At 37.8% G+C, this 60,948-nt stretch overlaps 4 protein-coding genes across 6 annotated transcripts; 3 read left to right on the plus strand and 1 right to left on the minus strand.

The window, feature by feature from the left end:
* Positions 1 to 6,359: 6,359 nt before the first annotated feature.
* eme1 (essential meiotic structure-specific endonuclease 1) lies at positions 6,360 to 14,888 on the minus strand. Of its 3 annotated transcripts, none has more exons than XM_073866894.1 (9): positions 14,875 to 14,888; positions 13,686 to 14,415; positions 13,128 to 13,255; positions 10,625 to 10,714; positions 10,125 to 10,237; positions 7,414 to 7,561; positions 7,194 to 7,309; positions 6,905 to 7,094; positions 6,360 to 6,753 (listed from the first exon to the last, which is right to left on the minus strand). In XM_073866894.1, exons 2-9 carry the CDS (start codon positions 14,371 to 14,373, stop codon positions 6,577 to 6,579), a joined length of 1,650 nt encoding a protein of 549 aa, XP_073722995.1. In that variant the 5' UTR covers positions 14,374 to 14,415; positions 14,875 to 14,888; the 3' UTR covers positions 6,360 to 6,576. The 3 variants fall into 3 exon arrangements, with proteins under 3 accessions (XP_073722995.1, XP_073722994.1, XP_055032674.2); XM_073866893.1 differs by having other exon boundaries at positions 14,801 to 14,880; XM_055176699.2 differs by lacking the exon at positions 14,875 to 14,888 and adding an exon at positions 14,499 to 14,705.
* Positions 14,889 to 16,372: 1,484 nt separating this feature from the next.
* mrpl27 (mitochondrial ribosomal protein L27) lies at positions 16,373 to 17,829 on the plus strand. Its single transcript, XM_055176700.2, has 4 exons — positions 16,373 to 16,491; positions 16,837 to 16,965; positions 17,064 to 17,137; positions 17,480 to 17,829. Exons 1-4 carry the CDS (start codon positions 16,452 to 16,454, stop codon positions 17,684 to 17,686), a joined length of 450 nt encoding a protein of 149 aa, XP_055032675.2. The 5' UTR covers positions 16,373 to 16,451; the 3' UTR covers positions 17,687 to 17,829.
* Positions 17,830 to 20,502: 2,673 nt separating this feature from the next.
* LOC141363655 (polycystin-1-like) lies at positions 20,503 to 25,363 on the plus strand. The gene is made up of 4 exons (XM_073866505.1): positions 20,503 to 21,675; positions 21,820 to 21,997; positions 24,740 to 24,921; positions 25,185 to 25,363. Exons 1-4 carry the CDS (start codon positions 21,564 to 21,566, stop codon positions 25,361 to 25,363), a joined length of 651 nt encoding a protein of 216 aa, XP_073722606.1. The 5' UTR covers positions 20,503 to 21,563.
* Positions 25,364 to 25,948: 585 nt separating this feature from the next.
* Positions 25,949 to 56,059, plus strand: pkd1b (polycystic kidney disease 1b). Its single transcript, XM_055176173.2, has 38 exons — positions 25,949 to 26,092; positions 26,401 to 26,666; positions 26,943 to 27,671; positions 27,823 to 27,954; positions 28,059 to 28,234; positions 28,340 to 28,476; positions 30,324 to 33,955; positions 34,035 to 34,196; positions 34,285 to 34,422; positions 36,094 to 36,376; positions 36,463 to 36,697; positions 36,795 to 36,939; positions 38,112 to 38,246; positions 38,599 to 38,743; positions 38,827 to 39,432; positions 41,047 to 41,197; positions 41,318 to 41,567; positions 42,034 to 42,229; positions 42,318 to 42,485; positions 42,573 to 42,716; positions 42,825 to 43,035; positions 43,242 to 43,365; positions 45,983 to 46,135; positions 46,328 to 46,392; positions 46,478 to 46,629; positions 46,705 to 46,819; positions 46,898 to 47,064; positions 47,145 to 47,347; positions 47,418 to 47,615; positions 48,159 to 48,313; positions 50,118 to 50,230; positions 50,440 to 50,578; positions 50,882 to 51,001; positions 51,191 to 51,362; positions 53,320 to 53,607; positions 55,196 to 55,330; positions 55,423 to 55,737; positions 56,012 to 56,059. The coding sequence occupies exons 1-38, from the start codon at positions 25,951 to 25,953 to the stop codon at positions 56,033 to 56,035; spliced, it is 10,821 nt and encodes a 3,606-aa protein (XP_055032148.2). The 5' UTR covers positions 25,949 to 25,950; the 3' UTR covers positions 56,036 to 56,059.
* The last annotated feature ends 4,889 nt before the right edge of the window (positions 56,060 to 60,948 follow it).

Genomic DNA, 60,948 nt, shown 5'->3' on the forward strand with positions numbered 1-60,948 from the left:
CGTGGTTTATGGTTACACACCTTTTTTTACATATCATACACTTTTGTAGCTCCAGATTTCCCTGTCTTCCTGAAACGCACTGATTTTGTACAAAACTCTTCATTTTGAAAAGCGCAGTGTCCCTGATTGGCCAGCTAATCTGTACATTGTGTCTGGCCTGAATACCTCTCATGTAGCCGGAAATTAGGGTTGCGCCGATAGACGATAGTATCGTCGATCATCAGACATATCGCTAATAGTTATATATCGCTAACTTTTATGATAATAGTTGGTCATAGTTATTATTATCATCATATTTTCACATTAACATGCACATTGCATGCTTTTCCTCACATGAGGGGGTTTGTGGTCTTTACTTTGCGCGAGAGAGCTTGTAATGCGTGCGGATTCTTTCTCACATGCACGTGGACTCAATGCACATGTCTTAGACTCTTGCTCAGACCTAAATGCACGCGGCATGGACTACTTCTAGCACCTGAACTTGCAATACGCACGGCTCTGACATTCCCTTGCATAAGAGAGGTTGTTAGGCACAGAGAGTGTTAAAACCCGCAAGTTTGTTGTTCCCGCTTCCTGGCATGCAGGAAATTTTAGAGCACCTGGACTTAATAGATTAGATATAGATTAGATTAACGGCATCAGTTTTATGAAGGTTGTGGTCATGACAGTGTTGCCCTAGTCTCAGCCTCAGACGTCACGCCCACAGACTGTTGGCTGATGTTTTTCGTACACTTTTCTGGAAACCCTGTGGGAATGTCTAAAGTCGTCTTTTGATTGGTTGAAATAAACCGGATTTTCAGGAGACGTGAGTGTCGCGATTAGTTTCGGTCCCTGGAAAACAAAGCTCTGACGTTCCATTGAGGAAGAGAATCAGTCGTGTTCACGTGGATAATAATGACCAGTTATCATGATCAGCTAAACATTGGATTCTCAAAAGTTCGCAGGATAGACTCTCTAAAAGACGTCCAAGAGTTTTGCTTGAGGCAGTTAGTGGAGTCAAAAAGTTCGGTTCTCCTGAATTGCTTGTATGTGTTAAAAAGTGGAGAGATATGCTTCAAACAGATGTTTAACAGGAGCGTCACATTGGTGTGGCTGTTGATGAAGTGCACAATGTTGTTCTATGGTGAATAATGTTGTTTATTTAGATTCTATTAGGTTGCGGCTGGTTATTTCAATAACTGACTTGTTATTGTGGGGAGTCCGAAAAGTGACGCTAGACGAAACAAACTGTGATTGGTTGTTTGACATGTCGGTCAAACAGCTTGTGGGCGGCTTTGTCCAGAAAAAGCAGCAAAAAACACCAGACCTTCAGTATCAGTCGTGTTCATGTGGATAATAATGACCAGCTAAACATTGGATTCTCAAAAATATGCAAAGTTCGCAGCATAGATTCTCTAAAAGAATCTATTTTGATTCTGATACCTTCAGTATTGAAGGTCTGGCTACGCGAGACTAGTGCTGCCCTTGCTTCTTTTTTGTCCACCATTTAAGTGACTCAAAATGGGGCATATCGGCCAACACTACCGCAAACGTGACGCTCCTTACCATGTTTGAAAGATTCACTCACAATGCAATGCTGACAGGAGTTAATTTACAGGCTGTGATTCAAAACGGGAGGAATTATGATAATGTCGCTTTTGTCAACATCACCAATCCCAGGAAGTAAACTGTTGCCTACAATCTGTGTGTTTGTTGTAGTCCAAGAAAAGAGATTTAAATTGGAAACGATAACTTTCGTCATAGTTTACTTTGGGGTATGTACCGTTTGCATATCGTTAACATGTACAAATACACACTTGCAAACCAAGGGAATTAAAAAAACGTGAATCGGATCATTCCTGCCCTTTATGTTAAGATCATGTTCCATGAAGATATTTAAGTAAATGTCATACCATAAATATTTATTTGTCATTAATAATACATGTTGCTGTGACTTTATTTGCACAATTATAAGGCGATTTTCTCAATATTTAGATTTTGTTGCATCCTCAGATTGCAGATTTTCAAATAGTTGCATCTCGGCAAAATGTTGTCCAATCCTAACAAACCATACATCAATAGAAAGCTGATTTATAATATAAGATGTGACTGTGGTATTGTCGTCTAGGGTCATAAATACATTTTTGTTTTCAACACTCTGGTGCCGTGCTGAAAATATGTTTCCTGAAGCAAACCAGTTGAGAACCACTGGTCTAGTTAACAGGTACAATCACTGTGAAGCAATTCTGCCCTCATGTGGCAATGAAAAATTCAGCCAGCCGGCAGCAGAAAAGCATAGTCCATACAGTCCAAGAGAAAGCTAGTGGAAAAGGACAAGGCAGAAAACAATTCTGCAACATCTCAATGCTTCCCTTTTGATGTTTAAAAAGCCTCAAGCTTTAGAGCAGCAAAAAATATTTTCTTGAGGGCTTTGTGTCCTTTCCTGCAGAATTGGATCTGAACACTCGAATCACTTGTCTTTGATTTGCAAATGAGAAAAAGGAAATGTAGAGCAGTATAATGATTTTGTTGTTTTTTTTTAAGAGAAGAAAACATTGATTGAATGCTGGTGGCAAAGAAAACCAACCACACCAGCCAGACTGCTTGTGAAGGTCCTAAATAGATTGTTAGAATCCGTGACATTCTCACCTCATGTTTAAGCGAGTGGCTCTGAGTGGATCATGATTCATTCAGCGGAGGTAAAACACACAAAGAATCCAATACAAAAGTAATATCAGATGGTTTTTGCATTATTATTACCTGGGCCACTGTTTGTCTGTTTATTTAACATTACAAAATGTTCCAGTTGACAAAGGGCCAGCAGACTATAGGTGGCTTTATTTTGGCAAGCAGAAGAAACTGAAAGCGCACACACTTCCCAAGAACATGAATGCAAAACTGTAACAAAATGGTCTCACACACCGTAAACAACACTGCCTTTGGCATGCAGTGTTGTGTGGCAGCCGATAAGGCGGCACATTTTTCCAAGAGATGAGCCGAGTTGAATATCCAGAGAGGGACGGTGACTAACAGCCCTGCTTTGCTATCCACTCTATTGACTTTGAGTGAAGGGAGCCCACTGCCACTTCCAAACCTTATTAATCTCCAAGTAGCAGGCAGAATCTCGGAAGTGCACCAGGAATGAGAGAGAGCCTGCATCGCTGCTGAACAGAAATGGTTTACAGTGCTCCAATCTCTCGTCTTGAGTAGTCAAGACTTATATATGCACAAGTTACACTGCAAAAGAAAAACAGACTTACTGTACGTACACCGATTTGATGTACAACAGCATAAAAAATAAAGCCAAAATATCTAAAAAAATGGCCACTCTGATATTGAAAATTTCATCTGGAGCCAAAGGCTGTGTCCCAATTCAAAGGCTGCGACCTTCTAAGGACGTATTTTAAGACCGATTGCGTCACAGCAGTGCGACTTGAGGCTAGTAAGGCCATCCCAATTCAAAGGATGCTTAGAATGAAGCCTCAAAATGCGTCCTCATTTCTCCGCGCTGTTAAGGATAGACACCCAAGGATATCCCAAGAGTCATTGCGCGTCTTCAAAGGCTGCATATCATGGATGGATATTCTAAAATAAACAAATAAAACCTTTATTAAATAAAAGTGTATTTATCAGAAAAAAAATTCTTGTCACTGTTTTAGTGTTATAAGTTATGGTTTGTGTTAATATTATTCTTTTTATGTTGCGTATAGTTCTAAGTTTGATTAATTTGATATACTGTTAAATAGTTTAATCTACATCAACGTGTCATATTTTCTAAAATAAAATAATATTTTTCTGATTTCATATTTATGTTAATAAGTCAGAAACATCTCCGCTGTGTCCTGCTGACAGGCGCGGTGGGCACATGCAGCAGGTGACGACAATTATGGGTCCCCGAAGGTTAGACAGTCTCATTTCAGTTCTCTTCGCAAACTTCCGAGGCTTCCACCTTGAAAGACAGAGTGCTCACCTTTTAAGGTCTCATGCGGTTGCAGCCCTTGAATTGGGACACAGCTAGAGTCTGCGCAGCAGTGATTGAGAAGTGGACCCGCAGTATCAAGGCCCCGCCCATTTTCCTGTTTGACTCAATCACACATAAATCAAGTCGTCACACCCCTTCTTAATAGCCCAAAAATAGTCCCCTGCTATTGATAGTTACTAAGGGGACTTTTTTCGGTTGCTGCGTAATATCATTGCGCCTCCTGCAGCCATGTTACTGCAGCAAAGTTCTTGATTATTAGGCCGGAATGAGAGTATATTACTAGCCATATCAGACTAGATAATCACAACTTTTTATTTTCTTTCGGTCTTAGTACACGATGTAACTACAGAAGAGTCAAGTTTTAAATAGGAAAAATTTTGAAACTCTTTGGATATTTTTGAGCGCGATGCTTCAGATTCAATGAATTATGCTAAGCTATGCTAAAAGTGGTAGTGCCAGACCCGGAGATCGGCTGAATGGATTCCAAAACGGTAACATCAAATGTTTAACTCTAGGGGAGCTGGAAAATGAGCATATTTTCAAAAAAGTGGAGTGTCTCTTTAAACCAATGTTATTAGAAAATCGAACACATTAACATTATAAGAAAACAATCGCAGAGAAAATGTATTTGAAGTGTAATTTGATTTTTAAGTTTGGCTCAGGTTCTATTTGTTTACATAAGAGGGCGGGGTTTATGACCTATACTGCAGCCAGTCAATAAAGCAATCAAAATGTTTTAGCTTAACTTATCAGGACGCGTATGGCATGTCTGGTTTAGACAAGTTACAATGTACTTTGCTATCCGAGCAAGACAAAATGTCCTGCAACCGTTATTTTATTTTTTTGGAAATAAACGTCCCATTTAAATGTTCACAAGCCAGTAGAGATGCTAGCATTGCAGACTTTAGGTTATAAAAGCTATTATAGTCTGCATTCAAAGTACTTGAAAATTGGATTTCATACTCTTCAGCTAAACAATCACTCCAAGGTGATCCCTTTCAAGCTGCTATAATTCAGCTCATATAATTTCCTTGGACCCAAGTGCACACCTACTAGCCATAGTTTGTTATGCCATCCCTTAAACTGTAGAGGAAATACTGCCTTCAGGGACAGGGATGAAGCATGCAGCTCATCTCTTAAGCACATTTAATGGCTCGTTACCCCACTGCTCATTTCAGGCAACACGACACTCCTTGGTCAGGTGCCATTCTCTAATATGCTGGAAATGAGCCATGAGCCTTTACAGTCCCTAGACAGTCAGTATGGGGTGCTCAGGGGGCCATTTTGGTTCTCAAAGGCGTGTCACGGTGAAAAGAGCCAAAGCAGAAACTGTTATTCCTGCAATTATCAATCCCCTGCATAACATCACTAAAGTGTGTTAGGATACAACATGAGTGAACGAGCTGGGTTTGACCTGTAGCTCTTAACAAGCTGCCATGTGGGTTAGGTCACACTGAAAAACTTTAAGTGTACATCAAGAACCAAGCCGGGTTCCCACACCTTCAAATTCAATAACCTTTCAAGGACTTTTCAGGTCCAATACCCTCAAATTCAAGACTAAATGTGGGCACACATTTCAAGTGAGAGCAAGGTTACATCGTGTTACCTTTTAAGATACATTGTTACAGTTCCCTTTCGAGGGAACTCGCACTGCGTCACTGCAGTGACACTTTGGGGACGTCTCCAGGGGTAAGGGGATCTAAATGTGTATATAAAATTCAACCAATGGTGAAGCTTAATGACAAAGACAGGGTGACACGGGAGCCAGGAAATATATTGCTATCTGAAATATTGCCAAAGACGGCGTTGCGGGGATGCAGGAATTATGGCAAGGGAGGTGCAGCGTCTTGTTACCTTCTCAGGGAACAACAGTTACATATATAACCCGAGACGTTTTCAAACACAACTATGCAAAAAAGCATTTTGGTATGAATCAACATTCGGATACAGAAGATATAAGCATTTAAAGCGAACAGTTTAGCACGTGTGCTTAAAAAGGCTAGACATTTTTGGATATTATCCTACACTACACAGGGAATATGGATATTTTTTTCAGAAAAAAAAACTTATTGCATAAAATAGATTCAAGCACTTTCAATGACCTGTATCTATGTATGTATATTTTCAAAAACTTCCCAGGGCCTTGAATTATTTCCCCCAGATTCACAAACTTTCAAGGATTTCAAGGACACGTTGGAACCCTGCAAGCCCAAACAGTTTTTCAGATGTATGATGAAACGTATTCTTGCTCCAAGGTTGTTTGCCAATGAAATGAGATGATGAAAACTAAGAATTTTTCAGAATCTGAAAACTTTGAAAGTTTCCCTGTCCAGTGCAGAAAGTTATAAAAAGGTTTGAAGGGGAATTCAGGAATAAGGAAAAGTAAAAATGCGTTAAATGTTATTTAGAAAATATATTTAATAACAACAATGTACTGTATAGTACAAATAAACAAATAAAACATTGATATCGGGCACTTTTAGGCACATCCTAAATGTAAAAAATACCACAAACAACATCCTTAACAAAGAATGAAAGGATGCAAAAACATACGCCATAATGTGTTTTTGAAATATCTCTGCAATGTCCTAACATAATCACAGAGACAGAGGCACCTACACAGCTGAATCAAGGGGCTGCTGGGCATCAAATGATGTCATCAAAAGAAAGAGTCGCTTGGAAAGCTCCGGACCAACTCTGCGGGTTGTAGATGTAATGCCCTCTCCGCGACGAATCAGCACGTCTGACAGCAGGCCAGCTTTTTCATGTTCTGATTTGTGCCGTGCATATGCCTACAGGTAACAAAATATGTATTTGAGAACACACCCATACCAAACCTTACAACGCATCAATGATATATGCACATGCATGTCCCATTTAGGTGCAAAGCTAGGAGGCATAATTAAAATACCGTCATAAAAATATCAGTTTCTGCGTGCTAACCTGAGCAAGGAGCTGAGGAGAGGGATAGGCGCTAAGTATAGCACTGGCCATATCAGGGCTGACCCGGTTCAACTGCTGAATTTGCCTCTTCCAAACCTGCAGTAAGCCTTTCCCTGCCCGGTCCACCTTATGACCACCTGACCATTCACTCTCCAAGCAAAATGTAAAACCGGTGTTTTCTCGCTCGCGTCTGAGAAAACAACAACAAAAGAACAGAACACCAAAAGAATGAGCCACAAAGCAACTTGTTGTAAAGCTATAAATATGGAAATACTGGCTTCCCACTCACTTGAATGGTGCCTCTGCCACTGCCTTGGTCGACATGGTAATAAAATCAGTGAAGTCCTTCCAGGTCGAGAGGAAACGGACCTGCACCCCGGTATGTAGCTGCAAGTCTACCAAAGCCTGATAGACAGGTAAGGGGAGAGAAAGGATGAGAACATCAGATGCAACTCTATAAAAGCAAAAGTCAGCCATGAATCGACTGCCAATGAGGTGGTTCGGCTTACCTCCTCCACCTGCACTCGTGAGACCTCAGGAAGCTGCTTGATATCATCTTTCTTTCTTCTCTTTTTCTGCCCTGCCTGAGGTCCCACGTCCTTCTCCTCACCCAGCACTGCCTCGCGGTATTTCTTCTGACATTTTGAATTAAGAGATCTGCAAAACGGTGCATATTATACTATTTTTTGTGTTAATTAAGTGATATTAAATATAAAAAATATATGCAATTTATCATGACCTTTACATACATTTCTTATTATTAGGTACGGTTACACTGGACTGGAGCATTTCAGCTGAAGTACAACCTTTATGTCCACAGTCACTGCAGCTCTAACTGCTACTACAGGCAATACGTCTCGACTACTAAACAATGCTTACTGAGGCAAGAAGAAACTGCAAGATGAATTACTGTACACTGTAGGCCAGTGATTGACTTATCTTTAAGTATACTGAATAAAAACCGTCTACTGTCTTATAAGCCAATATTAAAGCCTCCCTGTAGTCAAGAAAATTATCAGTTAAAAATAAATGTTTTACCTGTCACAGTAATTTCTTCATGCTTTAAAGGGGTGGTTTAATGGTATTTCATGCATTCTGACTTATAAACACAGTTATAGAGTTGTTTCCTCATGCTAAACGTAGGCAAAGTGTCAAAAAAGCAGTTGGGTGTGTTACAGAGTATTTCTGTGCCGAATGCACTTTGCCAGGGTTCGTACAAGTTTCAGAAAGTTTTTTTCGATTACAGGTCCAGCTGACGTTGCAAGGGTTTTTATACATATCAGTTATTTTTATGGGCACTTTCCCCGGAAAACCCTGCCCACCTGTCAATCAGCGGGAGACGCTAGAACTTACAAACATCACATCACGTGACAGCTTTGTTTAATTTCAAAACTCAACCTTATGTAAACAATGGATATAGTTTGTTTATCCGGGGTAGCAAGACACCTAACCCCAGCTGCTCCCGACGAGCCGGATGGCGCCTTGCATGGCTGACACCGCCGTCGGTGTATGAATGTATGTGTGAATGTGAGGCAACTTGTAAAGCGCTTTGGATGGCCATAGGTCTATTAAAAGCGCTACATAAATGCAGTCCATTAACCATCCATTTACCATTTAGCAGCGGAGTTTTGCGTGTGTGTTTGATGTGCTGGATTTCATTGAAAAGTCCCAACCGGGTCATGAGTTGCATGCGGTAAGTAAGACTTCTGTCTTATGTTGGAAATAGACGCGTGCAAATTATATAAATGACACAAACATGTAGTGAATCATAAGTTAAACAGTGTTGTATAGTGTTGCATGACTAGTACTCGCTCCTCCCGCGGTAGTAACACCTTGTATTTAGTATACACATCTTAAAAGTATAGTTCACCCAAAAATACAAATTCTGTCATCATTTATTCACTCATATGTTGTTACAAGCCTGTATAAATATTGTTGTTCTGATGAACACAAACGAAGATAATGTGAAAAATGTCTGTAACCAAACCATTCGTGGACCCCATTTACTTCCATAGTTTCTTTTTTCCTACTATAAAGGTGAATGGGGTCCACGAACAGTTTGGTTATAAACATTTCTCAAAATATCTTCCTTTGTGTTTATCAGAACAACGAAGTTTATACAGGTTTGTAACAACATGCGAGTAAACGATGATAGAATTTTCATTTTGGGTGAACTATCCCTTTAAAGGCAGGGTGCATGATCTCTGAAAGCCAATGTTGATCTTTGAAATCACCTAAATAAACATGCCCCTACCCCAATAGAATCTGGACCTTCTTTTGATAGACGCGCCCCACACATATGCAACTCAGGCAACAATGTCGATTAGTAGACACGCACCTTACTGCTGATTGGCTACAAATGTGTTTTGGTACTCTGCCCGATTTTCTTTTCCAAAGCGTTTTTCAAAAATCATGCACCCCGCCTTTAATTTATGAATTTGCACATGGCTTGTCTTAAAACTAATTAAAAACACCACATAGATATATAAACAACAATAAAAACAGATTTTCCCCACAGTGTGACTTTAATATATCTAATTTATTGCAATTTGTTCATTTGAATTTCATCTAAATAATTTGAAATCATTTTTGATCAACAGCCTTAGCAGTAGGGGTAACAGAACATTTAATTATAACTGATATAATATTCAATAATGAAAATAATGTTCAACAGATTTCATTAGCGATTAGTTTGGTTTGTGACATTCCTTGCCCACACGCCCAAATGAACGCAAGAGCGCAAGCTGCATAGAGGCACATTTGCCCCAAACAGTGCAAGCTCCTTGTTTATACAGCAAACGAATCGATAATGACATTCGTTGAACACTTTTCATTATCAAGTAATATCAACTATTACTGAAAAAATAGTTGTGCAGTGCAGTCCTACTTAGAGGTACTTTGATGTGATGTCCTTTAACATTTGCTGAGCACACACCATAAATATCAAAATACACAATCTCGTAATGAAATATTAAAGGTTAAACACAACTCAAGCAAGCTCAGAAGCTGTGGCATACAATCGATCACCACAAAAAATTACATTGATACATCCTCTAGTTCATAAAATACTTAAAAACCCATGGATCAAGTGTACCACAGGAATTTAAAGCTCAAATGGATGTAAAAGCACCTACATAAAGTCTTTATTAAAATTGTGATTCAAATTTGACATTACAACTGGTAATAAATCTATTTTTTTCTAATTTAGGAAGCTACTCACCTAAAATACTTCTCTATGTCAATCACAACAATGCTGAGGGTTCTGCCTGGGTTCTTGCTCATAAGCCCACGGGTCCAGGTGGTCAGAGATGTACCACTTTCATTGTCGCCTTGCTTTTACATTAAAAACAGAAAACCACACTTTAGTCTTTATTTTCAGAAAAAAACAAAGGTCATTTAAACTAAAGACACGCACGTCTCACTGATTGAGCAACTGCATACTTTAAAGACCTAATGGGTAATTTTAACATAATTGAGTGGTGATCCAGTAATTCAATTCATTACATTTAATCACTCCGACACTTCTTGAAAAGGTCAAAACTGCTAATTTTACTGGTACTGCCCTTTCGGCCACAAAACTCTCTTAATTGCATCTTTAGTTACCACATCATACAAAAAGGCCACAGCCAGCAAATCAAACAATCATCCTGTTAATGGTTAATTAAGTCATTATAATGGTCCAATAGGAAATTACACTGTGCTACACCATAATACGCCTACCTTGCAGAAGTTGTTAATCATGGTTACAAAGTCATCCACTGGAACCTGGATTACAGCATGTGATTCTGGAATAGTCACCACCTCACCATTCTGCAAACAACACAAAAACCATGTCACAGGTTTAGTTCCTAAATTCTACCCAGGTTTGAGACATCACTGCATCTTCAAAACATGTATGTTAAAGGGACACTCCGCTTTTTTTCCAAATATGCTAATTTTCCAGCTCCCCTAGGTAGGGCTGTCGCGGTGAAGGAATTTCCCTTGCGGTGATTTTGCGTGGCTCACCAGCGCGGTATGCGGTTTTACCGCCTTCATTTACTAAAATAAAATGTTTTTTAAATCCAGAACAATGAGGTCAACTAATAGATGAAGGGTAGGCTACAGGTATTCCCCCTTATGAAAAAAAATGATTAACACAAGCTATACTACAGCTAGATATATTTTTGAGAAAACTAAAATAAATTGAAGAACATCATTTAGGCTTGTTAAGCGCAAATTAACAGAGCATCGGCAAATACAGAACACAGCAGTGTCTTAAAGAAATTAAAATTAGCCAGTATTTGTGCACCTGTAAATGTACAAAACGAATGCAATTCAGAAGGCAATGCATAATAATTTAGGGCATTTTAATAATACTATAGTAGATAAATTAACGTTTATATATAAAGTATGAAAACGAATGTATCATTATTTTGGCTAAATTAAGCTGGAGAGGTCATATTTAGTCACAAATATTTGTCATCATTTCAGAACAAGCTTAAATGCTATCTATAATAACTTACATTATATCCTGTGTCTTCCTTTGTCAAAAATATGTAGAATTATATGCGAGTAAAAAAGCAAAAAGCGGAAACGTTTAGCTCAGCCTCACGCAAAGCGAAGGAAAAGCCGTTAATAAAGCAGACTCTCCGTGTATAGAGGATGTGATGAAACAGTCGAGTCGGCAGATGATCATCGGTGTTTATAATGTTTCACGCAGATACTGTTGATGAAAAACTTGGATATTTAAATGTGAAAGTCAAGTGTGCAGTCAGTCAGTTCAGAAAAGCAACCGCCGCGTTATATTGGCTGCATCCACGGAGCGGACGCTGCAGATGCACAAAGAAAAAACCATAAGGTCTTTTTTATGAGGTTTTAATGCTGGTAAGCAACCAGTTATATTTTGGCGTCATTTGGGTTGATCAGTTATATTAAAGTACTTTTAATCTTTAAAACTGGATCTAGAGGGAGACGACGCCACAGTTATTCTGTCATCTCAGTTTTACTTTTTCACACATTCACTATGATTTAACGAAATATGAAGTATTACATTTTTAATTGAAATTTACGAAAAACAAATTGGCCTACTCTCTTAACTCTTGACAATCTATTTGGCCTTTAATATACATGTCAGCATGACGTGAAAAACAAGGCGGCATATAGTTTCATGAATTTAACATGAAAGGCGCGGTTGTTGCGGTTGCTTTTTTTCCATGCGGTTGGGCTTGTCAGTAGCGCGGTCATGCGGTTACCGCGACAGCCCTACCCCTAGGGTTAAACATTTGATTTTTACCATTTTGGAATCCATTCAGCTGATCTCCGGGTCTGGCGCTAGCCCTTTTAGCATAGCTTAGCACAATCCATTGAATCTGACCAGACCATTAGCATCGCGCTAAAAAATAACCAAAGAGTTTTGATATTTTTCCCATTTAAAACTTGACTCTTCTGTAGTTACATCGTGTACTAAGACTGATGGAAAATTGAAAGTTGTGATTTTTTTATGCAGATATGGCTAGGAACTATACTCTCATTCCGGCGTAATAATCAAGCACTTTGCTGCCGTAACATGGCTGCAGGAGGCGCAATGATATTACGCAGTGTCTAAAAATAGTCGCCTGTTATTGAAAGTTACCAAGGGGACTATTTTCGGCTGCTGCATAATATTATTGCGCAATGTTACGCCAGCAAAGTCCTTGGTTATTACGCCAGACTTAGAGTATAGTTCCTAGCCATATCGGCCTAGAAAATTACACATTTTAATTTTCGGTCGGTCTTAGTACACAATGTAACTGCAGAAGAGTCAAGTTTTAAATGAAAAATATTAAAACTCTTATTTTTTTTTTAGTGCGGTGCTAATGGTCTAATCAGATTCAATGGATTATTCTAAGCTATGCTAAAAGTGGTACCGCCAGACCCGGAGATCAGCTGAATGGATTCCAAAATTATAAAAATCTAATGTTTAACTCTAGGGGAGCTGATAAATGAGCATATTTTCAAAAAAGTGGAGTGTCCCTTTAATATCAATGATTGATTTCAAATTTTGATGCTCCTAATCTCATAATTAGATTATGAGACTTAAGCCTGGATTTCACAGATAGGGTCACATCTTAAGTAATAAATCAGTTCATATATGAGATATTTCCAAAACGTGTGATCTATCAAATCTATTTAATTTTTAACATTGATGGAAGAATTTTGGAATTTTTGTGTTGTGCATTTGTGTATGCATGGGACACAATCTTGCCTGGTGACCGACTGAGCGTCTAGCCCAGGTAACGCTTCGAGGGAGGGATTGCTTCTCTATGGCACAGCTGCAGCCCATGGCATGCAGGGACGTCAGGAGAGCACCGCCACCTTCCAGCTGCAGCAGACCTGTGGGGAGCAGACAGATAATCAATACTAATCCATTCAGCAAATGCAGCTTAATACTTCATGCTGTTGCTTTCTAACAACTTAGGGAAATGATCAAAGAGCACAAAGCAGATCAATACTGGAGTCAAAGTGCCACGTGACGTGGGTCCGTCCTGCTATACGGTACATTTTCATGCACCCATCATGTATCACCCATCACATTCTTCACAATGCAATTTTGTTTAGAAAACTTGGAAATGGTGTTAGCTTGTTTTCTTTCATCACAATATTAAAAATAAGTAAACATGAATTTTAAAAATGCACTTTAATTTGATTTGAAAAAAGAAGTTTAGGTGTCAGATCTTGACCCAAAGATATATCTGAAATGTCCTTTTAATAGAAATATTTTCTTAAATTACAGAACATTCATGTTAACATTTACAGGACCTACCTGGGTCCACCGTCACTACCATGTGTTTGATGCATTCTTCTGGCCTTAGGGCTTTCACAGCATCAGCCAGAGCCTTCTTCTCCAACCTCACCTTCTCTTTCTCTTCCTGCTGTTGCTCTCGCATTGCTCTTTTCTTAAGGGCTTCCTGTCTGGCAGCCTCCACCTCTGCTGGCGTTTTTTTACGTTTGGCCAGGTAAGTGCCATTTTCAGCCGGAGGAGGTTCTTTGGTGAGGTATGGTGCACTGTAGTCGGAGTTGCTCTGCTTTATGTTATTACAGATCTTGTTATGGACTACCGGCTGGTCCTCTGGGTTAATGTACCGTGCAGGTAATGTGTCTGGAACATCTAAGGGCCGTGAGCATCCATTAGACACCGCACTGAAAGTCCGGCTGACTGCTGGAGGCAAACCAGACTGTTTCTGTTTTAGTCTAACAGCCAAAGGAATCATGGCCTCTTCTTCACTGTCACTGCTAACCATCAAGACGTCACGTCCAGCAGCCCCGGCAGAGGCACGGGCCCCTGATGAAACTGGACCGGTGACAGGAGACATTTCTGAGTCTGAATGGTCTAAAACCACCATGTCAGTCTTTCTGGTTTTAGTCTGTGAGAAATCAAACACAGGAAGCTCTTCTGAATCACTGGAGTCACTGTCACTTATGAGAAATCCAGGTCGACTGATGGACGTCATGCTGAGCCCTCATAGATCATCCAAACATATGTGGTTCATGCACTGAAAGTAGAGACAAAGTTAAACTTAAAACACTGTGTTCCTGCAACTCTAACTAACTAATTAATAGAGCAACACATTAGCACCGTAAAGGTCATGGGTTCGATCCCAGGATCACACATACTGATAAACTGTATGTTAAATGCAATATACTGTAAGCAGTCACGTCAAACGCATACATATAAATGAAAACGTCCCATGCAAAAAGAACTATGGTAAACGTTACAGTTACTATTACTGAACCAGTAAAACAAAAGCTGGAAAAACAAAGAAAAACAAAAGTTGGTTTCGAAATACACACACACTAACAGATAGTACCAACACAAATACAACAACAAAGAAAGCTTGCTGCTCAGACATTAAAAACTACATAACAACGCTCTTTTACCTCGACATCATGCGTTTTATGTTTTAGTTTTACATATGAACATTTTTGTGAACGTTTAGCTTCTCTTTACTCACGCCATTCAAATCCTTTTTAGTTTTTTTTTTTTTTTTTTCTTTTTTTTTTTTTTTTTTTTTTTTTTTTTTTTTTTTTTTTTATTTTTTTTTTTTTTTAATTGAGTAAAAGAATACAAAACAGAGCATAACATTATACAGTTTATACAAAACAAAATATAATATTAATTGGACATCGGGCATTTGAAAATAATGTCATAGTGCTTTAAACATGTTAATGACTTTTTGTTTTTTAACAATTTTAAAGAAGAAATAAAACATTCAAATTCTGCTAAAAACACCTTGAAAATTGGTGATGCATTTAAATACTTTTGTTTATGTATATAGAATTTAGCCTGTAATATGAATAAATTAACAATGTACTCAAGATCTTTGTTTGCATTGTTTTCATAGTGTACAATGATATCCTTTAAAGAAAAAAAATATTTATCCTTTACTTTACTAAAAATATAGGTTGCCAATTCTTTCCAAAAAACTTGGGTTATGTTACAATAAAAAAATAAATGTGTTAACACTTCTTTCTCAATTTTACAAAAGGAACATAAATCATCAATATCAGAATATTTTGAAATTATTGACTTAACAGGGTAAATGGTATGCAAAATCTTAAAATGTATTTCTTTAGTTTTGTTATTTATACAATATTTAAAGGGAATTAACCAAGCTGTTTTCCAATTAATATTCTCGATAATAGAGTTCCAAAAGAATTTTCCTCTGGGTTTTAATTTATTTTGATTTTGTAATATAGTGCAGATATGTTTGTTATTGCATTTTTTATCAGTCAGTTCAAGACCATTTAACATTAATTTGGGTTTTATCATTATTTTAGAGTTATAAAGAACATGACCTTTAACAAGATGAATAAGAGTAAGAGGAATAGCTTTACAGACTGAATTAAATTCCTTGAAATGCACAGGGAAATTGTGGATTTGCATAAATTGTTCATAGGGTAAAATATTTCCATAATTATCAAACATATTCATAAGATGATTAATATCCCTTTTAAACCAATTTCTTAGAAATAAAGATTTATTACCAGTTGTTATGTTGGCATTATTCCAAATGAAGGAAGTATGAGGAGAGAAATTATGTGAATAGCATATCTTCCAGGCTAACAGCACTTGCTGGTGGAATTTGGATAACTTAAGAGGAATTTTGGAAATATTGAAGTCACAGGTTAATAGAAAATCTAACCCACCTATTTTGTTAAAGAGACTGTGTGGGATGTGGTTCCAAAAGGAGTTACGATTACTCAAACATTTTTTAATCCAACTGATTTTAAAAGTTCTATTAACATCTTCAAAATAAAGTACTTCCAAGCCTCCTTCAGCTTTCTTATTAGTTAGCACCCTTTTCTTTAGTTTTTGAGATTTGTTTTTCCAAATAAAAGAATAAAACAAATTATTTATATCTTTACAATAAGAGTCTTTAACATACAAAGATAGGGAGGGATAAACAAACCGAGATAATCCTTCTGCTTTAGATAAAGCCATTCAAATCCTGCAGTTCCCGGGGTTCCGAAAGATGACGTAAGCGCGTCGAACCAGCAGCGTGAGCGCGTCACATGCACGTCATTCAAAATGGCGGCACTCACGTCCTTGATGCTGAAGTCCAGAACATGTAAGTGTAATGACTATTATTACTATGTTTCATTTTGAAATTGTAAAAATACACTCGTGTGTAAATGGCAACTGGTTATTAGAAATTATCGTTTTATCATTTTATAATGACGGTAGATTGATCGCATGCTAAACGCTAACAGTAGCTCAGTCAGCATGTGTTTAATGTTGACACTGACAGCAGCATCAGCAACATTAAAACTCTCAAAGACTGTCAGTGATGTGTTTTATGTATCGTAAATTAATATTAAGTTTATTTTTATTAACACCCACACATGCATTTTATTAAATCAAAGACAACGAAGTAAATAATGCTTTAACGTTGCAATAAACTGATTTTTTTTAGGTATCCTGCTGTCAAGCCAAACCCCCACAGTAGTATTGACAAGACTGGCTTCAAAGAAGTCAGGAGGAAGTAGTAAAAACCTCGGAGGGAATAGTGCTGGCCGCAGATATGGTTTCAAGAAACAAGATGGTACTGTCTTAAATTTACTAACCTTCATCTAATATAAAAAAAAATGTCTTCATATTCGTACATTACCTTGCATAATATTTTATCCTTTCCTTCGTAAGGGAACTTTGTGCATGCTGGCAACATACTCGCAACACAGCGTAAAGGTCTGATGCGCTGGCATCCTGGAGCACATGTAAGACGTTATCATTATATTTTAATGGTTATCTGAGATTTAACTATCTTCTCAAGACAGCTTAAGTGAGAGGACAAAGTAGCATGTAACATTATTTAGGTCCCACTTTATATTAGCTATCTTTACCTACTACATACTTACATAAGAAAACTAATATGTTACACTTGTACATATTAGTAGTTAATGACATGTATTACTTCAACAATGTAAATTGTAAATAAGCTGTGGATTACAGATTATAGTATTGCTTTAAAATGATTGTAAATATTGAACTATGAAAAAAAATCTAATTGTACAGAATTTGCCTAATCTGGTTTATTTTCTAATTTTATGTCCTCACAGGTTGGTATTGGAACCAATAAAACCATTTATGCCCTTGAGGATGGTATTGTCAGGTTCACCAAGGAAGTGTACATTCCTCCACCACGAAGTGCTGAAGCCCGTGATGTGATCCCAAAACTTCCCAAGGGTGCAATTCTCTACAAGACCTTTGTCAATGTCATACCTACAAAACAGGAGAATACATTTAAACTAGTGGACATGGTATGAAAAAGACTTGCCATAACTTTTCCTCAAAGTACACTTTGATCTGGATTTTTCAGATTGGTACACCACTGCTCGAGTCTGATGTTATATAAAATGTATTTGTATTTATGCAGTTATATCCTACTCTAATAAACATTTTTACCAAATACCGCATTGTTCCCTTGCACATAAAAAACTCAAATGAGGTGATATTACAATTTAGTAGGGCTGTGTATTGGCATAAATCTCACGATAGAGTCGTTGCGATGCAATGTGTTGCGATATTTTACCGTGCAATGATATATTGTGGTCTTTCCTATTTTAGGAACTTAACCAGGATATAGTTTTAGGAAAGCTGTCATTTAGAAACATACCACCATATGCAAACATTAGCAAAAAAATGATGGTGCGCCCCTACCACACTGTTTAGAGATAAGAAAAATGCAATCTAGTGGTCGGGATGTAAACTCTAAACAAAACTGTCATGAATCTTGTATGATTTTTATAAAAAAAAAAAATTATCGATACAGTATTGCCAAGCGAAATATCGCAATACTTGCATTTGTCGATATATTCTTGCACCTTTACAATTTAGAAATGCATACAAAGAAAAGATTTCTGTAGCCCTATTCAGATGGGAATTGATTTTCTTGGGGACGTAAGGTATTTTCATCATTTATAGGGGGTAGTCAGCGACGTTAGTGCTGTCCGAATCCTGAATGTCAGTTTTCTTTTTCAACCACCCGCATAAAATGTCTGTCCGAATTACCTACTGTTTTTTTGACAAATGCCAAGGTCGTGTGGTAATTTAATTGCCCCTCAAACCCAGATCTCTGAGGTTATAAAAGGGATCATTGGAAGTCATTCTGCACATTCTTTCAGTGGACCCTTTAGACCACTGAAAAGCATTGTATGGTCATGCGCTTCCCGTTTATTCTTCACCAGTCTTTCTTTGCGTGCATTTTAAATATTGCCACCTTCATAATTGTCCTGGACAGGGTTTAATCCAGGACTAGGCCTTAGCATATCTTTAATTAAATCATTACTGGTGTGCATCCTAAGACAAAACAATAGCACTGATATATGATAAAATATGTTAGTACAAGATGTTTTTAAATGAAGGCCCAGCTCAAACATGCATTTTAGTCCGGGACTAGACCTAAGATCAGTCCGGGAAACCATCCCTTTGTTAGTGTGGAAGTATTGTCCTGTTAGTAGTTTTTTAATATGCTTCATTGACTTTATCTATTTGTGTTTCCTGTACTTCTGCACATATTGATCTTTTAAGGATTTAGACCATCTCTTTTCTAAAATAGACAAGAACTAACTTTATAGCTGCTCATTTGGGCTCAGTGTGTTGTTCATGTGTATCGGTAGGATTAGGAGAAACAAAGCCTGAGAATTTCCTCAGGTTGGGGGAAGCCAATGAGAAATAAGAGGGATTTTCCAGTACAACGTAGGAAAGATGGCAAATGAGAAGCTGTTGCTGATCTCTCTGTGTAAGTATTGTGAAAGGATTCATTATGAACTGTGCTGACACTTTCCTCTCTCCAGGGACGATAATGTACTTTTCAAGCTAAACTCTTTTTTATGATGCGGATGTATAAATATTCAAGGAAAATCTTTTGAGCATTGTTATAGAGATTGCCTTTACATTAAAGCAGTGGTTTTTAAACTGGGGGCCCCAGTTTTATGACATCTTATGAATTACCGTACATTAATTTATCATGAATTCTGTGTAATTAAACCTAAAAAATAAGGCTACTAACCAAAAGCACTACTTTTTTATATAATTGAATGGGTTTTTATTATAATGTTGAGTTTTAGAACGTTTTTTTTGTCACAAATTTTCTTTGGGGGCCCGCGAAGGAATGCACCGTACACAAGGGGGGCCGCACGCTGAAAAAGTTTGGGAACCACTGTATTAAAGCATAAAGCTGATGCAGCTCAAGAAAAAGGAAGTAAATTGAAAGAAATTATTTTGTGATTTTGATTACTTAAAGGGGACATTTCACAAGACTTTTTTATGATGTCAAATATGTGAGGTTTTAGCTCAAAATACCAAATAATTTATTATAACAGATTAAAATTTTAACTTTGTAGGTGTGTGCAAAAATGTGTCGTTTTGGGTGTGTCTTTTAAAATGCAAATGAGCTGACCTCTCTACTAAATAGCAGTGCCATGGTTGGATAGTGCAGATTAAGGGCCGGTATTATCCCCTTCTGACATCACCAGGGGAGCCAACCAATTTTTTCACATGCTTGTGGAGAATAGTTTACCAAAACTAAGTTACTGGGTTGATCTTATTCACATTTTCTAGGTTGATAAAAGCACTGTGGACCCAATTATAACACTTAAAGATGGAAAAAGTCAGATTTTTATGGTATGTCTCCTTTAAAAGACACATTTTAAAACTAATCTCATAAGTTATAATTTACTACACATTCAGGGACGGATTCCCGGTCTTAATTTAAATACATCTTGCACTGACATAACATATATCGGTGCCATTGTTTTGTCTCAAGATGCACACCAGTATTGGTTTTTATAAAGTGTGTTTGTAAAAACGACCTAAATTTACTAATATAACCAACGTCTGGTCCTGGATAATCTAAATCCTGTCTGGGAAACTGCCCCTTAATGGCATGGAATAAAACATAAAAACACTGAGCATTATGGAAGAATTTAGGATGTTAGAAAACTTTCATTTTTGGCTTGTCACTGTTGATTATACTTTATATAATTTAAATCCAATATTCCTTTCATTATCATTCTCTCCAGGAGCAGGGGTAGCTGTTTAATTGCGATTCATCATGGAGAAATGGTTTTGCCCTCTGGTACTGCGTATATTCAAAACCCCCTGTCTCATTATCACCTTGCACAGGTCATTGCAATGTTACGCACGTGTAATTCTGATCAGTGTATGATCAAAAACATTATCTAATGAAATTTCTTCTTTATTCTTATTTATTTCATCAACCCGTATTTATGATTCATACCAAGAATTACGCAGTCTGATATTCCGTATGTAAAATCTAGATCAGTTAAAGGCAAGATTTTGCACAGAGCTTCGGAGAAAGGTCATGTGAATGCAATCATCTAATTCTCATTGGCCTTTGCTTGAAACCTATTAGATGCTGTTCTATTGTTCACTCCTGAAAGCTATGCCCCGGTGTACTGCCAAGAAACCGTTGTTACGTCTGTCTGCTTCACTTTGAAAAGAATGACTGTCAACCCTTGCTCTATCTACTCTGTTGCTTAGCAACAGCCATTGCGTCTCTAGAGAAGATTTTCTGCATTTCTTCTCTCTTATTTTCTGTACATTCAAATTGAAGAGGAGATTGCAAGCGTGTCCTGAAAGTCCCAAAATAAACTATTGTTTGAAGGTTGAGTATACATTTTCAAGTGTTTGTTTGAACAGAGGCTTTGGACTGCAATGTTCTGCTAAGTAAAGTTGAAAAGATGCTCTATTCTAAAGGCACACATGATGCTTAATTTAGACAGCTCTTTTTGTGTTATATACTTAGATGTTTTTAGAGTAAAAAATTATGAGGTGACGCATTTTACCCGGATGAATGGTTTTATGGCCTATTCATCAGAAGGGATTTTACAGCATGTTAATGAGGAGTCTGTCCACTGTCTCCTGTTGCTGTGAGACACCAAAAGTCATCCGAATGTTTAACGGGTGGGGGCACGACTATGTATTGAAATGCACAATGCTAATAAGTCACCAAGCAATAAAAGGAGAAAAACACAAAAGCTAAGAGAGAGGCCGGAGAGAAAGAGGGAGAGAGAGAGATATTTAAAGGCAGTGCAATTGCACAAAAGCAAAAAGTTCAGGAAGAGTCCTAATGGAAACAACCAGACCATGATATGAACCTTCTTGTAGTTTCTCTCATGTATGATTCATTATATTTCATACTTATTATGCACCAGGGGAACAGATAAAATGGCAAATATTGTGCACCTGCTATTTATTTGGATTCTCTCTTTTTGTACAAGCAGCTTAAGTGGTGAGATGTTTTATCTGTTTTGCTTATTATGGATATTATTGTTTCTAATTACTTTTAATCACATTACCTTGCATGAACTGTGCTTGATATTTGTGGATTCCACTTAGCACAATGGCTTTGGGATTATTTTATGCTTTTCAATAGAAAAGTATTGCCCAACTGGAGCAAAAATTGATCGTGATGGCTTGCACTGTTACTGGATGCCAGCATTTACATCAACATGGCTGGGAGCAAGAGACATCTGTCAAAGAGAAAATGAAGGAGATCTTGCTACGGTGGATAGTGTGACTGTTCAGACCTTCATACAAAATTCATTTCAAATGTAAGAAACTTCTAATAGTTTTAAGGGCATTAAATCTGTTCAAATTCATTGTGTGATGAAGAGAAAGTAAAAGTTTGTTTCAAAACAAAAAATAAGTACACGCCTACACTTGCATTATCAGTGTAATAATTTACACTGATCATCCTGTTCAAAGATTTGCCTACACCTGACTCTTGGTGTATTGTGATGCTTTTGAGCATCATTAAATGTTTACATCTTTTGTAAAAATTGGGTATATGTCTCAGTTGTTCTCAGACTGAAAAGAGGAATATTAACCTCATATACTGCACTGTAAAAAATAAATTGTTGGCTCAATGAATAATTTTTTAGTAACTAGTTCCACAGAAATTTTACGTTCACTCAATTTCTGTCTCCAAAGTGTTTCCTGGATTGATGTTTTTTAGTTGGCCCAAACTTGACTCAAATATAAAAAAGTATGTTTGCTCAATTAGCTTTATAGTTCATTCAACTAAAATGTTTTAATCAGTTGAATCTTTAAAAACTTACAGCAAAGACTCTGTCAATTAAAATTTAATTATTTACTCAATGTTTTATGTGTTACTTCAATTAATATTTATTATTTGGGATTTTTAATAACATTTTTAAATTATTTATCAAATAATTTATGCTGGTGTTCTTAACAAAATAATTAACTTCAGTCACATAAAAACAAAAGCTTTTTATTCACTTATTCACTTATCATACAGACTGAACATTTAAGTCTTCTTTAAATAGAGGGCATAAAACAGTCCAAAAAGCACTCCAAATTCAGTCAGAACACCTGCAGGGTCATTTAGGAGACTTTCTTCAGCCCTCTGGTCTGCCTCTTCCACATCATCACCGCTCTGGTTTAATAAACAGAGGAATATAAACACACACACATACATAAATAACATGTTTAATATAATAAAGCTTGAAGGTGAAAGACTTTATTCCCTAAATAACGTTAACGTTAGGCCAAATTTCCCTCAGACATCACACATTAAACACTATTGGGCGGTTTTCTCGAACAGGGCTTTTCACTGACTAAAATAACTTACTGACATCTCTTAACATATGAGTGCTATTGTTTTGTCTCAAAATGCACGCCAGTATTGCATTTTATAAGGTTTGTTTGTAAAAATGTCCAAATTATAATAAAGACAGAGTTCTAAACCCTGTCCGTTAAACCAACCCTATTATATCCAGGCCCTCTTAACTAAAATAGCTCCACTTTACTTCGGTCACATAACATAACACACTTCTAAATATATCTTTACAAAAATATCATTACAAAAACGTCGAGTATTTGCGTCTTTGCAGATTAATATATTCTAAAATTAACATTTAATTACAAACACTTACCTGACGTGAACTTGAGGAAACGGCTAACGACGTGTGTCCTGTGAAACAGTAAGTGATTCCAGCTGTTGCGTGCGGATTGATCTCAGATGAAATGACCTGTAATCCAGATCCTTCCGAGTTAAAACATTTTAAATTCAAAATACACAGACGCACGCACATACATACATACATGCACACACGCATGCACACGGGTATATTTAGATTTTTTTTTTAAGATTGTTATGATATTGGGACTATTTCTCCACTCGCTCCTTCAGCTCTGAAGTGCAAATTCGCAGGCAGGACGCAGCCCAGTTATAACAAATGTGAAAGATATGAAATATCATTCAACAGCGATATCATTTAAGTGCAATCCTAAAATATGATTTAAAACATACCGGTAAACCTTTTATTATTGAGTATAAGAAATTAAAATGAATTAAATCGCATGTTTAAACGCCACAGAGATATCAGAGCCAGCAGTCGATTTCTGATGGGCTTGCCGAGGCTAGGCTGCGCTGGGCGGGGTGTTAGCGCTTAAGTGTCGGTGATTTTCTGGAGCTCATCTGGAGCTCTTCTCCGTCCGAAAGTGTCCGAGCACATTTTTAAATAGACGCTATCTTTATTAACCGACCGCATATTTAAACTTAAAGCACATACATTCACGCCTGAACAACTCTTACAATTACATGTTGTTACCAAATAACAGTAATATTATGAGCATTTTGTTGTCAGGAAACATAGCTGTCATAAGTCCACATATTGACCAGATTTGTCTTAATTAGTTCAGTCAACATAGCCATTCTGAATGTTGACTGAATTTGAAAATAACCATTCATGTAATGTTTTAAACACAGATTTATCTAGACTTAAAATAATATGTCTACTCAACTAAGCCCAAACAAGAAAATTGGTTTAACTTATATATTTTTGCCCTTCCAACATTTCATTAATTGGATTTTTTACAGTGTGTAGTCACTGTTGAAAAGAGGTCAAATAAACAGAAGATGATGTTAAAGCAAAGAACTGGGAGAAATTTTCTGAAGAGGGACAGTTTAATTGACAAACAATGGTCACAAGAACAACTAACAACTAAAAAGCCTTAAAACATTTATAGTCTAGGTTAAATCACACAGTATTAAGAATCAAGGATACGTAAACTATAATCTGGATAATATATTTTATTTAAATCATTATTGTGTCTTTTGGATATGCAAATGTCTATTCATGTGAGAAAGCTTATTCAAGGCAGTATTAAATTAAAAAAACAAAAAAAAAACATTTGTATCCTCTTTTTTTATATTTTAAACATTTGGGCAATTCTGCAAGTTATGAGCAAAACTGTATAGGCTTCAATTTGTAACTTTTTCTGCAAAAAGGGATTATCCTATATTTGCTTTTGCTCTCTTTAAATTCCAGGGACTCCTCTGTTTGGCTAAGAAATGGAATGGCACAGGGTCTGTTTGAAAATTCGGATGCTACAACCTTTCAGCCTGAAGACCCAATGAAAGTGTGTACTTCAATGGCTTTGGCCACCGGACAGTGGATGAATGAAATATGTGACAATGAGAATTCCATTATCTGTCAAAGAAAGATATCAGGTGGGCTAACACAATACTCTACTGCAGTTAAGCAAGGGGAACAGTAACATTATCCAAATGATCGTAACATAGGTGTAGGGATTTTAATAAAATATTACACTTATGTGCTTAACTTCCTCAAACAAAAATTATACCTTAATGCTAACCGAGCAGAGGAGTTAGTACAAACTGCTTTATAAAGTTATTTACAGCTCACATGCCATGTGTCAAAACCATGTCAGAAATTTTTACTGACAGAAATGCTTTGCACTTTCTTTGTTAAGTGTCTCTGCCATCATCTGAGAGCTATGTGACAGGTGTGCCACTAATGTCAGCCATATACAAAGTGCCCCAGATTCAACTACTACCCTCTCCACCAGACCCAGGTCAACGCAGGGTTGAGGTAAAAGTGCATGTTCCTATTAAAATATTTATTATGCATGGATATGATGGTATTTTCTAGTCGAATGGAACAAATACCTTGTATAGACCGTTATATTAGGGCTGTCAAAATGTTAATTGGGATTAATCACATACCAAATAAAAGTTTGTGTTTGCATAATATATTTGTGTGTATTTATTATGTGTATATATAAATACACAAAAACAGGTTTAAATGTAGGATGTAATTGTTTATGTACATTTCTTTGACATTTTTTACATATACATGTAAATGTTTCTTAAGTACATACATGCATGTGTTTGTATTTATTTATGCAAAATAATTGCACACAGTGCACACACATTATGCAATAACAAACTTTTATTTTCTATGCGATTAATCTTTTGAAAGCCCTACTTTTTAAAGATAAATGTCTTATTGGACCAGTGTTCCAATTCATGTGTGTGAATTTACAACCAATTTGTTTTCAGATTTTTATTTTTGTCCATTGTGATGTTTTGCAATGAACAAACGACACCAAGATATACAACCAATTAAAAAGAACGCTTCTTTAATATGTCATTCAAATTAAATTAAATATTGCTTTGACCCTGAATAAGGTGTGTGGTGCCCTTTTTTAAATTAAATGTGTGTATGCCCAGATAATGATGTTTCCAGGTCTTTGTTTCAGTCAAGAGGGTCAAGTGATGTCTTTAGATTTGGTGACGCAGCCAAGTGATCAGGTGACCTTCGCTAGAGTTCAAATCTTACGGCCCTACTGCAGCCCAACTCATCACCTAGTGCCACCAGGTGAGTTGTGCCATTTTAGCAGTTGCTCGATAAATAAATGCATGTTAATCTACTGACAGCTGCAAACTGAGCACTGACTAACCATCAACACCCACTCTTTTAACACTTTTCACTTTATTTATATATTGCATTCATCTGACAGAAGCTTTTATTTAAACAAGTTAGATATACATTTGTTATTACAGTATGTACGTTTCCTCGGAATCGAACCCACAACCTTTGCAGTGCTAGCACAATAATCTACCAATTGAGCTACAAGAACACTGTGCCAAAATAAAAATTTCATTAAACCCTTACTATCCAACTAGGTTGTAGTTCTTTACTAAACGCCTTCAGCTGCTGTTCCATGATGCCCATGTGTAACACTACTGGGGGCTGTGTCAGTGGGCAGTATTGGTGTCATCTGCTGGAGATCTGTCTACCTGTCACCAGTCCTTGCAGCCCATACCACTCCTCTATCAGGGGACGTGTGTTCACCCTGCCCCCCCGCTACCCTGCGGCATCACCTTTCTTCCACTTGATGGCAGACATGGCATTGAAACTGGACCCAAGTGCCGACCACACATATATCAGTGTACGTAGCAATACCTGACTTAATCAATACTTGAGTGTTTGACATCAGTAATTAAATTGCTCATATGACTATTGCCATGGCAACATGCAGAAATGTTGTCCTGGGTTGTGTGGTGAGGTTCCTCAAATTTTTGGGCACACTTTTCTCCAGGCCAATATATGGTTGTCCCTTGGTTTGACCACAAAAAATGGGTACCTGACTATCTGTGGTATCTAACAGTATTTTACTGAGTTTGACACTAAATAAGTTATACTAAATTTGTGACTATTTGTGCAGGTTACAGTTCAAGACAAAGACATCACAGTCTATCCTGATGACATCCTGGCAGTACAACATACTCGAAGAGCTGGAGACTTTCTACATTGTGTTGGCGGGACCAGTTCGGCCTGGCGCCAGAGTTACCTCTCAATGCACGGGCCTGAATGGGGGGGCTGGTTTGAGGGAAGTTTGTCTGCCCAATCAGGAGAAGGCCAATGGCTAGATGGTCTCGTCTGTGACATCCGGGTGATTTATGAGGACACTATGTCACACTATGGTGTTCCCACAATACCCAGCAGCATGCAGACTACTATGCAAACCAAAGGTCCAAACAAAATACAGAGTCTTGTCACAGGGTTGCAGGTGCTGTATCCAAAGCTTGACAAAAACAACCAAACGCATGTGGCCGTCAACATCCCAACACTTGTTGTCATCAAAATTGCTTCAGGGGAAAATGCAACCAGCTCCTGGTCGGCTCCTGTGTATAAGAACAGAGTGTTGTTCCATTCCTCTTGTCCTGCCGAGATGCCCGAGGCTGAAGAAGGATGCGTGAGGTCTTCTCCCAACATGTGGTTCTCTCACGTGTACATGATGCTTTCAGATGAAGGGGAATATTTGCTAAATATCACAGCTTCAAACAGCTTGAACTCCCAAAGTCTTAGTGTGAGCGTTGTAGCTCATATTCCAGTTACAGGGCTCAGCATCCAACCTCAGGGCTTCAGCAGAGTTCTAGTGGACATTCCACAGGTACACATTTTTTGTTACTGCACATGAAAAGTTTGCTTGTGACCTTTTAGCATATGATGGCTACTGGTATTTGAAGGAAATGTTTCTAGAATGTCATCTAGAATGTCAAGAATTGCACTTTAAATGATTACTTAATGAATTTTATCTACAGTTGTTTACAGCTTCAGTAGACACCGGCTCATCGGTGAGCTATACGTGGGTTATTGATGGCTTGGCTCAGTTTCCACATATTGGGAAGTCTTATAGTGTGCTTTTTAAGAAGCCAGCCGAATACAAGCTTAAGGTAATCATGTTAGTATGAATGAAATTTGTGAACAGACATTTTTAACTCCTACATGAAATTATTTTTCTAATTTATTTCAATCATTACTGCTTTCTCTATACTAGGTAATTGGAAGGAACCCTGTGAGTTCTCAGTTTATTGAAGTCAAGATTACAGCCGATCTTATGACCCCATTAGCCGACCTAACAGTAATTTCCATGCCAGAGGTCATTGCTGTACACATCTCATCTATATACACAATTCAAGTTAAAGCTGACATCTCTATAGGAGTTACAATAAGGTTAAAATCTCAGAATTTTTTTTCTCAAATTATGGATTAAAATTTGAGTTTTTAAAATCATATTTAATTATGCTATATTATATTATAAATGACTTATATTTTCAGATGGGATTTTGGTGATAATACAACTTCTGCCAGTCACCCAATATCCTCTGCCGTAGAGATTAAGAACGGCTATCTACACCAAACTGTCAAACACATCTATCTGCAAGACTCCATCCATCATACGTATTCTTTCCCAGGTACAAGCAAAAGTTAAATATAAATATTTTATGTTAAGTCTATAGTTTTAGATTTACATTTAGCATACACTTTTAACCGAAGTAACTTCCACAGATTAGGAAACAATAAAGCGATATGTCATAGGAAAGCCATAGTACAAAAGGTGCTTATACCAAGATACAAGTTTCCAATATTCAGAGTGTGGATGCTAAATTTGGGATATACATTTTTTTTTGTACTAGGTTAAAACAATATCTTTACATATGCTTTTCCTGCTTTGAAATGTAAAGCCTTTGTTCATATGAGCAACCTAACATACAGCAAAAACATTTATCCAACAAATGGTGTAAATTTAGGGTGGGATTAGTTGTTTGGGTAACCCGTCATCATTTTGCAATTTTGCTTACTGGTGCTTACTTCATACATATGAAGAGTTTGGTTCCAAAACGCAATAAATCCATTGTGTCTAATTTGGGTAAAAATGCGGTTTCTAGAAAGTGACAAGATGAAAATCACTATTTTCTGAACTTTTTTGACAGCGATCACCTGCAAAATGTTTTGGTTCTGCTCGATTTTCGTTGATTTTGAATAAAATAATAGAAAGTTTTTCATAAGAACCCCTGGGGTCAATGTGTTAGCATGACAGAAGCTTGATGCTGTCGTGTGAGAAAAAGCAACAGCCTGCATTTTTTATGTTGATGGCTTACGTTTCTTCCCCACCACAGAAAACCACCACAGGTTTATCAATGCCATCAAAAGTATTATTTTGTTTTTGTTTGGTTGTTGATCACGAAGTACACGGGTCAGTCAATTTTAAATGTACATTTTACCGATTACCTTGGTGTCATCGTCAGATAAGAAAGTAAAGGAGCAGCTCGCCAAATTGGTTTACATTCGGGTCCAGTCAGGTTAAAAAAAAATTGCCACTAGTTAGGACCGGACTCGGGTCTAATTTTCTCAGGTTTGTCTCAGGTCAGGTCTTTCTTTTAAAAAAACTATTTATGCATGTCGGGTTCGGGTATAAAGTGATTCGGGTAATTTCGGGTCAGGTACATTTCTAGATAAAAGTAGATGAGGAAACTAGGATTCTGTGTGTATTCAAAGTGCCGCCATTAACCTTTACAATGCATAAAATGGTGCGCAGTGATTTGAAGCGAATTTATTGCATTCTGCAGAGAAGGAAGACTTGTGTTAGTCGCAGTTTGGAAAAAAGGGAGAAAAGATGGCAGAATAACACAGCGGATATCAGATTTCGCCTAAAATAAGAATTTACTTTTTAATGCTGACCTGATACAACACTGATTTTGGTGGTAACTCTTTTTTTAAATGCTGTTATCGGGTTTTGGAACAACACTCTTCATATGCTCTTCCTGCTTTGAAATGCAAAGCCTTTGCTTATATGAGCAACCTGACATAAAGTAAAAACATTCATCCAAGCAATGGTGTAAATTTAGCGCGGGATTAGTTGTTCAGCCAGTGGCAGATTGTTTGGGTAACCTGTCATCATTTTGCAATTCTGCTTAATGGAGCAAAACAACAAACTTCGCCTTTAAATAGCTACATATATAACATTAATGGGTGGTTTCCTGGACGGGCCTTATCCCAGACTAAATTGCATGTTTGAGCTGCCTTCATTTAAAAACACCTTGTACTGGCATATCTTAACAAAATGTATATCAGTGGTATTGTTTTGTCTTAGGATGCACATCAGTATTGTTTTTTGTAAGTTTTTTTTAAAAACTATGTAAATGTCCTAATATAACTAAGGCCTAGTCCTGGATTATTCTATTCTAAACTCTGTCCGGGAAACCGCTTCTGAGTGTTTATAGCATTGAGAAACATTCACCAACTAAATTATCTTTTTTAGGTGACTACACACTGAAAATAGAGGCTTACAACAAATATGACCATATTGAAAAGGATGTAACTGTTAGAGTAAGAACTCCACTATCAAGATTGCTGGTGTCATCATCTCACACCATCTGTCAAGTCAACTGCACCATCCTGTTTGAAGTCTCACCATGGCCTTCTTCATACGGAGTGCTTTACTCTTGGAATTTTGGTGATGACTCCAGTAATATGAAGGAATATAGCAGGAAAGTCAGCTATGTTTTTAAAAGACCAGGTACATACAACGTCACTGTCTGGGCCAACAACACCCTGTCAGTCTTGACTAACTATACAGCTGTAGAGGTAGTTGAGTCTATCTCTGGTCTCCAGTTGAATTACACCAGCTACATTGAGCTCAATGGCATCTTTGAAATCATTGGCAAAGTGTCTTCAGGCACACATCTAAAATGGACATTTGATTTTGGAGATGGTTCCATATTAAAAGATCACTCTGAAAGTTCTGCCTCCCACATTTACAAGTCTCCTGGAAATTACACAGTTCATGTTATTGCTTATAACGGTGTAAGTAAAGAACACCAGTCAGTCAATGTGGAAGTCTTTACGTTATTTATAAGTAACATTTTGCCATTGGACTGCATTGTGAGTAAGGCCGAGATTGATTTTTTTGTATTGGTGAAAGGTTACATTCCTCTTTTGACTTTCCACTGGGATTTTGGAGATGGGACACCATCATCCGTTGTTAAAGGAACTGCCACCATCACACATAGTTTTCTCAATTCAGGGACTTACACAGTTAATGTAAATGCTTATAGCCCAGTGGGTTCGGCCCATTATCAAACCAGCATATGTGTGCAAGACCGAATAACAGATGTTGTACTGCAGTCAGCCAAGAGCGCTGTAGCTGTGAGTGAGGAAATATGCTTTAATGTTTCTGTGACTCCCAAATTTAGGAATTACATGTTTTGGTGGAATCACAACTTTTCTATTGATACCCCAGTTATAGGGCAGTCACACCATTGCTTTGTTTTTACAGAAGAGGGTTTTTGTGAAATTACAGTGCTGGCAGGTAACAAAGTCAGCAATAAAACAGCAAAAATGTCAATCTTTGTTCAAAGGTCCATATCTAATCTATCCATACAATTCGAAGGTAACCATGTTGCACTGATTGTAAATCACCCTTATAACTTCTGGGCTGAGCTTTGTGGTAGGACAGCTGATTTTCAATGGGATTTCGGAGATGGTTCCTTAAAAACGAAGGGTCAAAATCAATCACACATTTTCCCCTTTTCTGGCAGGTTTCAAGTGACTGTCACAGCATCTAATGCAGTAAGTTCAGATTCAGTGTCCATAGAGGTAGAGGTGCAGGCACCTCTCTCATATTTAATGGTTAATACCAGTCAACCGTTTGCTGAGGCGGGAACAGAGGTATTGATAAAAGCTCAGACTGATTTTATTAAGAATGTCAAGTTTTACTGGACTGTCAATTCTTTGTCATCTCCAAAACTTGGAACATCAGAGTTTTGGTATGTGTTTCCTAAAGCAGGGGTATTTCAGATTAAAGTCACGGCACAAAATCTTGTCAGTCTGTTGGAAACCACATTGCATATTGAGGTCATCGAGAGAATACATGGGGTTCGGATCCTATGTGATGGCCTGCGGTCTGCAAAATATTTTATGACCAATCAGACTTTGGTATTGACAGCATCTGTGGCACATGGTTCTAACTTGACGTATGAGTGGCTAGCACGTCAAAATATGATTAACAATGTAAGTGATAGTGAACAATTTCAACTATTTACTAACAGTCCAGGTGATTTATATATCAGGCTAGTGGTTTCAAATGTTATTGGATCAATAGATAGTGAACTTTCATTGAGAGCTGTAGAGTTTGTTTCAGGTGTGAGCATTTCAGTGCCAGTGAATGTTGTAACAACAGAAACACCAGTAACCATCTCTGTCAATGTAACATCTGGAACAGACCTTCAGTACTCGTGGTTCCTGGGCTCTGAGTCTGTAATATCGGATGTGCCCTTTATTCTGCACACCTTCAAAGTTATTGGTGTGGTCAACCTTAGAGTGTCCGTCTCAAATGTGTTTGGGTCTGTTGATGCAACCAAGCTACTTAATGTTCAGGAGAGCATATCTGAAGTTGACTTTACGATTAACGGACAATCCAAACCCTTTTTTGTCACATCAAATAGCCTCCTGTTTCTCCAAGGCTCTGCAAGGAAAGGGAATGTCCTACACTGGGAATGGGTTTTAACTTTTAGCAACAATACTGTTATCTTTCTGGCTGACAATCAAACGGTCAGTTATTCTTCTGTGGATGTTTCAGATCACCATGTTTTACTCAACGCTTCAAATGACATTAGCTGGCAAACTGTATCGTATATTGTGTTGGTTCAGGATCCCATCCAAGGACTTTCGCTAACGGCTAGCAACAGCGTTGTCTGTGAGAGCGATCCTGTTATTTTCAAACCATTTGTTTCACAAGGAAGTGATGTTTTCTTCACCTTGGAGTTTGTGAATGAAAGTTCCTCTGTGGACATTCAGCAGAATTTTACCACTTCATCTCTTTCAGTTGGAAACCACCTGGTAAAAGCTATAGCAAGAAATAATGTCAGTTACCAAACAGCTGTCATAACTGTGCAAGTGGTGGAAAAAATTCAAGACTTACATCTGATTGGCTGTTGCTCTGCTGTCCTAGAAGCCTTAAAAATTTTTACTTTTCAAGCATCAGGAAACAGTGACTCACAAGTCAATTATAACTGGACGTTCCTATTAAATGGAGTCTATTCCTCACAGGAAATGGGGCGAAATGTTCACTTCACACCTATTACTAATGGATCCCTGTCCATAACACTGAAAGCTGATAATGGCTTCTGCTCACAGTCCCTGAGCGTTACAGCAACAGTACAGAGGCATGTGAAGAAAGTTAAGCTTCTTAGCTCCCATGACAAAGCCTTTATGGACTATCCAATACATTTTAAAGCTATCACTGATGGAGGCAGTGACCTTAAATTCATTTGGGATTTTGGCGAGCCCAATGGAGGAACCCTGGTTACAGAATCCAATATACAAGACCACATATACAATCTAACTGGTCGATTTGTGGTGCATGTAACAGCTTTTAATAACATAAGTCAGATTTCAACACAAATGGCAATGGATGTACAAAAACTGGAATGTACCCGGCCTCACATCTACATTGTAGGACAATCTAAAGTAGTAAAATCCCGATCAAGCCTTTTTGAAGCAAAAGTGGACCTTAGAGGTTGCATTACACGCAAAGCATTTTATCTCTGGGAGATTTTCAAGAGCCCTGATTGCTCAGCGACGGACAAGGTATCCTTAAATGATTCAATAGATGTTACAACACCCCTTCTTTTACTTCCAAAGCACACTCTAATAGTGGGAAACTACTGTCTGACATTTACCACCGGACTTCAGGGAACTCCCATAAAGCACCATAAGACCATAAAGATTGCTGTGGTACACAGTCAGCTGGTTGCTCTGATTAAAGGTGGCTCTCATAGGATCTGGTCAAGTCAAAATGATCTCATACTGGATGCAACTGAGTCATATGATCCAGATTCAAAAGCAGAGGATATTAATCTGTTTCGATTTCTTTGGGATTACCATATTGAGGTAAAGTACTAAAGGCCACAGATCCTGTGTAACTACTTGTTTACTACAGTTAACACCTATTATGTTTATGTGCTTCCAGAACACCACATCATCATCTGCAGCCTTTTTCGCACTTCATTCAATTCCAAGAAACTGCAATATTCTTATTTTTCCTAGAAGTGCCTTGTTTCCAGGAAGAGTGTACCACTTCACTCTCACCCTGTACAAAGACGGACGACAATCCGTCTCTGCGTCACAGTCAGTGAGTGTTAGCTAATTCACCTTGCTCTTAGCCATTAGATGTTTCATTATACGAATGTAAAATTAACAATCCGTTTTCATTCATTCAGGTTACAGTGTATGATACCCCTTTGCTATCTGTGGCTGTAAAGTGCACATCCTGTTATTCTCTGTTATCATTCCATATGAGTCACAGCCAATACATAGCTTTGGCTGGCCAATGTTCTTCTTTTAAAGACACTGTACAGGTACTCTAATACTATACTTGTCTATTTTCGCTGTTTTTCACTAGAAAATAACACGCTGGCTGCGTCCGAAATCACATACTGTGATAGTAGGTACTGAATTAGATTTTAAGTTTGGACATACTACCTCTGCCATGTTGATACCTCACATAACTTACTTCGTCATAACAACAAGTTAGTCATTAACTGGAATGACGTTAAACAAGCACGGGATCATGGGGTAGCATGTGTATATCGAATAAACACTTCGGGATCTTGCCAGAAGTAGTAGGTCATCTGGGTACTTTTTATCTACTGTTTTTCGAATATACTACTTGCTTCACCTACTGCTTTTCGCCTATTGGAAGTAGGTGGTTTCGGATGCAGCCAATTACACAAATAAGTGTTCTTAACTTGTTAAACATAAGGAGCTCAGATGCAAAATTTGCTAAGTGCCACCTCCATCAAAAATGAGTTAATGATATTGACCGAATGCTCTCGACACATATTATACGTTTCTCAAATATTTTTACTTTAAATCCACTTAATCCGGCCTCAAGCCATTCAGAAATACCAGAAACCATTAAACGCCACTGTGATTTTTCAGCAAAGCCCTCTAAGTGCATGGAAGATGAATTGGATGAACGACGACGCACATTTGTCAAGGTGGAGAAGAGTGACTGGAAACTTTTTTATAAGTTGAAGTGGAGATTTTTGCATGCACCTAGAGGGTTTTGCAATGAAAGACAATTTTGTTAAATACTAATAAAGTGACATTTGTGAAAACAAGGCTTTTCAATTACTGACCAATAACCATTTCATTGTTATTAAAGTGAAATTACTTAACCTAAAAATAAAAGTCTGATAAAAATGCTAATTTTCAAGAAAACATTTACAAGACACACTTAGAAGGTTTTGCATCTGAGTTCTTCACACATTCCAAAGACAAATTCACAACAAATTTCAACAAATGCTTAAAACGTCATTTATTTTAAATTAGAATGTTGGTGTTGCAGTATGTTGCAGTTTGTTGGATCAGTGTAAGCCTTAAATTCCCATAACAAGGTGGCAAAAATTATAGAAAAACCTTTTAAGAGTCTAACTGTACGTTCACACCACCGCTGACTTGAGCTTCCAAAGTAGCTCAGGCCACCTGGTCAAGGACACTTGTCAAAAAGTACGGGGATGCTTGTTGACGCTTTTGGCCGCTTTGAACTTTTCTCTGAACTAATGTTTTGGTACGAAAGTTAACATCGTATGTTTTTCCGGAATCAGCCAGCGAAGAACGTCTAGGCTGTATTCTGATTGGTTGCTGGCGTTTTGCTTGCTGCTGAACCGCGTCATAGCTCATTCGCATAAAGTTGAGCTTCTTTCAACTTTTTGATTGATGCTCTAGTCGCTCAAAACGTGACGTGTGAATGTACAGTCAGTCCCTAATATGTACCCCTCATTTCAAACAAACTTTTAATCACTATAATAAAAAATAAATGCAACATGAAGTCAAGACAACCTACTATTTTAATTTTTGACTTGTGATAACATGACATAACTTATAAAAACAAGTTTAAATTGTTTAACTTAATTTGTTAAGTTAAACTAACTTAAAATATATGTTGATTTGATATCATTTTTACAGTGATGTTATACAGAACGCTGAATGCATTTCTATTCATTTTAAAACACTTAATCTTACAGTACACATGGACTGCTGAGAATCATAGAGGTGAAGCTCTAAGTCTAAATGAAATCACTACCACAACAGGAAGCCTACACAGAGAGATGGTCATTAGACCAGGTGTGCTGATAGAGGACCATAAATACACCTTCACTCTCAATGTGTCTGAATCCTCCTCTGGGCTTTGGGGATCAGCAAGCATCACTTTAGTTCCCAACCGCCCTCCCTACGGTGGCATTTGCACGCTGTCACCAGATGACTACCTTCATTTCTTGGAAACCAGAGTCTGTTACAGCTGCTCAGGTAGTGTGGTTTCTATAGTACATACTGTTATTTGCACCAAAGTGATGACTCTGTAGTTTGACCCAATATTTTTCCCTCAATGGCAGGGTGGATGGACGATGATGATGGTGAGTCAGCTCAGCTGATATTTTCACTGCAGGTGGCACAGTGTGAAGACTTCGGGCCATTATGTCCATTGATAACACTTTACAGAGGACCTCAGAGCACGTTTGGCTCCTTGGTGCCGCTGGGCAGTCCAAGCACAATGAAAAACAGATCTGTTATTCATGTGCTGGTGAAAGTTGAGGACAGCATGGGGGCTTCTGTCATCACAGTGAGAAAGTCAGTCAATTCTTGGATATGCAGTCTTTAAATAAACATTTTCTTTTTAAAGGCTTAACAGCTCACAGCTTCATAGTAATATTTTGAGATCTTCTAGGAAACTGACAGTGCTGTCGAGTGCCCATCACTCAACAGAGTGGTTGAGAAACACAAGCCAGTGGGAATTCAGGGGTTTGCTCCAACAAGGCAACCCACAGGACATCATACAGTATTCTATTGCCCTGACCAGCCAACTTAACCAGGTAACTGGGATAAGACAAACCAGATGTCTGGATTTTCTGGCTTTATTAAAGTATTTTACATTTTTAACAAATAATATATATATATATAACCTCAAACAAGTTCTGGGTTTTCTGGCTATATATATGAAGAGTTTGGTTCCAAAACGCGATAAACGTCATTTTTGGAAAAAAATGAGTTACTGCCAAAATAAGTATTATATCAGGTCAGTAGTTAAAAGTAAATTCTTAATTTTACGCAAAATCCAATATCCGCCGTGTTATTCTGTCATCTTTTCTCCCTTTTTTCCCAAAATGCGATAAACGCCACTCTTTTTTACAGAACGCAATAAATCCGCTCCAAAAATTACAGCGCACCATTCACGCAATGTAAACAAACAAACTTTGTACTTCATGATCAACAAACAAAACAAAATAATACTTTAATTGCATTGACCTGTGTTGGTTTTCTGTGATGGGAAAGAAACGTAAGCCATCAACATCTAATAATTTCTGCGAGATGCACTCGGGAGACGGGTGCTTGTTCTCCCAACAGCATCAAGCTTCTCATGCTAAAACATTGACCCCAGGGGATCTTATGAAAAACGTTACATTATTTTACTCAAAGTCAACGAAAATCGAGCAGGACCAAAACATTTAACAGCTGATCGCTGTGAAAATGTAAAGAGACGACGTCAAGTATAACCGCAGCAATGACAGTGTTCTTAATATAACAAAGTAAGTGTTTTGGTTAATGCCATTAATGTTTATTTTTTAATCATTGTATACCACTAGTCAACTAAATAAATATAAAATGGTAAAGATGAATGCACATTTATACATTGATTTAATAGATTTATAGCATTTTGAAATAAAAAACTGTCATGGATTTATGGATTTTGTGGAAAAAAGAATTCGTTTTTATAATAAATCTTTGAAAATCAAGTTATGGATTTGAATTTTTTATGTTTTTATAACCTATGCTATGTGAAAGTTTGTAACAGAAAATAGTGGTTTTCATCTTGTTGCACTTTCTTGGTATAGAAAACACGTTTTTACCGAAATTTGTCAAAATGGATTTATTGCGTTTTGGAACCAAACTGTTCACACATATATATATATATATATAAAACCAAATTCCAAAATTTTACCAAATAATTTTTACCAAATAAAACCAAATTCGATCTCTTCAACAGCTAAAAACCATCAACCCTCAAGAGATGGAGGACAAGATTCAGATGCGAGGAGTTGTGACTCAGGCCCTGGCATCTCTGCCGGTCTCCTCTATTCAGAATGCAGCTCAGATCAGCTCAGCCTTATCCCAATCCACAGTAAGACCTTTCAAAAGAGACGACACATACAGCCCAAAGTATAACAGAGCAGTTCCCTATATGCCTCCACTTTCAGTATTAATTACAGCTCAACACAAAGCACGTCAGCAGCTTTCTATAGATCCAGTACAGTGCAATTATACAATGTGACACAAAAGGCAAAGGCTCATCATTGAATATAGACTTCCCACTGTGAAACCCTCAGTTGTGCTGAACATAATGAGGTGTTGAGGGAATTCAGAAGAAATAGCTAAGAAAATGTATTGCCATATGTGATATTGTTTAATGCAGATGATGATAAGAGTGCACATTTTATGTACTGGGAAAAATTTTGTCTTTTTTCTGTCTGCAGGTGATTCCCTCCGAAGTGCGGTGCGAGAGCTGCCACGCAAAGGTCCTGAAGGTTACCGAGAAGATGATCAAAGTAATGCGAGAACAAACAGAACAGAGTGACATCGACCCCACAGAAACCGGCAGGAACATTCTGAATGTTATAAGTAATTACATTCAGCCTTCTGTAGATTTAGCATTCAGTGTGATATTAGATGTTCAATCTGAAGTTGCTTTACCATCCTTGCAGGTAGCACACTGACTGCTGATCATATCCAGAGAAGTAATTCTGGCCTCAAGCAACTGCATACATCAAAGACAGCCAAGTCAGCACTGAGCCAGATTTCAGAGCTCATGCGTATATTAATGATGTCGCGGATGCCTGGGGAAGAAGCCCTTTCTCTCGTCGCTCCTAAAATCAATGCGATGGGCGTGCGGGGTGACCCTACTAAAGATCTCCTTTGCGCCGATCCCTTCAGCAACTGCCAGTTTTACGTTCCATCAGCTCTGAGCTCTCAACTTAAGAAAGAAAACCAAGAAGTCGTGCAGATATTTCTGGAAATGGAGGCTGATGAAAATCCATTCATTCCAGCAGCAGATCCTCCTATATCTACTGTGCTTGCAGCCATGGAGTTCGCTACAACACAGGGCCAACCCATTCCCATTGCCAATCTGACACAGGACACTGCGATAGAATTTACATTGCACAGTAAAATAAGAGAGACGGATGATGTGAGGTTGCATGGGAAAAAGTTTACTCTGTCATCCATGGAGAGTTTTAACTTCACAGTTAAAGCAGTGGAAACAGACCCTCAGGCTGGCCTCTATATTTCCCTTAACTTCAGTCTCATTCCAGGTAAAGTACACCAGCCAATGCATCTTATTAGATTAACTGTGCAAAGACATTCTTATTTGTATAACATTTGTCTTATCATTTAGTGCCCCCTAACTTTCAAAGAGGAGCTCAGATGCAAAAGCTGCTAAACGTCAAAAAGCGAGATAATGATATTAGCGAAATTCCTTCGCTTTAAAGGAAAACACCACCATTTTTCAATATTTTACTATATTCTTACCTCAACTTAGATTAATTAATACATACCTATCTTTATTCAATGTGTTCACTTATTCTTTGTACAGCGCGTCGTGAATATGTTAGCATTTAGCCTAGCCCCATTTATTCCTTAGAATCCAAACAAGAATGAATTTAGAAGAAAGAAAACAATTTATGGTTGCATTTAAAAAGTATTTATTTTGCAAGTAACACGGTGAGCAGTGAAAAGTCAGTAACGTAAGGTAAATTTACAAATCAACATCAAAATCAAACAGTTTAATGCTTCGAAATTCATTTTTTCCAGTCTTACTGTCAATGACTCACACACATTAAAGGCGGGTTGCACGATCTCTGAAAGCCAATGTTGACATTTGAAAGCACCTAAACAATCTGGACCTTCATTTGATAGACCCGTCCCATACGCAACCCAGGCAACAATGTCGGTTAGTAGACACGCCCCTTACTACTGATTGGCTACAAGTGTGTTTTGGTACTCAGCCCGATTCCCTTTTCCAAAGCGTTTCTCAAAAATCGTGCACCCGCTTTTATTTAAAATTAATTTAAATAAAACTTAATGCATCAACTGCAATAAAATTAAAATTAGTTTTTTTGTTGTCATTTCAACTTACTGTAAATTATCTTGACTAGAGATGAGTTGTTATAACTTATAAAATGAAGTTGACTATATTTTTAAGTTGTAGCAACCCATCTCTTGTCAAGATAAATAATAGTAAGTTGAAATGACTTGTAAATCTGAGTCGATTAAACAAAAAATATTTTTTACTGTATATAATTTCTGTATTGTTGCAAAATGCGTAGTGTTATGACCCTTTAGGTGTATCTGCACTATTTCTGTTTTCTGTGAGTGTCTAGGATGTTGTTCCTAGAGAGGCACACACAGACATGTAAAACTACATGCAAGGAATAATTGATGATGGGCTGTTGAATTGTTGACCCACGTTTTATTTTATTTTTTATATGCTATATATATATATATATATTTTTTTTCTTGTTTTATATTATTAGGAAAGAAGCTAATGCAAAACTGAACAAGCAGGCAATCCGTGTTTATTTACTATATTAATTTTCATCTCTTTTTAATTATTTTATTCATTCTTTTCAATTTATTTATTGCGCTTAACACATATATTTATGCTTTATTTGTTGAAATTAAATAAATATGTTATTTCTTGATATGGTACTGTAATACGGTTGACAGACCTGGAACCACTTCATAGTTGTACATGTATGTTTTAAAAAAAAATGCACACCCTTACACATTGGTTTGTCAACCAATCAAAATTAAGCATTCAACAGCCCTGGCATAAACTGTGTCAACGATATACAAGAATAATAAATGAGTACTTAGCCTATTACTGATAATGAATAATAAAGCATGTGATTTTTGTTGTTGTGCAGAAAGTAGTGTCACAGCCTCTGGACAAGTATGGATCTCTGTTTCTCACCAGTCAGATCATCTACTGTCTCAGCTCACTCTTTCCAAATCTTTTACCATCTCTCTCTCATCTGAGTCTTCATCATTGGAGCACACCATCTTCCTCACACCACTGTAAGCTCTTCCTGCTCCTACATTTAACTGAAAGTGACGTAAATGTGACTCATCTAGTCAGGCCTATGAATATTGTATTTACGTGAATTAATTAATTTCTTTTGTTTACATATTAAACAGCTTGAACGGGTCTGCTAAAGACCTGTTTGTAAACCTATCGAGTAGCATCGGCACGGACGTTTCCGTCTCGACACTCTTGTTCAGCACTTTGTGCCGGTTCTTCAATGCTGATGAGAGGCGCTGGAGCGGCGAGGGTTTGAGGGCTCTGAGTGGTAGCAGCCTTGACACGGCCCACTGCCTAACCCAGCACCTCACCATGTTTGGAGCCAGCCTCTTCGTTCATCCCGAGACACTTCTTCTGCTGCCACCCGTACGGATTTCTTTCAAGACGAAACTTGTCATTTCTGTGCAATGGTTGCAAAAAATAATGAATGTTTAAAAACATGTTTCACAAACATGTCCACTTGCATTGGTTGGACAAACAGACCAGGTGGGATTGCTTAAAATCACAGAGCCCTGACATACAGTATTGCCTATGGGACAAATAAGGTTTACTGTAGTAGATATTAGTGTCCCAATGTAATTCTGATCAAGAGCCGTTCATCCAATCATTGGAAGAGGTGGACATAGGGTAGTTCGATGACACTCGTAGTGCAGAAATAACAAATTAAATTTATGGAAGCCTATGAAGGAAATATATGTGAAGATTTTAATAGTTAAACAGTAATAAGCAATATTGACAATGGAAAAATCTAAAATCAACTAATCAGAGTTTTTGCATTAAAAAAATATCTGAAATGAATTTTTCTTAAACGTTACATTTTTGGTGTCACCAGTCAGAGGAGCCAGTGAGAAACATAGTGGTGGGAATAGTTTGCGGAGTCTTGCTACTGATTCATCTGCTGGTTGGTCTTATCGCCCACAAACTGGATCACTTGGAAAGTCTGCGTTTGTGTTGTGTCCCGCTGTGTGGTCAGAAAGGCCGCTACCAGTATCGGATTCTGGTAAAAACTGGCTGGAATAGAGGGTCTGGTTAGTAGAAATATAAATATATAATCCAGTTCTCTAAACCCTTCATTACATCAGAAAAAACAAGTTGTGAAACATCTGACTTCCCCAGGTACCACCGCACATGTTGGCATTAGCCTGTATGGTCTGAATAAAAGTGGTTCACGTCATCTCCAAAGAGAAGGAGCTTTTCAGAGAAACGGTCTGGACGACTTCCAAATAGAAACGGATGCCTGTCTTGGAGAAATTTGGAAAATACGCATCTGGCATGACAACACAGGTGAGGTTGTAAACAGCTTCCTTTTGAAGTGATCCTTAAAATGATAAATAGAAATAATATACAGTATGCTGTTGCTGTGTTCTCCAGGTCTAGACCCATCCTGGTACTTGCAACATGTGATTGTCTGGGATATACAAACAGATAACATGTTCTTCTTCTTGGTGGAAGACTGGCTATCTGTGGAGAATGAGAAGAACTCTGGAAGGGTGGAGAAAGTTGTTTTAGCCTCTTGTATGTAGTTGTATTCAACTTTTTCAGACACCTACATTTTGAAGATTGCATTCATGCAGTGTGTACCCCCTTTTACTTTCTCATTTCACACTCTTGTGTTTCATGCAGGTCCTCAGGAGCTCCAGCAGTTTAAGAGAGTCCTACAAGCCCAGTTGCTGTTTGGGTTTCGAGAGCACCATTTGTGGATCTCATTATGGGAACGGCCAACCCACAGCACCTTCAGCCGAGCACAAAGGGTCACCTGCTGCTCCCTCTTATTACATCTGTACCTGGGAGCTGGAGCAGTGTGGTATGGAGCTGTGGGCACAAAGGGTAACAGGTAATTGAATTGAACTTCAAAGGTCATGGAAACATACTGAACTTATATTACACATACTCTGAGACAGCTGATAACACCTTATATCATGTTACACCAATTTTTTCTCCAAGCTATAAAAGTCATTCTTATTGGCTAATGGCAAGTGAGAATAGTATGTATTCCTTAACCCCTGAAATTTCTTTTTTACTTTGAATTTTTTACTGCAGTGGTCCAGTTTCCACACAGATGTTGATGAGCGCAGAGACCATTTTGGTTGGAATGACCATGGCGGCTTTGATGTTCCCTCTTCAAACCATTCTTAGGTTTCTGTTTCAAAAAACCAAGAACAAGGTGCATACAATTTATCTTTTCATTTAGAGGAATCATACATTTGATTTAGCTGTTTTTCTTATCAGCTTTGTTTATTTAGTATTGTCATACAGAAATAATGCCATTTACCACAGCCCAAAGGGGTGGTTTTTTTGGACAGGGCTTTTCCTAGTCCCAGACAAAAATACATGTTGAACTGCTTTAACTCTTTTCCCGCCATTGACGAGTTATCTTGTCAATTAAGAGAAAACATTTGCATAAAAAATGTGTTTCTGAAGATTTTTTATGTTAATCTGCAATAACGCGTTTATCCAGTAGATAAGATAGGCGCACTTACCCAATTTATGAAAAACTGAAGCCAAAACGTTATTTACTCATTTTAAACTCTCTGGGCCCTATCTTGCACCCAGCGCAATTGAGTTTGTCAGTGATGCATGTATCATTCGTATTTTGCTCCGGCGCACAGCGGGGTTTTTCCCTCCACAGACGCACGTCGGCAAACTAGGGAATGAACTTGCGCTGCCTGGGCGGTTTAGCGCAAAAAAGGAGGTGGTTCTGGCGCAAACCATCCCTGATGCTATTTTGCAGTTTCAAAAAACAATTGCGCCACTGACCCAAAAAAACTAGTCTAAACTCAGTGGCGCATTGCGCGTGGTTCATTATGCTATTTTAAGGACGCATGCTTGACCATAATGTATAGCGTGCACAACGTGCACACACTTTGCTTATCTAATCTACACAGATGCAACAGTAATTTTTGCAAATCATAAATTGTTACAATAAAAAATATTAACACATGAGATAAGGGAAATCATAGTGGTGAGCATTGTGGTGATAGTTTTTATTTATTGTGTGGCTGCGTTAAAAAATTATCATACAAATAACGATTAAAATATTTCCATAAGTTTGTTGTGTGGCGGTATTACGTTTATTTTATGTAAATAATAATGTTTTCATAAGAAACCTTAATGTATGTGAACTTGATTTGTAAGGGTACTTTGGAGTTGGACCTACCTTGCGTTTCTTGGGTCCGATTTTAAAGCCCCCAAACCCTTTCAGCGGTGAGAGTGGACGCAGCGATGTCCTCTGCTGGCGTCAGGTCATGTGTAGAGGCAGATCCACCTCCCGTTACACGCCGTGCCCGATTTATGCTGGCAAGCTTGGGATTCCCCCGTCTCCTGACATCATTGTAGCGCTTGGAGCCTCGATGGGGATGCCAGCTGATGAGACAATTGTGGCTATTTCCTCTCATGCCTGTTTAACCGACACTGATTTGGGCGGGTTTTTCCTATCCCCATACAAAACAACTTCTCTGTCTTTGACTGCTCTTACAAGAACGTTGGTCTCCTCAGCTCTGAACCGCTCCTGGTGTGCGCCTGGTAAATCCGTCATAATAATAGCAACCCGCCATGGAACTTGCGCACTTGCGTTTAAAGGGAATGTTGGATAGCGTTCTGATTAGTTTACTTGACGTTACGCCCAAACCACACCTATGAATAATGAACCTATTTCAGACCAACCCCTTATTGATTTGCGCCTGGCGCAAGAGTTTTTTCTCCCGCCGGGAAAATAGCAACAGCGCCCAAGATCCGCCCACAAAGTCACTTGCGCTTTGCGCTTCGCACTTGCGTTTCAGATCGTTAAAATAGGGCTCTATGTATGTTTTGATAAATCATTCTGAATCTGATCTCTATCAAAATTCCTTCACAAAAATGCAATTATTTCAGCTTTTTGCTAAAAAAAATTATTAAAAAAAAACAATATTTAAGAGTTTATAAGCAAAGAAAAAAATATAGATAGGATGAAACATCCCCCCCCCCCCCCGTTTTGTATGTTTGTTTGTTTGTTTATTGTTTGTTTGAAAGCAGAGGGTGCTTTGTTTGTTTATATATTTTTAGAAGAAAATTTTCCTGGAAGGCATTTTGTGAAACTGGCGGACAACTTTTCAAAAAATGGCTGCTGGGGAATGAGTTAATTTAAAACACCTTGCACTGACACATCTTAACATATATCAGTGCGATTGTTTCGTCTCAAGATGTTTTTTGTAAAGTATGTTTTTAAAAACTACTTAAATGTTCTAATATAACTAAGGCCTAGTCCTGGATTAATCTAAAACTGTCTGGGAAACTGCCCCAAAATGTTTGGTTGTTCCAACCCATGATGGTTGAGTAAAATAGGAACAAACCCAACAGTTGACTTAAATGATCCTAGAAAATCTCCATATTTGATCCAACCATGGGTTAAAACAACCCAGCATATGTTAATTTAAACCCAACAGTTGGGTTTGTCCATATTTGTCCCAACCATGGCCTGAAATAACCCAGCATTTTAGAGTGAAAATAATTAAAGTGCAAATATTTACATATCCCCTTCAGACCCTGGGTCTACTAAAATGGACATCACGTTTTGTGGTTCAAACAAATAAAAATGCATGCTTGTCCCTGATCAACCAATCAAAATAAGACACACTGTGAAAAAAATCAGGTCTGATAAGGTTGAACTGTATATTACAAGATAAAATAACTGAATTGATTGCTTAAGACAAAGCTGTAGAACAATCCCAAATAGCTCTAGCAGTCATTGATGCTCAAGGTTGCTACATGAGATATTAATAACTAATTAATGGATTTTATTTCAGATGACATTGGAGTTATCTCTGCCTCCATCTCCTGTGTCTCACACCGTGGAGATGGATGTGTTCTTCAATCGCCCAGATCTCTCCTGTTCCTCCTTTCTGTCTCTGCCTAATTGCCCTGACTCCTCCATGTATGATGGACCGTCTCCTTTCACAGTGAGAAAAGTTAATCCCCTCCCATTTTTAAAGAGATAGTTTCCCTAAAAAGAACTTTTATTAGTTCTCCCTATTTTGATATGATATTCTTTCGTGGATCAAAATATGTAATCCAGTTAATTGTCTTTAGCTGGTAGTGCTATGACAGATAAAAGTGCATTAAGAACCATTTTGTTTGTGTTTTCCTCTAAGAGCTCTTTGCAGAGCAAGAATCTTGATTCAGAGTTTTGGAACGCTTCAGATCCTGAAAATGATCGGTACCAAGCTGTTTAAACACTTGTTTTAAAACATATTTATACCGCCTTTTAATCATTTACATATTGATACAATGATACTTCACAGATCAGATCTCTGGCCATCATGTGATAGTATCTTTGGCCTGCCTGAGCTGGTAGGAGGTACTCACTTCCTAAAGAGGAAAAAAGCCCTTCTACAACTACGTTTGTCTACCCCGACCTCCGACCACAACACATTGGAACCAACCAAGTCTCCAGGTTGGAAGAAACAACTTTGATCAATGTTTGGTTGCCAGTGGCTAATGGTCTAATAAAGTGTGTTTTTTTATTTAGAGGAAGATTTTAGGTCTGTATCAGCAGACATGGATGCCACAAACACTCTCTCCTCGGAGCAAGCTGCATCTGACAGCGGCCATTTTACACCCAATGAGACCACCCTGTCTGATGAGTGAGTCTTCTCCTGCTATCTCACATACTGTACAGTTTACCGGTATACATAGTCACACATTTCTTTTTTCCCATACAGCCAGGACAGCTTGTGTAGTGATTGGTCTGATCTGAGTCTGGATAGTCCTTCATATGAGCCTGGTTTTCAAAAATCCTGCTCCACTCTTTCGATGCTCAGTGCGGCCAGTACATTCCTTCCAAGCCTCCCGCCGGACTCCACAAGCACCACGTCCAACACACGCATCGGTGAGCGCACACCTACACAAAATAATTGCAGTGAATCAAAATCTTTTACTTTTAGACCAACCTCTGTATGGGCTGTTCAGGTGTTGTTCGTGGTGTGCCTGGCTTTACTCTTCCATCCTGGGTTCTGCGTGTGGTTTACCTGCTGGTGGCTGTCTTGGTGGGAACGTGCTTGGCTCTGGTGGGACTTTATGGCAGCAGATTTTCCAGCTCTGTGGTTCTCATGTGGCTGGTATCGGCCCTGTCTGCCTTCCTCACTTCCTCCCTGCTGCTGGAACCATTCGCAGTGAGTTATCAGTCCATTATAGCCCTGTTCTGTGGAAAATCAGATGAAACAGATCATATTTTGTTTGCAGATTTGTGTTCAGGCACTGTATATGGCTGCCGTGGTGAGAGCAGTGGACCCAGAGGTGGAGGAACGTTTGTCTCAAGAGACTGAAGTAAGAAGGAATGAAGAAGATATGGGCGATAAAGTGCACCCACCCTGTGGATACGGCCTGCTGCAGGCTAAAGAGGAAGCACGGAAACTGAGGACACTTAGAGGCTTAATGAGGGTGAGCACAGATCGGGGTCAGAAATTATCTAGGGCTCAGAACAATGATAGAGAAGTGTGCAAAATTTGGGGGCAGAATGCCCAACCTGATCTCATGAGAAAGCGTACAGACCCTATTTTGCGTGCTGACATATTGTATGGTTTTGTACAATTCATATTGTAGAAATCCATACCACATCAAGGTAGTCTTAGCCTATTGGTTAGAGAGTCCGGATTATAACCCGAAGGTTGCTGGTTTAAGTCTTACGGCCAACTTAAGGTGCCCTTGAGATTTGAGTTTATTTCAATTACTACTACAGTTCCTTCAATTAAAAGTTAGCTTGACATAAATTCGGCATTTTGTTATGGTCAGAAGAAACATGCAAAAGGCCCCTGAAAATCAATTGCTGGTAGCAAATATCTAGCAAGTAGCATTTCAGACATTAGATCAGAATCCATTCAGCTTTCATTTAATTCTCAGGTACTTCTAACAGCAGGATTTCACATCCCACCTGTCCACTTCTTATTTTAATGGCCTGCTCTTATGTTTTATCTCGATGATCAGAATTGCTTAGTCTACATGCTGTTCCTGTTAGTGGTTCTGATGGTGAACTACCAGGAAAATGTGCAGGAGACGAGCAGCAGACTGCTTCACTCATCTATTAAACACACGCTGATGTCTGCTTCACCAGAGCAACCAGGTCTCACGGCATTATCAGGGTAAATCAGTCCAGCTGTTTAAATGTAACATTCACTTTCACCATTAGTCCACATAATGCTAATATCTGATTAATATTACAAAGCTTTGTCTATTACATCTGCGTAATGTTGATATTGCAGATGACTCATTATGTAATAGAAAGTTTCATGGGTTAGATACAATAAACAAAAGGTACAAAAAAGGTATAAAACTGTACCTTTTCTGTCACTGGGGTTGTACCCTCAAAGGTTTATATTTGTAGGCTAATCTTTATGGGTAGGGGAGAGCAGGGTAAGTTGTCACACTGTTCATAACGGGCTCAATAATCTCAAAAATCAAATAGCCACTTTGTGTGACGACTTCTTTTATAGTCAACTTCGTGTTCACGTAAATAGCCACTTTGTGTGACGACTTCTTTTATAGTCAACTTCGTGTTCACGTGTGGTCAAGATCGTTCTAATCTGAAGTTAGCACAATTGGTGAAGAAAAAAATATTGAAATATATTTTCCATTTCCAAATCCATGATCACGGTATGGTAATTCGTTCCCTCGGTTTATAAACCGTACTCACATATTATTAAACTGTTCCCTCAGTTTTACAAATTGTGCGCACGGATTAATAGACCGGTTTTGCAGACTGTACTCATGGATTTGTAGCCCCTCCCTGATTTTAGAAATCGCTTTGTTGCTTTTATTCATGCTTTCTGCTTTCTATTCCTGTTATTTTCAGGAATTATTAATGTTTTTAATGTTTTAAGCTTGTTGTATGTACTTTCCTAACTGGAAACGTGCTTGTTACTGTATATTTTCAAAATATTTTAATCAGATGCTACTTTCATTCGTACATTTAAAAGTAGCATGCAATTTTTAATAGTTATGCAATTTCATAAAATTATTTAAAGACTTATTTGGTTAATATGTTATTATTAAATAACTAAAATTGCATTCAGCTAAAGACCAAATTAACGAATCCGTGCATTATTCGTATTGTATTGGTTTTTACCTTCTCCTCTCAAAAAGTTAACGTCATTCAACTCTCTGTCATTTTTTAGAAAATTGAGGAAACCATTGTACCATTGTGATGTATGGTGCTCAGTAAATGTTACAACTTACCCCGCTCTTCCCTATATCACACATTGAAATGTAAAGGAACAATATTATACCCTAAGGACATTGTCCCATTTTGTATCAGTTAAATTGTATGGGTACAAAACAGTTAACTGTACATTTAAAGGTACACAATAGATCCATAAGGTGTACCCCAAAAGGTACAACATTATTTTAGTTTAGTATACCTGTAAAGGTACCAAACGGAACCTTACACTGTAAAAAAATTCCGTAGAAATTTGCAGCTGGGTTACCGGTAACTTACCGTAGATTTAAATTTATGTTATTACTGTCAACATTTTGTTCAAAGTTAAATGAACATTAAACATTTACAAGTCTTTGTCTTTACAGAATAAAACAAAAAGACAGCAACAAGCAAAACATTCTTGGAAACAAAATCTGAAGCAAAAAACAGAAAAAGTTTGATGATGATTTCTGGTGCCCAGAATGCTTTGCATGAGGCTGTTATTTTATAGTTTTATTCTGTAAAGATAAAGACTTGTTAATATTTAAAATGTGTTCAACTTTGAACAAACTCCTGCCAGTAAATAACATAAATTTTAATCTACGGTAAGTTACCGGCAACCCAGCTGCAATAACATTGTAATTTCTACGGATTTTTTTACAGTGTAGGGTACCACCCCAGCGACAGAAAAGGTACAGTTTTGTACCTTGAAATATCAGAAGATATTCTTAATGACATTTTTTCTTTAATAGATGGATAAATGCACAGCAGTGGATAGACAAGAAATTAATATCGCATTTGTATGAAAACCCTACTCTTTCTTTGATCGGCTTGCCACGTCTTCAGAAAATTCATTCTCGCAACTGTAAGGACTTATTCATCAATAAACACAATATAGCCAGATGTTTTGTTAATGGTTTTGGTTCATTTAAAGGGGTAGAATACTTTAGGCCAAGTAATATTTGTCAACTAATTTAGGTCAATTTTAAGTCATTTCGAATTGTCTTTACGTCTTTGATTTTATTTGTAAAGAAAAACATCAGTCTTTGGAAAACCTGAATCTTTTTCTCAAAGTTTGCAGTCAAAACATCAGAGATCTGTTCCAGTCTGGTCGAAATCCTTTGATGCTGGCTCCTTACGTTTCATCACATGCCAACCCTGGACACCAGAGATCTTCAGAAGGCAGCGGGAAGACTCCAGCTCTGTTAACTCGGTGAGAGATAACAGGAGAGAAACAGAGAGCCTGTCGATGTGTAAATAAAAAGAAGATGTATTGATCTGTTATATGGACGTGCTTGAAAACATGAAATATTGTGGGTTCATTCGTTTTATACTTAGTTTTGTTTTTAATCGTTGTAGCTGTCTCTTGTCCATTGTTGTCTAGTTTATCTTATTTCATTAAAAAAATCAATAACCTATTCGAAATTCAAGTGTTACCATCTTAAAAACTCTGTAGAAGTGAACCATAAAATTTCCTTACACTATACTGACCGTATAGTAAATCTTATCTGTCAAGGCCAATCAAGGACGTGTCATGTACATTTGATCAGAGAGAGGAAGTATTGCTTGGAAACAGCAGTGAATCCGCACGTCGGATCCTGTCGGAACTACAGACAGCAAACTGGATGACAACAGGGTGAGTATGATGTCATACCATTACACGCAATATGTCACTATTAAAGAACATACCACAGGAACAAGCTGTTACTCTGTGACAGGTATTGAATCTGTACTCTTGCTCACTACCACAAAAATGACTATGGCTGATACAATATTGCTTTTAAAATTGATCTTGGAATAATAATGGTTTGTTTATCTGTAACAGGACCCAGACAGTGCTGATTGAGTTTACTCAGTATCATAAAGAGACGAGTATACTGGCACCGGTCTCAGTTCTTCTGGATCAGACGCAGACAGGCCGAATCTTTGCTTTAATTTCCATCCAGCCTTTTCACGTCTCTCAGTCTTCTGTTCCAGATTTACACATCACATTGACGGTACTGGCACTAAGACTACATATACCAACAATAGTCACACATGCACAGTGAAATGTTATAAATAGTGGTCAAATATTACCAGCCGTATCTTTTTAGTTACTTTGATTTTGTGTGCTAAAGTAACAAACAAAAAAAATAGTTGTAGCTTTCATGTTATTTCATCTGCCAGAGCCTCTAATCCTGCAAATTAAGCTAAATTCAATAATTCAAAGCCACATGCTACAATATAATGCAACGTTATAGGCGGTTTCGGCAGCAACAATATAAACAAACGCCTTTTGTGGCCCAATCTTAAAGGAACAGTATGTAGAATTGTGGCCAAAACTGGTACTGCAATCACAAAACTTGTGGCTAAAACTGGTACTGCAGTCACACAACTGGTGGCCAATACACAACATGACAACATAAACATCAGTTGAGGGCTGCAACTCCACTTTTTAAATGACAATATCCTGGCCGGACCACTGTCAGTGATATAAGTATTTGAAATGAAAATGATTTCTTAATGTCTAGTGACATATAATGGCCATTTTATGATTAATTGATATACATTTCTTACATACTGTTCCTTTAAGATAGACTTTCGCAAACAAAAAATTTATACCAACAGAGTCTCTAGAGTAGTTTATTTCAGATAACAAGCAAAATAAATAACAAGTAGATTACCTTAGTTCAAATCATAGCTAAAGGGTATCAACTACTACACTGAGCTAACGTTACAGTGTTAAATGAATGTATACAATGTTAAAGGAACACGCTGACATTTTGGGATTTTAGCTTATTTACTGTATTATTTACTGAGTTAGATAAGTCCATACATACTTTTTTCATCTCCGTGCATCCTATAACTCTGTCTGACCCACTCACCGCTAGCTTAGCTTAGCATAGCACAAAGACTGGAAGTAAATGGCTCAAGCTAGCATACTGCTCCCAATAAGTAACAAAATAACGCGAACATTTTTCTATGTTGTGTACAAATAACAAGGTAATATGAGACACAGCCATCTTTTAACAGTATACATACTGGGAACAGTGGCGGCTGGTGACTTCTTTTTTTGAATAATCTCATGTGTAATCAGAGTTTACTGTTAAAGGCGGAGTCCATGATGTTTGAAAGCCAATGTTGATATTTGAAATCACCTAAACAAACACGCCCCTACCCCAATAGAATCTGGACCTTCTGTTGATAGACCCGCCCCACACATACGCAACCCAGCATTTGATGTGATTTGATTGGCTATAAGTGTGTTTTGGTAGTCGGCCCGTCTCCTTTTCCAACGCGTTTTTCAAACATCGTGGACTCCGCCTTTAAGCGAGTGTCTTGCGTGTATTTAGGGAACGTGAGCGTCTCTTTTACCATAAACGGTTTTGACGCGTCTGCAGCAGGCACTTATTTTGACAAAACACGTGATGCACACAGGATCTCTCCACACGCAGGACACATATTTTGGAAAAGGGAACCACACACGTGACAATCCGAACACTTATTTTGAATTAGCGCATCCTCGGAAGAGAAGTCACGAGCCGCCACTGACTGGGAACTATATTCTCAGAAGACGAAGCACTGCTACTTGGGCGGAGTGATTTGCAAGATTACATGTTTTAGCATTTACGCTAAATTGTGATATGGCCAAACGTGATGTGCATTTCTGACTACCTGAAATGTAGTTTGAGTCATCTAACAAAAAATTTTGACTAATTTACATCTTTGAGATCAGATTGCCCAAGACAAATGAAATGTAAATGCGGTCTTAAGGCCAATTCACACTGATCCAATAAACGCCAACAGACACTTCTGTAGGATCAGTGTGAAACCCCCGTTGGCAGTTGTTGGGAGTAAATGAGACTTTAGAATGTTGGGGTTTGTTGGAGTTGGACCAGTGTGAATTGGCCTTTAGATGTGTGGTGTGGTTATTTTATACATTCAGCTGTGTTTAAAGCTCTTTCTTTTCACTAGGTTTTGCTTCTGGTGTTTGCCCTGTGCTTTCTGGGTGCTGAAATATGGGCCATGATAAAGAAGCCAAATTATTACCTGTGGCAAACCTGGTGCTGGCTTCAGCTTTTGTTAGCTCTTCTGACACTTGCTGCAGCTGTTCTTCGTCTGTATTTCCTTTCTGCGGCTGAAGTCTGTCTCTCCAGACACCGGTCACAGCCCGACTCCTTTACAGACTTCCAGAGTGTTGCTTCACTGGCCAAAATATCCAGTCAGACCTCAGCAGTTTTATTAACCCTTTTGGTTCTAAAGGTACTGTGATGATTCTGGAAGTATATTTGAATATCAGAATAGTATAAAAGTTTGAGATAAAATTGAAAAGTTGTTAGCGGAGATAAAATGAAAGGACTGAGAGAGATTATACTAGTAATATGAAATATAATGGAAAATAAAGCTCTGGTAAAAAATGAATAGACCACTCAAAACACTCGATAAACAGTTTTGACTTTAACTATCATTTCTAGATGTATTGTGACCATTTCAGTCCAGAGTCTGTTGAATTTCAATAAAAGCAAACCATGGGAGTGACATAAAGACACCAAATAGCAAATGTAAAAGACTGAAAGCATAAAAAGATGTCACTAAAAATCTGGGTTTTTCCAAACATTAGTATTTTGTTGTTGAGAAATGAATTTGAACTTGTTTTCTTTGCCGTATTGAAGATCGGAAAACACTACATAATTAAATTTTTTATTTTGACCATGTTTTCCCCATTTCCGGAGTATAAGTCGCATCAGTCAAAAATGCGTTTTAAAGAGGAAAAAATATATACAAGTCGCACTGGACTATACGTTGCATTTATTTAGAAAATGATTTGACAAAATCCAAGCCAAAGGACAGACATTTAATCTGGAAAGGCAAGTTATTCAACTAAACAATAGCACACAAAACAGCAGACTGAATAGGTGTCCGTACATGTTAAAGTAACGTTAACAGTTATTAACATGATACACAATAGCATACAGAACAGGCTGAATAGGCTAAATTAAAACGACAAGCCAAATCAAGTTCAAAAAGCTCCCAAAGTCATTCCGCATCACTGAATCCATTGAATTACATAAATACAAAAGCAGCATAGAGCGGACTCTCGCGGCTATAGACAGTAATGGTTTCTCTTGGTTCATATGAAATAATTTTGACGAATTAGTTGCACCTGAACTTAACTACCAAACTATGAAAAAAGTGTGACTTATAGTCTGGAAAATACATAAATGCAAACAGAAATTTAAGAATTTGGCAAAAATGAAAAAAATTATAATTTTACTTAAACATAGCTATAAATAGTACATCTAGAAAAACTGAAAGGGACCATTTCAATTTTTTTCCACGCTGTATGTTTAGGTACTATAAAATTATCATTTCAGTTTCATTAAACTACAGATACTGCAACATTTTCACAAATTTCTACACTAAAGTATTGTTTTTTATGTATATTTATTTGCAGAAAATGAAAATTGGACAAAATTGTCTAGCAAGTAATGGATAAAATGTGTTGTATTAAGTTCATTGCCTATTTACTTAAATATAAATTCAAATTCTGTATTGACTTCTATTGAAGCACCATTGACATCCATAGAGAAAATAAAATACTATGGAAGTCAATGGTGCTCAAAAACGGTTTGATTACAAACATTGCTCAAATTATCTTCCTTTGTGTACAGCAGAACAAAGAAATGTATACCAAGTTTAGAACAACATGAGGGTGAATAAGTTATGACAGAATTTTTGAGTGAAATGTCTCTTTAAGTCATTTTTACTCTCATGGTTTAAAGTTTTAATGTCGTTCAGTTTTTGGTGTCATTGATGTGTAGTGCCGGTATTAAGAGATGTTATTTTATAGATGGTGGGGATCCTGCGGTTTGTAAGGAGATGGCTGGTGTTGGGACAGGTTATTCGACAAGTTTTCCCTCAGATCTGCACTGTGGTATTCCTGCTGCTGCTCCTGTTTCTTCTCTTTGCACACACAGGCATTATGGTGCAAATATGTTTCCATACTTTTCAGTATATTCATAATGTATATATTTCAAAACTACAGCCTATGTATCTCTCTCTCTCTCTCTCTTTCAGCTTTTTTCCAGTTCAGTGAAAGGCTTTAGGACACTGGGTGAGGCGAGTCACTCACTGTTATGTTTGTTAAGGGGCCGTAATGGCCTGCATCGACTTTATGAGCATCATCCAGTTGTGGGCCCGCTATACTGCCTGTGTGCCGTTGGCATTGCATTCTGGGTAGTCGGGCGCCTGTGTGCTGCTATATTGATTCGAACGTACCGAATAGTACAGGCAGACATTTACAGACCATCCATAGAGCCGCAGGACTACGAGATGGTACAGTTTCTCATCAAACGTCTAAAGCTATGGATGGGCCTCAGCAAGACCAAAGAGGTACAAATACCATGTCTGACTATTACAGATTATTCTTTACAACTCGAAGTTTAAATCATCCATCAACTTAAAAGGCCATAAGCAAGGCTGTATAGGCCCATTGACATTTACATGTATTCAGAACAGTGATTCCCAACCTAAAATATATTGTACAGATCCAAAACAATGCTTAAGCAGGTTTGATGGAATACTCTACAGTATGAATCATGATAAAACTACACAAAACCTTTTTTTAAGCATTTTTTCTGACATTGTATTTTAATTTTCTCTTTAGTTCAGGCACAGAGTTAAGTTTTAGGGAAAGGTTACACCAACCTCCAGAAACACTCAGGGCTCTCAAGCCTCCAACATATCCACGGTGCCCAGTCCCACTGGACCCCGCCAGTCCTCATCTGCCTCCTTGGCCTCTGATTCCACTGTAAATTCAGACAGTTTTGACTTTCACCTTTACGTGGACCGCCTCCTGCCTTGTGTTAATAGCCTTCTGACTAGCTTTGACCGCGTCAACCAGCTAACTGAGGAAGTATATAACTTTGAACTTAAATTTCACGACGTCCAGAAGAGAATCTCCCAGAAAATAAGATTTCCTCAGCCGGTGACCTCCATTCCAGGTCACCATGGATGTGCTTTAAAGTTACCACTACCTGCTCAAACCTCATCCACCTCTCTTTTGGATAGTAGTCCCAGTTTACCTTCTCTGCAAGGCGTCCCTAAAATCTTTCCACACAGACGTTGTACCCACTCAGAGTCCTCAGTTTTGGTGCCAGGATGTCACTTTAGTAATCAAATGCTTTCTGCATTGTATGGAAGAAAGAACAGTGCAAACTCTGGAAACATGGGTGTTCCGGGACGCAGAGCCTGGAATTCTGTGACGTGTCATTCTGCTGACACGGCACAAAGGTTACCTGGGTCTCAGAGGGTTGTGACCTTGCCAATAAGACCCCGAAGCGAGGAGGGAGAGAGGGAGCAGGTGCACGGTGGCATGCCAATAAAAAAACAGGCTTGGCACATTGAATAAATATCAAAATGGCTTCTTATGGTCATTTTAAATAAGAGTGATTATAAAGAACTACTTAAAGGGGCTATGACAAAAGACTTTTTTAAGATGTATAATAAATCTTTGGTGTCCTCAGAGCACATATGTGAAGTTTTAGCTCAAAATATCATATAGATCATTTATTATAACATGTTAAAATTGCCACTTTGTAGGTGTGTGCAAAAATGTGTCGTTTTGGGTGTGTCCTTTAAAATGCAAATGAGCTGATGAAGTGCAAACACTGGTCACAATGATGGTGGTTTGTTGCAATTGAAACTCAATTGTGCTGTGAATTATTTTCTCTCTCTCTCTTTTTCTCTTCACTAAATGGCAGTGCTGTAATTGGCAGTGCAGATTAAGGGGCGGTATTATTAATGACATCATAAGGAGAGCCAAATTTCAACAACCTATTTTTTTATGTGCTCATAGAGAATGGTTTACCAAAACTAAATTACTGGGTTGATCTTTTTCACATTTTCTAGGTTGATAGAAGCACTGGAGACCCAATCATAGCAATTAAACATAGAAAAAGTCAGATTTTCATGCTATGGCCCCTTTAATGGAGTGTATGCACAAGGGCACCTGTTATATAATAAATATAGATTATATCTTTAATTCTATGAAGTTTTAAATATTTTTGTAAGTGAAACACTGATTGATGTAGATTTTGTACATTCATGAGCGTTAGCTTCTACCTCTTGAAAAGTGTATTTGCACTGCTTGTTTTGAAGCGTTTGGTTACCTACATCTGTTTAGAAGTTTTAATGTTCATCCCTATTTATTTTCAATGTATTTTATTACGATACAAACAGAAAATACAGGAAATATGTGCACTTTTTTTTTTTTTAATTTTCAGGACTAAATGTCTTCTTTAGGCATCGTCAGTGTTTAATGTGACCTCTCTCGGCACTAAACACATCATGAGCATTTTTTAGTAGAATGAAGTAAAAAGACTAATTACTTTAAAATTAGAAATTAGGATTTAATTTTATTTAGGTTTAAGAGATCCTGCAGTTTTCTACTATTGCTCAATACCCTAAAAACTTGACACATCAGTTTACATTTTTATACAGTTTTTAATACTATACACACATTTCCTGTATGTTCTGGATGTATTATATAACAGAGACTGAGGAATAATTATTTATGATCACTATAACATTGCAAAAACAACTAATCTAATTCTGGCATGTTGACTTTTGCACAGTACTGTATACATTTTCCCATTATATTGTCGTGTCTGCATAATGATAGTATCAATAAAACAATATCTGTGTTCATGTTGCTTAATTGGTAAAGCATCGCCTAAGCAACACAAAGGTATCCAGACAGCAGATGACTCTGGGCTGGATCTGCTTTGGTGCGGTTTCCCAAGAAACACAGATACTGTTATTGCAAATGCATAAATGTTACCCTATCTGTGCAATCCAGACTGCAGTCTCAGCATTTAACAAAGAGATTGAGGCATTAAAATTTGATTTCACATTTATTTTAATCTTTGATACGACCAATCAGTCAATATTAAAGATATCAAGATTATATTTTCACAGAATGGTCTTTATATTATGTAGGACAATATTATATAGAAAAAAGTAAATCACAAAAATGACTTTAGTTGGATTTTCACAGACGTATAAAATCTAGGTATAGTGTCAAAAATGTCTTCACCATAAAAATAGCCATAGAAGTCGGCAAGGTGTTAAAAACAAACAATACCAAAAATGTCAAATGAAATTAAATCCATAAATGTTTCCCTTCATCAGTTAAACCAATGTTAAATCTCGCCATAGTGAAATGTAATTTATCTGAATTTATTTTTTATGTCCAACAATCCAGCCTATTTAATGCTGACTACAGATCCGTAATCCAACCACTAGGTGGAACTAACATCAAACAAATATTCAGTGACGCCAAACAGCCTCTACAATAGTCTCGCGCTGCCTCAGATGATCTTACTGAATGTCCTCACGTTCACTTTAAGGGAAAGTGATGGACACAAAGGTTGACTGTTTTGCTAACACAAAAGATTGACCATTTTCCTGCTTTTCTTTTTGTATCCAGAAATTTTTACTGTAAAACTACCTTTTAAGAATGATCATGGTATTTCCATTTAGGTGCTTAAGTGTGATGTGAATAAAGCAGTTGCACTACGATGTATTATGAATACAGTGACGCAAACCCTTGAGTTATTAGTGTCATAATTGAGTGCCATTGAGCTTGTAGATACCACATAATAAAACATTTAAAATTTTTATAAAATATAGCTTTTTTATTATAATCATGCTAATCTTACTATACAGACATGACAAAAAACTTATAACCACTATGTGCTATGCTTGTGTTATAGGTCATAACTGTGCTTTATTGTGAATAAAAACACAGCTACTGTCAATTCACCTTCTAAGACCGAAACTCTCAGTTTTATAACACACATTAAATGTGTCCCTCGAGTCCCTTGCAGACACATAAGCAGATTTAGGCATGAGCATTCACACATTGGTAGAGAACGCTGTCAGTACACATTATCTTTATTCTCTTTGCATTATATAAGAGGCATAACCCAGAGCAATCAGGCATGATGTAACCTAACACAGTCTGCCCTTCCTCGTGTAAACAGCCTCTGCATCCCCAAAGGCTTGATCCAATCCCAAGACCCCCTGCTTCCTGTCTGTCAGGCAACCCACCCATTGTTCCTAAGCTTTTTATTGCTGTAATTCCCATACAGCCATTCATAAACACTCCTACCGCACTTCAGGAAGTACAGATATCATTCAGTGTGCTGTGTCCTCTCATTTAGCAGCAACCCACAGGCGGACGGAAAGGTGGTTTTATAGGTTTCCGAATGTTGTCTTTTTTCACATTTTTTGTGCAAAAATGATTTTGCCTTGTAGTCACAGATTTGACTTCTAAACAAGTGACAACATTTTAGGATTTAGTCATTTACTGGCCTTGTAAGGCATGTGAGTTTGCTAAACTAATGTACACTAATGTATCCTATTAAAAGTACACATTTGCACCCAAAGAGTTCAATGTATACACATCTGTACCGAAATATTACATATTAGGACCTTTATAAAGGATACTGCCCCAGTAACAGCTTGGGACTTTTTTTTACCATTTTTTTTTCTGATAGTGTACTTAACATCAAAATGTAACATAAAACATTAAAGTCAATCTCTAAAATTGTTTCTAAACACATTAAAACCTTTTTAAATGTATTACTTGAACTAGTACTGAATTGCAGAGTTAGATCTTTAAAAAGTATTTACCATTTCTGAGTGCAGGATGATGCAATTGAGCTACCCGCGCATGCCCCGCCCCTAACACAATCGCTAGCAATTGGGAAACATTAGGCTTGTTCGACTTTATGCGGCGCCGCAAGAACCGACAGCCGGATGACGTCAAAGTACCGCGAGAACGATTAGAAAAAATCATACCAAGTCTAATTTCGTCTCGCTCTCGCTGTACTTCCGCGTCATCCGGCTGTTGGTTCTTGCGGTGCCGCATGAAGTCGAACAAGCCTAAAAGTTGAAAGTTGAGATTCATGCGGCGCCGCAAGAACTGACAGGTTGTTGACATCAAACTATCGCGAGAGCGATTCGAAAATAGACTTCTCCATATGATTTCGTGAATAGCTCTCGCGGTACCTTGACATCATCCCATAGCCTGTAAAAAAAGATGGGTGCAGTGTCCGTGATGTCACCCATAAGTTTCTGAAGATCGTTTTTGGGGCATATAGTGGGCGGTGCCTGCCGTCGCCATCTGGGCCTAGCGTCACCGCGCATCGCTCGCGGATGTCCGTGGGTGGGTGGGGAGGCGGTATGTGGGTGAGGCTGAGGTGGCTGGTTGCTGAAACCACTCTAGTGACAGCAGTGGTGGTTCAACCGTCACTAAAATGGCCACGCCCTTAATTATGCAGAATTTTAAGGCTTAATATCATTTAAATGGATGAGTTACAAAAAAAATCACCCTCCTTACAGTTGTCATTAAGGGCAAAATTAGCTATATAGACCAAAAACACTTTTTGTATCAGGCTGTAAACATGTTTTTCTGCTCTAAATATGGGCATTTTAACATGAGGGTCTATGGGGATTGACTCCCTTTTGGAGCCAGCCTCTAGTGGCCAGTCGATGAATTGCAGTTTAAATCACTTCCGTATTGGCTTCATCAGAGAG

The sequence above is a fragment of the Misgurnus anguillicaudatus genome, chromosome 4 (assembly GCF_027580225.2).
Source record: "Misgurnus anguillicaudatus chromosome 4, ASM2758022v2, whole genome shotgun sequence".
NCBI lineage: Eukaryota > Metazoa > Chordata > Actinopteri > Cypriniformes > Cobitidae > Misgurnus > Misgurnus anguillicaudatus.

Excerpts from the sequence above, each read along its gene's own strand:
- pkd1b (XM_055176173.2), top strand. The coding sequence starts at position 25,951 with ATGTTTCCAGGTCTTTGTTTCAGTCAAGAGGGTCAAGTGATGTCTTTA. Across the intron at positions 28,235-28,339 it reads TCTATAGGAGTTACAATAAG|ATGGGATTTTGGTGATAATA; the intron begins GTTAAAATCTCA and ends TTATATTTTCAG. Across the intron at positions 34,423-36,093 it reads CTTTTAAAGACACTGTACAG|TACACATGGACTGCTGAGAA; the intron begins GTACTCTAATAC and ends TTAATCTTACAG.
- LOC141363655 (XM_073866505.1), top strand. The coding sequence starts at position 21,564 with ATGATTCATTATATTTCATACTTATTATGCACCAGGGGAACAGATAAA. Across the intron at positions 21,676-21,819 it reads TTGTACAAGCAGCTTAAGTG|AAAAGTATTGCCCAACTGGA; the intron begins GTGAGATGTTTT and ends GCTTTTCAATAG. Across the intron at positions 21,998-24,739 it reads ATACAAAATTCATTTCAAAT|GGACTCCTCTGTTTGGCTAA; the intron begins GTAAGAAACTTC and ends TTTAAATTCCAG.
- eme1 (XM_073866894.1), bottom strand. The coding sequence starts at position 14,373 with ATGACGTCCATCAGTCGACCTGGATTTCTCATAAGTGACAGTGACTCC. Across the intron at positions 7,310-7,413 it reads CACGAGTGCAGGTGGAGGAG|GCTTTGGTAGACTTGCAGCT; the intron begins GTAAGCCGAACC and ends CCTGTCTATCAG. Across the intron at positions 7,095-7,193 it reads GTGGCAGAGGCACCATTCAA|ACGCGAGCGAGAAAACACCG; the intron begins GTGAGTGGGAAG and ends TTGTTTTCTCAG.
- mrpl27 (XM_055176700.2), top strand. The coding sequence starts at position 16,452 with ATGGCGGCACTCACGTCCTTGATGCTGAAGTCCAGAACAT. Across the intron at positions 16,492-16,836 it reads GATGCTGAAGTCCAGAACAT|GTATCCTGCTGTCAAGCCAA; the intron begins GTAAGTGTAATG and ends GATTTTTTTTAG. Across the intron at positions 17,138-17,479 it reads GCTGGCATCCTGGAGCACAT|GTTGGTATTGGAACCAATAA; the intron begins GTAAGACGTTAT and ends ATGTCCTCACAG.